The sequence below is a fragment of the Paroedura picta genome, chromosome 1 (assembly GCF_049243985.1).
Source record: "Paroedura picta isolate Pp20150507F chromosome 1, Ppicta_v3.0, whole genome shotgun sequence".
In the NCBI taxonomy this organism is placed as follows: Eukaryota; Metazoa; Chordata; class Lepidosauria; order Squamata; family Gekkonidae; genus Paroedura; species Paroedura picta.
Window position 1 is genome coordinate 3,841,357 of NC_135369.1, and position 69,248 is coordinate 3,910,604.

Here is a 69,248-nt window from a genome sequence, read left to right on the forward strand (position 1 = left end):
AAGAGGAGTCTCTTTTTCTTTCGCTCACCGGGAGTTCAAAGGGCGCCTCTCTGTGTGAGTGCTCGGCCCTTCACTAAAGGGCCTGGCACGGTAATAAAAAGCAACCGGCGCGCCCGGCGGTTCATGGTCGAGAAGCCTTCCAGCGTCTTGGTGCCAAGTATCCAGAAAGCTTGCTCACCTCTGCTCCAGAATGTGCAGCTCTGATCATTCACAAAGTTCAGTCCGTTCCCGTCTTCTTGGATGAACTTTGCCACCGCAATCAGAGATGGACACAGGAAATGCCTTTCGTAGGAGAGGGGAAACGCCATCTCTCCCTGACCCACTTTTCCCCTCTTGCTGGGCTTGCCAACCTTCAGATAGAGCCTGGAATTACAACGGATCTCTAGGCCAGGGGTAGTCAACCTGTGGTCCTCCATATGTCCATGGACTACAATTCCCATGAGCCCCTGCCAGCATTTGCTGGCAGGGGCTCATGGGAATTGTAGTCCATGGACATCTGGAGGACCACAGGTTGACTACCCCTGCTCTAGGTTACAGAGATCCTGGAAAAAACAGCTGCTTGGCAAAGCAAACTCTATGGCAGTGCTTTTCAAATTTTTGACCGTGGAGGACCCCCCAAAATATATGTCAGGCCTTGGGGGGTCCCAGAAGTGATGTCTGCTGGCCACACGCCCGGAAGTCATGTGTTTCCCGAAATGACGCCAACCAGACATTCCTAGCAGATGTTTCATCACTGGATGACTCCCACATCACAGGAAGGGGCGTTACAAAAGACAGTCCACGTTGGGTCAATCCAGTGGCCTATCCAGTCCACCAGTCCGTGTCACAGAGTGGCCAGATCCCAGGAGCCATCAGGAGCCCTTGTGCCCCACAGGGAAGGCCGTGTGCATTACGAGTGCCCAGAGTCCCTGCGCCAGAAACCAGCCAATGGGGAAGTGGTTCTGGAGTTCTGGACTGGATGGGCCATTGGTCCGACCTATCATGACTTCTCTTATGTTCTTACATCTGGGGCACTGATGCTCTGTCTTCAAGGTGGTGGTGGTGGGGACACAGTGGGAGTTCTTCTGGAGTTCTGAAACCAGCTGGTGGGCCTCTGGGTGAACCCTGGGGTTTGCTGACTGTGTGACACAGAGGGCTGCCTTGATCCATCGTGGCCTCTCTCATGTTCTTATGGTTTGCTGGCAGGCCATCCGGTGACTGGAAGATGGCTGGTTTGCTAGCCTATCAGGGACCGAATGGCACATCTGGATCTGCAGAGAGTCTGGCGAGGAGATGGGGGGGGGGAGCCAGGACACCTTCAGCCAATTGGATTGGGGGGGGGGGAGAGTCCCTTGTGGACTCTCTGCAGCCTACCAGGGTGTGTGTGGGGAGAAGTCCCACCCTCCCAGAAGAATAGATTCAAATGAGTAGCCGTGTTGGTCTGAAGTAGCACAATAAAATCAGAGTCCCTGTCATGTAAGAAGATCATAGTCTGAGGAAGATTGCTTGCACTCGAAAGCTCATGCCTTGAATAAATCTTTGTTGGTCTTAAAGGTGCCTGACTGGACTCTGATTTTGTTTGCCCCCCCCCCCCCCAAGAAGGTCTTCCAAGGAGTTGGGCAAGGGAGGACACCTGGTGGAGAACAGTCTGAACTGCAGGAGGCTGATCACGGCAATTGTGCAGGGGGGTTTAGCAGCCCTGGGGGTCCTGTTCAACAAACTGTTTATCAATGTAAAGTTAATTGTATGAATCCTGTCTTTACTCACCCTGAACCAACTGGGAAGGCAATAATTATCTATCTATCTATCTATCTATCTATCTATCTATCTATCTATCTATCTATCTATCTATCTATCTATCTATCTATCTATCTATCTATCTATCTATCTATCTATCTATCTATCTATCTATCTATCTATCCATCCATCCATCCATCCATCCATCCATCCATCGCCACTTTCATAACTAACTTGTGGTGGGTAAAATAGATACAACCCCACTGTAAAATCCCCATAAAATATTTAAAAATATCTCAACAATATGACAACTAGAAGCGGATAACCCATCCCCAATCCTTGCTCACAGGAGAATGTAAAAAATGCCTCGGGGGGGGGGGGAGTTTGCTAGGGAATAGCCAGATCTTATTTGCTCAGGAGGGGGAACCCTGATCTTAACAGCCCTGGCCTCAACCACAGGCCTGGCGGAAGAGCTCCATCTTGCAGGCCCTGTGGAATGTTGACAACTCTTTCAGGGCCCTGATCTCTCCTGGGAGCTCATTCCACCATGTAGAGGCCAGGACTGAAAAGGCCCTGGTCCAAACTGAGGCCAGGCGAACATGCCTCGGGCCAGGGATCTCCACTAAATAAAGTTGTATTATTATTATTATTATTATTATTATTATTATTATTATTATTATTATTATTATTATAGTATTTTTCAAGATATGAGTTTCCATGTGCATGTACACTTTCATTATCTGAGGAAGCGTGCAATCGCACGAAAGCTCATACCTTGAATAAAACTTTGTTGTTCCTAAAAGTGCCCCTCGACTCAAATTCTGTCCTGAGCAAGGCTGTTCCAGACAGGACGTTTGGGAGGTCATTCGTGTGGAGGATCGCCGTAATTTGGAAGTGACTTGACAGCACTGTACCAACCGCCCCCATCAACCACTGAAAGAAAAGCTAAAAGGGAGGTGGAAGTAGATGGGGTCAAATCAATGTTTGCTCCACTGGCGTCTCCTTCGACTTCAGTCTGATTTGACTGAACTTGGTGAGCAACAGAATTTCCGCAGGTGACTTCGCACAGGTTCCATGGGAGTGCCAACTCTGGATTAGAGAATTTCCTACAGGAGAGTTAGGGAGGAAGCGGGAGGCGGGAGGGGTTTAGGGGAGGGACCTCAGTGAAATGGCAAAATCCGCTTGCAAACAATCTCTGATGTGGGCTGGTAAAGGTATCCCCTGTGCAAGCACCGAGTCATGTCTGACCCTCGGGGTGACGCCCTCCAGCGTTTTCATGGCAGACTCAATACGGGGTGGTTTGCCAGTGCCTTCCCCAGTCATTACCGTTTACCTCCCAGCAAGCTGGGTCCTCATTTTACCGACCTCGGAAGGATGGAAGGCTGAGTCAACCTTGAGCCGGCTGCTGGGATCGAACTCCCAGCCTCATGGGCAGAGCTTTCAGACTGCTGCCTTACCACTCTGCGCCACAAGAGGCTCCGATGTGGGCTGACACTCCATTATTTAGCATGCATGAAAGCACAATTGCGAGATACGGAAAAACAGGAAAATCTGCTTCAAAAACACATAGAAATTGCATTATCAGATGGGCATAGAATGAGACCTGGATTTTTCTCTCTCTGCAAAACAGTAAAAATATGCTTGTAACATGCATCGAAAAGGCGTTAACCAACCTGTGCAGAATTTCCCACTATGCAAAACAGGAAAATCTGCACCAAAAGGGCATTATCCAGGGTGTGCGGAAAGAGCCTTGGAGATTCGGGGTGAAGTTTGGCTACAGAGAGGAGGTCAGCAAGTTCCACTTCCATGCATCCCAGAACAGCCATTTTCTCCCTAAAATCTTGTAGTCTGGAAATCAATTGCAATTCTGGGAGATCTCCAGGCCCCACCTGGAGGTTGGCAACCCTAATCAGAGCATGGAGTTTCCATATAAAACGACTCTTTGTGATTATTTTATTCCTACAGGAGTGAGGCTAGGAATTAATTAATCAATTAATTGATTAGGAGACCCCCCCCCCGCTTCCCCGCCTGAGGGGTCTCCTGCTTTCGTCATTCAGTTACCCGATCTGGGTCAGAACCCGCCTACCCTCAGGCTCCTATTGGTTCCCGTCCCCCGGTTCCGCATTCCTATTGGCTGACGAGGCTGTCGGTTTTCCGCCGGCCGTTTTATTTTAAAAGCAAACCGCCCCCCTCCCCCGATCGGCGTTGCACACGAGCCGCGCCTGATTGGCCGGTAGAAATACGTCCCGCCTCCCCATTCCCAAGTCGTGATTGGCTCCCTGTCTTTTCGCTCAGGCGAAGGAGGGTGGGGCGAAAGCGAGGCGAGGGGGCGGCGGCCATTTTGGCTCCTAAGTGACAGAGGGCTGAGGAAGAGGGCGCCGCGGGAGCGGGAGCGCCTCAGGCCTCTCCTTTCTCTGACGGCCCCGCTTCCTCCCCGCCATGTCGGACGCGCTCAGCGGCGACGGCCGCTCCGACGAGACCGGCGAAGAGAAGCAGGTGAGGCGGAGGAGGGAACGCGAGGGGGAGCGACGGCCGGCCGTTGCGGGGCGCTGATTGGCCACTCCGTACGCCACTCCGCGCGGAGCTGCCTTCTGATTGGCGGCCCGGCGCAGTGCCCGTCGCCTATTGGCTAGCCGGCTGCCAACGGGCGGGCCTTCCGGTGTTTAGACCGTTGAAACCATAGAGATGATTTAAAAAAAAATCTTAGAGTCACGCAGCTCGCCGGGACTTCCGAGAGCAAGCGAAAGCCCGCTTAGGTCACGATCCCCCGGGGTACGGAGTCTCCCCGGGAAGCCCCTCTCCTTGAGCCCAAAGGCCGCCGGGGGTGCTGCTTGCCAGGGGGCCGGGCACGGGGTTGCTAACCTCCAGGCGGGGCCTGGAGATCTCCAGACTGCAGAGATCTGGGGTTGGCATCTCCAGCTTGGGAAAGGCCTGGGGATTTTCGCGTAGCGTTTGGGAAGGGGAGGAACCCGGCAGGACTGTGCTTCCGTAGCCTTCACCATCTCCTCCGGGGAAGATCTGTAATTTGGAGATCAGCTTTAATTTCAGGGGAGCTCCAGGCTCCACCTGGAGAATGGTAACCGCCCTGAGCCTCGAGGGAAGGGCTGAATAGAAATGTAAAAAATGAATAAACCCTAAAGAGATCAGCTTCCCCCGGGGAGATTGCTTGTTTTGGAGAATAGACTCTATATGGCATGCTCATAATAATAAGAAAGAATAAATATTTTTGTAGACCAATACAGCGCAGTGTGGGTAAAGGTAAAGGTAAAGGTATCCCCTGTGCAAGCACCGAGTCATGTCTGACCCTTGGGGTGACGCCCTCCTGCGTTTTCATGGCAGACTCAATACGGGGTGGTTTGCCAGTGCCTTCCCCAGTCATGACCGTTTACCCCCCAGCAGCAAGCTGGGTACTCATTTTACCGACCTCGGAAGGATGGAAGGCTGAGTCAACCTTGAGCCGGCTGCTGGGATTGAACTCCCAGCCTTATGGGCAAAGCTTTCAGACGGCTGCCTTACCACTCTGCGCCACAAGAGGCTCTTGCAGTGTGGGTAACATCATCATAAATTAGGCTAATTTATTAGGCTAATGGGACAATAACTACATAGCAAACGTGTGTGTGTGTGTGTGTGTGGGGGGGATTAGAGCAGATCTCGAGTGGTGAGGCCAGTGCTTTTTGATGGTCATTTCATGCCCTGACTATGGGCTTGGTGGAGTGGCTTTTTCTTGCAGGCCCTTTTTAGGTAAAACGTTCCACCAGGCTCTGTCCTTGCCCTGGTTGAGGCCAGTTTCACTTCCTGTGGTCCAGGGATGCTTATACCTTATGAAGCTCCTCCCCAACGCCCCAGCCTCCTCTCCCAATCCCCAGAGATTTCCAGACCTGGAATGAGCAGCCTTAGGCTATTGGCTGGGGAGGGCTCTGGCTACTGGGTTGAAGTTTCAAGTGGATTGTTCTTCAAAGCCAGAGGCGTGGGAGGAAACTAGAGGAATGCTGGAGATGCTGAGTTGACCAGTTCACCTCTCATAAAAATCTTGTCTCTTCAATTTCAGCTTTGGAAATTCCTGGAGATTTTTTTTTGGGGGGGGAGCAATGTCTGTGAAGGGGAAATCTGGGGAAGGGGTTTCACTTTGAATTTATGGTGAACCGTACAGTTTGCCCTCTGAAACTACCATTTTCTCCAGGACTCTTTGTAGTCTGGAAAAGACTTGTATTTCGGGGAGAATTGCAGCCTCCACTTGGAGTTTGGCAATTGTGGTTGGCTTTGGTTCATTCCCTTTATGAGGTGAAATAACAAAATATAAGATTAGTCATCAACTGTTTGGTGCTCAGGGTAGTTAGGCAAAACAAGTCAGTTTTGTGCCATTGTGAAACAAATGAATGTTTAAAGTAATCTGTGTGTGGGGGGGAGTTTACACTAGTGACTGTAGGTGCTTTACTTTGGAGACACCCTCTTGCAGGTCTAGTGGCTAGTGGGAGGAGAAGCTTTGCTCCCTGCAGGTGAGGAAGCAGCTCTTGTTGAACAAACCACTCCAGAAGAAACTGAAAGAAAGAAGAAGCTGCCACCTGATCTGCTGTATTCACGGCAGCAAAGAACACTGAACGAGCCAGCTTCTCTCCAACCAGAAAGGCTGTTGCATGTAGGTGGTGTCATCACACCCTAAGGTGGGGCAGCTGTCATGGCCCTGCTGCCTGTTCGCTTTCCCTGCCATTCACAGTTCTCACTGAATTCTCCCAGCCCCACCTACCTCACAAGGCGCCTTTTGTGGGGAGAGGAAAGGAAAGTTGATTGTAAGCCACCTTGAGACTCCTTAGAACTGAGAAAAGTGGGATATAAAAGCCTACTTTTCTTCTACAGCTCTCTCAGCCTGATTTGCCTCACAAGGTGCCTGTTGTGGGGAGAGGAAGGGAAAGGGTATTTTCAGCCACTTTGGGATGCCTTAGGGCTGAGACAAACAGGGTATAAAAACCTACTTGTGGAGCGAGGAAGGGAAAGGTGATCGTACGCCTTTTGGAGTCTCCTTAAGTTAGAGAAAAACAGGGTACAAAAACTTACTCTTTTTCTTTCCAGTATCGATAAGAGAAGGTCATGCAGATGTCTGCCACAGCAGCTAAGCGCATGGGGGAGGGCATGGACGTGGTGCAAGTGGTTGTGAGCGCAGGTGGGCAGAGGGCATGTAAGTAAGGGAAGGATCCACAGGTAGCAAGACAGATCTGGTTGGATAGAAAAGGAGGCATGGGGGCAGGGGCTGGTGGTGGGATCCTTTCTGCCATGTCTTGGCTGGATAGAGTGGGGCAAGGCCTTGTTCTGTGCTGATCCAGAGGGTGAGACAAGATCTACTGAAGGAGGGTGGGCTTCAGCTGGACATTACGAGAAATTTCTTAATGAGAAACTGTGTTTAACAGTGTAATCGTTTGCCCAGAATGTGAGAGAGCCTGTCCCCTCGCTGTCTTCAAGCTGGATTGCTCCAGCTCTGGATTTCCTGTGCCTGAGCGGGAGGGGGGAGTGGTGGGAGGCTGAGATCTCCTGTGAGGTCAGCCCTGTGACTCCCTGCTGATCCTGTGATTCATAAGCTGCTCTGTTCTATTTTGCAGCCTTGCCAGACTTCTGAGGGCGAGACAGGCGTGGTGGTAGCTGAACATCTGTGTTTGGGTGTCTGCGGTGGTAGACAGGGCAACAGCTTCTGGATCCATGCTCGCCTGCACCTTTAAACATGGGGTTAAACAAACAGGGGCCGTGTAATCCATTGGGAAGGTCGGGCCCGTGTTTTGAAAGCACCTAGCGCCAGCACGTTGCGTGGGCCGTGCAAAAGAATGAATGAGCTCTGATTATGTTCCTTTGCTGGCCAGCTGGATTAATCTTCCATTGAGCTCCCTTTGCCCTGCAGGTTTCCCTCAAACGGGGGGGAGATGCAACTCTACCAGCCAAGAAAGGCCAGCGGAAGCTGGATTAGCTTGTCACATGACTGTACACTGACCTCTCAGCAAAGGCATATCCCGAGTGAGATCTACTCCAGCTCCTGACGTACGACATCCCTATGAATTAATTTCCTCCTCAGCATCCTTCTGTTAGCAGCTCTGCTCAGGTCACTCCAACTGAGGGCCTTGGCTTCTTGTATAGTCACTCCATCCCATGTTGGGCTGCCCTCTTTTCCTGCCGCCTTCGGCTTTGCCTAGTGCTGAAGACGTGTGCCCGCATGCCTTATCAGCTTGGCTTTCCCCAGAGAAAGACGAGTTCTTGTTTTCTAGACACTCTAGCTGTGAATTGTTGCTGTAGTTGACAAAACCTGAGGGATCCCTGTGAATAAGATCACAGTCGGCACTGTCAGGCAAAAGCATGAGACTTAGATTATTCTTGTTTGCTGTTTTTCCACGCCCCCTGCTCAAAAAAGCCCCAAACTCAATTCCAAAACAAGACAGTTCCCTGCCTCTGTGCAGTGGAGGGATGGGATTCCTGACCTTCAGGGCTAGCCAAGAATTTGTAATTCCAGTGATGCCGGATTTTTCCCGTTGGAACCCTGATGCGTGTATTCCAGGGACGGCTGGTGAGAATGGAATTTTCGACCCTCTGGATCACATATGGATATGTCCATATTTACTAAGCAACAGTGAGCTGGGCCAATTTCATTAGGGTTCCAGTTTTTAAGGGTCCTTACTGTAGGTGCCCCATTAATTTTGGACTCCGACTGGCTTGTAGCCCTTCAAGACCTGGGACTAAGATCTTGAAAACTTCAGAAGAGCCCTGCTGGTTAAGACCAGTAGTCCATCTAGTCCAGCCTCCTGCCTCACACAACGACCAACCAGTTCCTCTGGAGGGTCACGGCCTTCCCCTGATGTTGCCACCTAGCTATGGTGACTGAGGAGAAACTACGTTCAGAAACACTTAATTCTATGAATCCCAGATCCAGGAGGCAACATCAGAGGAAGGCCTCGGCCTCTCTGCCCTGTTGCGGGTGGTCCAGAGGAACTGGTTGGTCACTCTGTGAGACAGGAGGCTGGACTGGATGGACCCTCCCTGGTCTGACCCAGCAGGGCTCTTCTTAGCTTTTTATAAAGGTCTCGACCTCTGTGCCCCGTTGTTGGCCTTCTGGAGGAACTGGTGGCCGACTGGGTGTGAGACAGGAGGCTGGACTAGATCCAGCTGGACTCCACTTAGGTTTGTAGCTTGCTGAAGGCTGGGCCAATGAAGCCATGGCGGTGATCAGACTTGGATGTGTCAGCCGCACTGATGCAGTACAACGTGTCCATAGATGGTTCCCTGGTTTTCCCACCCCCAAGGCCGGATGGCGGATGGAGCAGGGCGTGGCGGCAGCCGATGGGCCTCCTCAAGCCCTGGTCACTCATAACCCTGCGGAGGCAGCACAGAGCCGGTCTCTCTTGCCAAGCTCCGAATGGCTCGGCGAAGGGCCGGACAAAGGTGGCCGAGAGTCAGGAAGCGAGCGTCTCCGGGGCATTGGGTGGGGCATCAGGTGAACTCTGTTCCCCAGCTCTGCCAGACTGTGAATCATTCACTTTGCCAGAGCGAGATCAAGGGCGTGTCGTTCCCAAGCTGAACTTGGCAGGGGTTTATCAGAGCGAGGTTCATGAGCCGTATTGGGGAACTCAGCATTGGTCACTGGTTTTCAGAGACAGTTGGGAGTATTCCAGGTACTTTCTTCCCCAGAACCATTTTCTGTGCTCTGTCCAGGGCCCTGTTCCCGGGCACCTGCCATTCTTTCCCCAACCCTGCCGGAGCCATTAGCAGGGTCTTGTTGTTGTGATATTAAGGCTACCCTATAGAGGATGGAGCAGAGTTGTTCTTTCTCACCCCGGAGGGACGGACCAGAACCAATGGGATGAAATTAATTCAAAAGAAATTCCGTCTAAACATCCGGAAGAAGTTCCTGGCAGTTAGAGAGGTTCCTCAGTAGAACAGGCTTCCTCAGGAGGTGGTGGGTTCTCCATCTTTGGAGATTTAAAAAAAGAGGCTGGAGAGCCATCTGACGGAGAGGCTGATTCTGTGAAGGCTCAAGGGGGTGGCAGGTGACAGTGGATGAGCAATAGGGTTGGGAGTGTCCTGCACAGTGCAGGGGGTTGGACTAGATGACCCAGGAGGTCTCTTCCAACTCTGATTCTATGATATCAGGCCCAATTGGTTACAACTGGTGGTCCCTTGGCTTTCATATTTTCTAGGTTACAGTTCTGTAGACCTTCTGGATATGTAGACTTGAACGCAAGATCCCAAAGGGGAACATGGAGCTGCAAGTGTTTGATGCGCAGTTCTCTTATAGAAGGTATAGTTGGCCCTGACCTGGATAGCCCTACTTGGCCGGGGCTTGTGGGGGTCTTGACCTGAGAGATGGTGGTCCTGTTCCTCTGGAGCAGGGGTAGTCAAACTGCGGCCCTCCAGATGTCCATGGACTACAATTCCCAGGAGCCCCCTGCCAGCGTTCGCTGGCAGGGGGCTCCTGGGAATTGTAGTCCATGGACATCTGGAGGGCCACAGTTTGACTACCCCTGCTCTGGAGAGTCCTTGAGGTTGGGGAGGGGGCTGGGTCTTGCCCCAGGGCTTGACATAAGCCGGCGCAACAGGCTGGGTCTCAGCCTGGCTGGGCCCAGGCTGCTCATCATCTGGGTCTCCCAGCATCCCTGGGAGCGTGTCATGCAATACCTCCAGACCAGCACCCCCTGGCACTAGCACCAGTGGTGTGGCTGTTGTGGGCATGACACCAAGCTGGCCTGATCTCATCAGATCTCCGAAGCTAAGCAAGGGTCAGCCCTGGTCGGTATTTGGAGGGGAGGCAAGATAAACAGAGTTAGTGCTTGGATGGGAGACGAGGGGTGGTACAATAGCTGTGTTGAACTAGGCAAAAGGTAGACATGTTGAAGAGGGGGGCCAACTTCTTCACTGAAGCATTAGAGACGACCAGGATCAATGGGTTCAAATTACCGGAAAGGAGGTTCCACTTAAATATTAGGGAGCGTTTTCAGATGGGCAAGGAGACAGAATATGTCACTGCAGAGGTGGTGAAGCCTCCTTCATTGGAAGCTTTTAGGAGGAGATGGGATGAGCACTTGTCAGGAGCTTGTGTATTTTTAAGTCCCCAAGAATCGTAGAATTATAAAGTTGGAAGGGACCTCCAGGGTCATGTAGTCCAACCCCTGCAGGATGCAGCAAATTCTTAATGAGGTGGGTGGGGGCCATTTGTGGTCTCTTCCAACTCTCTGTGCGATTCTGATTTTGGCAGTTTGCTACAGCAAGCCGCCATCTTTTGCGTGGAAAACCTTACAACAGGGATAGTCAACCTGTGGTCCTCCAGATGTCCGTGAACTAAAGTGTTGGCAGGGGCTCATGGGAATTGCAGTCCGTGGACATCTAGAGGACCACAGGTTGACTACCCCTGCCTTCCAAGGTTGCCACCAATCTGCTGTGGTATCGGATGAAGGGAGCACTGACTCTTGATAGCTCCTCCCTTGACACCAAACTCGGTCTTGGAAGCGCTCCTGGACTGGAAGCGAGCCGTGGAGACCATCTTTGCCACCTCCCATCTTGTCCTGCCGGCTATCTTCGGTGGGCTCCAGGTCCTTCTTTTTACTCTTTGCTTGAACCCCCCCCCCAGTAATTTGCAAGGCTGGAGGCCCCGAACCAACAGTTGCCTTGACGCCTCCTCTCTCGGTGCCCTCCCAAACGGAGGCTCACGTAGAGAGGACTGCTGCATTGCCAACCCACTCAGACAGCCCCCGTCGCCTTCCCACTTCCCCCCCCCTCCCAAAACGATGCCCACTGTGCCTTGTGCTGGAATGCCGCTTGAGAAAACTTCCCCCTCCAGAGGCTGTCGCCCCTGCCGGCTCTCAAAAAGAGGGGAGATGACGTCTGAACCGTTGGTGCGGATGGCAGAGCGTTCATCAGCCACCAGCCTTCTTGGGTGATATAATACGAGGAGGCTAAAAATACAACTTCGGAGGCTGCCCGGCTGTGATGCTGTCGGGGAATGCGCCAGCGGCGGAAAACTGCTACAGCTCCGTGAGAAAAGGGCTTTTGAGGGAGGGCGAAGAAGGCAGCCGACGGGTGGGAAGATGACCCGGCCTGGAGGGTCGTGGGACAGGGGAGACCTGGTAGACGCTGGGGCTTAGGAGCAGTGTGCATGGGGAGGACCGTTGAGTGAGTCACGGGGCCCAGGGGGAGGTCTCGGAGATGGCGAAGGACGGGGAGAACAGATGCCAAGAAGTGGGCTGGCGGTTCAGCGGCAGAGCCACTGCTTGGCATGCGGAAGGCCCCAGGTTCAGTCCCCGGCCTCTCCAGGTAAAGGATCTGGCCTTAGGATCTGCCTGAGACCCTGCAGAGCTGCTGCCAGTCTGAGCAGAAGGAACTGACCTTGATGGCAGCTTCACCTGAGAGGAAAGGAGCCAGCAGGCAAGAAGATGGGGGGGGGGGGGGGCGGAGCACGCAGGTTGGACTTAACTTGGTTGTTGGAACTTCCGGTCACTGGTGGTCCCTGCACTGCAGTGACATTGCAACCTGGGTTGTGGAGTATGCCCGTTCCAATGCTCTTTAGGCAGAGGGTGGTCTCAGACGATACTAGAACGCGTGCAGAGTGCACTTCCCTCATCTCGGCTACAGCTAGCTTTAGAACAGCCACCCCATTCAGAGGCAGCAATCCTGTGAATCCCAGAGCCAAGAAGCAACATGAGAGGAAGGTGTTGGCCTATACCATGTCAGTGGCCCTCCAGTGGAACCGGTCGGCCACTATGGAAACAGCCCTCTAGTATCTGATGAGAGGGGGGCTTTGATTCTCAGAACCTCAGGCCCACCCCCCCCCCAATGTTTTTGGTCCCTAGGGTGCTCCTGGGCCAAAGCCTCATTCTACAGATCAACCCAGCCACCTTCTGCACACAGCCTTCCTGTAGAACTGAGTGTCTTCGGCACTGTCTACAAATAACGTGAATCCCTTTGACCCCCCCTGGCCCCACTTTATAATAGCCTGCTTGCTTGCCACCTCCTTGGGTCATGACAGCTGCTGAGTTATGCCTGGAGCTACGGTGGGCATGGGTTCTAATTGCGGGGCTGCCCATCCAGGGGCTGGATCTACTTGGGATTTTAGCTTGTCCCATCTCGGAGGCTCCGGGTTGATGCAAATAGATTTTTTAAAGGGCAGCCTCCTCTCTCCCAGCTAAAATTCCGACCGGCTGGCAGCAAAGCCGGCATAAGGCTGCTCTGGGTCTGTCAGCGGAGGAGAGCTCCATGGTGATGCCGTCTGCTGGTCCCAAAATAGGCCCGGGGGTTGGCAACCGCCCTTCCGATTGGAGAAAGGCTTTCCTGGCTCAGAATGCCATCCTGGCTTGACAGTTAGTGGGAAACCCACGGTGGCTGCTTAGAACTGAACCTGGGACTGCTTGTATCCCCTTGGCAGAATGGGAGAGAGCAGATTCCCCCTAAGCAAGCGAAAGTAGAAATGCCCTTGGGGGGAGGGGGTAGACTTGTGGGGGCTAATAGACCTGGCCTAGGGCAGGCCTGTCTTTATTAGAGCGTTCCTGTTTGAAAGTAAATACTCAAGACAGCTTATAACATGTAATCATAGACAATTAAAACTGAATAACTGGGCGTTACTGCTGTAAAGCTTCCCTGGGACATACAGAGAAGCCACATTGGATCAGACCATCCAGTCCCGCACTGTGTCACACAGTGGCCAAGATGCGGAAGCCATCAAGAGGTCCATCAGTGGGGCCAGGACTTCAGAAGCCCTCCCACTCTTGCCCCCCTGCCAGGTACCAAGAATACAGAGCATCCCTGCCCCACACAGAGGAGAAGCCCTGTTGGATCAGGCCCGTGGCCCATCCAGTCCAGTGGTCTGGGTTACACAGCGGCCAAACCCCAGGGGCCATCAGAAGGTCCACCAGCAGGACCAGAACTCCTGTTTCCCCTACAAGCACTAAAAATGCAAGAGCATCCCTGCCTCAGTTCTGCCTTTTGTCTAAGAGCCAATCATGGATCTCTGCTCCATTTGCTTATCCAGCTAGCTTATGCTCTGGGAGTGGCACATACAAGTGGAGGCGGTCTGTCAGGTACCGTGGGACCAGGACCGAGGGCCCAGGGCTTCCTTTATGCTGGGCCCGGAAGTTGCCTGTTGCCTTGTGGAGAAGACTCACAACAGAAGTGATGAGCTCACTGTGACTGGGCCCTGGGATCATCCTCACTGTCATGTTCTGAATCAGCTGAAGCTTTGAAACTGCCTTCAAGGGCTGCCCCACTTTAGAAGGTGTTGCAGTAGTCCAGTCTGGATGCTAGCAAGGCACGTGTCAGTGTGGGCAGGTCACAGCGGGCAGAGATGCTTGAGTTAGAAGATGCAATCATAGAGTTGGAAGGGGCCATACAGGCCACCTAGTCCAACCCCCTGCTCAACGCAGGATCATCCCTAAGCATCCTAAAGCATCTAAGAAAAGTGTGTATCCAACCTTTGCTTGAAGACTGCCAGTGAGGGGGAGCTCACCACCTCCTTAGGCAGCCTATTCCACTGCTGAACTACTCTGACTGTGAAAATTTTTTTCCTGATATCTAGCCTATATCGTTGTACTTGAAGTTTAAACCCATTACTGCGTGTCCTTTCCTCTGCAGCCAGCAGAAACAGCATCCTGCCCTCCTCCAAGTGACAACCTTTCAAATACTTAAAGAGGGCTATCATGTCCCCTCTTAGCCTCCTTTTCTCCAGGCTGAACATTCCCAAGTCCCTCAACCTATCTTCATAGGGCTTGGTCCCTTGGCCCCAGATCATCTTCGTCGCTCTCCTCTGTACCCTTTCAATTTTATCTACGTCCTTCTTGAAGTGAGGCCTCCAGAACTGCACACAGTACTCCAGGTGTGGTCTGACCAGTGCCGTATACAATGGGACTATGACATCTTGTGATTTTGTGGCGGTCTCTGTCACCAGGGTGTCCAGGTGGCCGTCCTGTCTGCAAGCTTTCCCCCCCCCTAGCAGTAGTCTTGGGGCATCTAACATCATTAAAATCAAGTATGAGTATTCCTAGAAGTATAAAAAAAACATTACAAATTGCTAAAAAATGCTAGAAAGGTGAGGCAAACGTCTCCATCACAGAAACTCTCCCTGAACCTGGAGTAAATAGATCCAGATTAAGTTACAATCTCCAGGTTCAGATGGAGGGGGGAAGGTGCAGGTGGGGAGGGCTTTGGCATTTGCTGAGCGAAGAGCTCTTTGGGGGACATACTCTGAGGTGCGGTCCCTCAGTTTCACAGGTCCCAGACCACAGAGGGCCTTATAGGTCAAGACCAGCACCTTAAACCTGATCCGGAACTCCACTAAGAACCACTGGACCCAGTGGAGGCATGGTTGAATGTAGACTGTACACGGGATCCCGGTAAGGACCCAGGCAGCCACGTTCTGGAGCAGCTGTAATTTCTGGATCAAGTTTAAGGAAAGGCCCATATAGAGCAAGTTACAGTAGTCTAGCTGGAGGTGACCATCACATGGATCACTGTGACTAAGTGTTGTGGTGCCAGGCAGGGCGTTAGTAGTTTCGTTTAGATGGGAAAACGCCTGTCGAGCTACCTTTGTGACCTGTGCCTCCATGGTAAGGGGGGCATCAAGGAGCACCCCTATATTATTGACGGTCTTTGCAGCTACCAGCCGTACCCTATCAAGACAGGGCAGGCACACTTCCTCTTCCGGACCCTCCCTGCCCAGCCACAGGGCCTCCATTTTCACGGGGTTAAGCTTCAGTCTGCTTTTCCAGGGACGCGACTGCATAATCTGTCCAAAGCACGATAGCTTCAGCGTCATCTTTTCATCTTCTAGGGAGAAACATTGCTTAACGTTAATGGGTGAGCATAAAAGCTTTTGTAAAATGCATTAATTCCAGTTCACTTTGCGGAAAGGCCTGTCTCCTGCTCATCCTCATTCCACTTGCCTCTTTAGGGGCGGAAGAACGGTCCGTGGTGTCCCCAGTGGGATTGCTCCGGGGCTCGGTTGTTTGACTTCCATCCTTCAATCTGTCTCCCTCCTTGCAGGATACGCAAGAGAAGGAAGTGGTCATCCCCGAGCGAGCTGAGGAGGCGAAACTGAAGGCCAAGTACCCCAGCCTGGGACTTCAGAAGCCAGGAGGATCGGACTTCTTAATGAAGAGGCTTCAGAAAGGGGTATGTGCCCAATTCTGTCTCTCCCCCTCACCCCCCTGCCGATCCTCAGCGTCTCAGATGCTGGAGAGGCTCTGGAGCAATGGTGAGCTTCTCTGGAACACCCGGTGAGGGGCGGTTCGGACTCTCGAGGGAGCCTGGCCATAACTTCAGCTAGAGTTAATGCTTTCTGAGGGTGCGGTCCCCTGCTGGAATGAAGGCTCCTGTTGGGGGGTGTTGGCTAAAATCCAGCATGACCCCCCCCCCCACACACACACCCTTCTCCTCCTGGGAGAGAGAACATTCACTCAGGGCTTTTTTTATATGTTGGTGGCGCATATAATTTTATTAAGAACGGTCACGTGAGCTTGGGAGAAGAGTGCTCAGGTCTGCTTGCCAAGCTGGCTTACCGAACAAGGTTCAAAGTGCTTCCTTTATAGGATAAAACAGGCCAAATGTCCCGGTCTGATATTTTATGGGGGAGAGGCGGGAGGGAGGTTCCGCAATTCTGTTCTTAAAATAAATCGTCCCAGTTCTGTTTACAGTACATTCCGTGGTCCTAAGAGGGACGGAAAGAAAACAAACTTTACACACCTTTATCCCAGCACCAGGCCTTGACTAAGGTATAATTCAGTGTTTCTTGACAGTTTTACTGCTGAGAAAGCCCTGAAACATTCTTGAGGCTTCGAGAAACCCCAGAAAGTGCAAAGCTGTGGACCCCCCCCCCCCCACCGGGCCCATCCCCTTCCCACCCTCTCCAGGCTCCCAGTGACCACTTTGGGAGGGGTGGGTGGGTCGACATGACCATATATGGCCATATCACTCGACAAATTTTTAATAAATGTTTTAAAAATTAACTCCCACCGATTAGGGAAACCCTTCCAGGATTGTCAGGACCCCCCCAGGGTTTCACAAAACCTGATGTAGTTGCTTATAGATCAGGAGATCGAAGAAGTCAGAGTGGAAAATAAGGGTGTTAATGTTCTAAAACAGCCTTTCTCAGCTTTTCTTTCTAACCCCTGAAACGTCGTTCAGGCTTTGAAAAACCCCAGAAAGTGGCACATCTTTCTTCTGGTATGGTACTGGCAGGGGCTCATGGGCATTGTAGTCCATGGAGATCCAAAGTGCCACCCCTGCAGAGGCTCCTGCTGGTGCTGGCAAAGAGGCCTGTTCCTATAGCATATGTTTGGGGGGGGGGGAGAATGAGGATATCGTGCGGATAGTTGCTAGGCAACTGCTGGAATGTCCCCCGAGGCTTTTCATAGAATCGTAGAATGACAGAGTTGGAAGGGACCTCCAGGGTCATCTAGTCAAACCCCCTGCACTATGCCGGAGCTCTGAACTACCCACGGTGACCCCAGTTTCATGCTCAAGTGATTCCCCACCCTCCATTAAAAATCACCAGAATCCAGCCTTGCCTGGAGCAAATTCACCTCCCATCCCCCAGTGACGATCAACAATTCCCTGGGAATGCAAGGAAGGGCGTAGTCGCAGATTGCCTCTTGCTATTTCCTCCCCGTCTACTGATGACAAACGGTGACAATTCAGGGGTAGCAGGAGGGATTGGGGGAGGGGTCCCTCCCTTGGCTCAGTGGGCCCATTGACGGCTTTTCCTGTGGTCGTGCGTGGCCAGCCACCGTGACCCCAATAGCCCAGGCGAGCTGGAACCCGTCAGATCTCAGAAGCTAAGCAAGCTCGGCTCTGGTCTGCATTGGGATGGGAGTCCATGGTTGCTACGCAGAGGCAGGCGATATCTAACTAACACTTGTTTGTCTCTGCCCTGAAAGGGGGGAAGTAAAAGGGAACCCTGAAATGGCTGCCGGCCATTTAAACTTAACTGGCTGGTAGACCATTCGAGCTGTTAAGTTTAAACGGCCAGCTACCATCTCAGGGTTCCCTTCTTCTTCCACATCCTGGGAGGGAAGCCGGAAGGATCATCGGAAAGACTTTCAACCATTCCGGCCTTGCAGCAGGGCCGGTGGTGTGGTGTGGCGGTTAAGAGCAGCAGCTCCTAGTCTGGCGAGCCGGGTTTGATTCCGCGCTTGTCACAGCCCCGATAGTGCTGTTCTCACAGAGCAGTTTTCTCAGCCTCGCCTCCCTCACAGGGTGCCTGTTGTGGGGAAAGGAAGGGAAGGATATTACAAGCCACTCTGAGACGCCTTTGGGCAGCGAAAAGCAAGGGATAAAAAGCAACTCTTCTTCAGCGGTAGAGCTGCTGAATGTGCCCGAATAAAAGTAGAACCCATTTCGGCTTTCCTTCGGGTCAGCTTTTTGATATTTTTCCAATTTGGAAGAACCCAAATCCACATGCCTAGTTAGTATTCGGATGGGAGACCCCCAAGGAAGCCCCAGGTTGCTACGTAGAAGCAGGAAAGGGCAGACCACCTCCGTTCCTCTCTTGCCTTCACCTGGACGGCCCAGGCTAGTGCAATCTCTTCAGATCTCAGAAGCTAAGCAGGGTCATCCCTGGTCAGCGCTTGGAGGGCAGTCGGCCAAGGACTTCCGGGGTTGCTGCTGCTCGAAGGCAGGCAGCGGCCAACCGCCTCTGAGCAATGTTTGCCTTGAAGAAGAAGAAGAAGAAGAAGAAGAGTTGGTTCTTATATGCCGCTTTTCCCTACCCGAAGCTCAAAGTGGCTTACAGTCGCCTTCCCTTTCCTCTCCCCACAACAGACACCCTGTGGGGTGGGTGAGGCTGAGAGAGCCCTGATATTCCTGCTCGGTCGGAACAGTTTTATCAGTGCCGTGGCGAGCCCAAGGTCACCCAGCTGGTTGCATGTGGGGGAGCGCAGAATCGAACCCGGCATGCCAGATTAGAAGTCCACACTCCTAACCACTACACCAAACTGTCTCTCTACATCAAACTGGCTCACTACACCCTGCAACAGGGTGAAGACCACCCTGTTGCGGGGGTGGCCACACCGTACGGTTCCCATGAGCCCCTGCCAGTTTCCCACCTTATTGGGTCGCCGCGAGTGAACGAATCTTCTCCCCCCTCCCTCCAGCAAAAGTACTTTGACTCCGGAGACTACAACATGGCCAAAGCCGTCAAGAACAAGCAGCTGCCAACGGCGGGAGCAGACAAGAACCTGGTGACCGGCGACCACATCCCTACGCCCCAAGATCTCCCGCAGAGGAAATCCTCGCTTGTAACCAGCAAGCTCGCGGGGTAACCTGCGCTCCCGATGGGGTTTTCTCGTTTTTGCTTTGATTTGGGTTTTTTTTTTCCCGTTTTTTCCGGGCAGGGGTGGGTGTGGGGGAGACGTCCAACCGGTTGAACTTTGCTGTACCATAGAACTGGGATACGCAGAACTCGCATAGCCACTGGGAAATATTTATCGCAGCGCCACAGCCAAGACCGGGGGCCGCGCTCACAATTCGGCGTGGAGTTTCCTCGCGGCCGGCCGTTTGACTGAGCTGGGCGTTCTGGAGCTAGTGTGGTGTCGGCGGTGGTGGTGGTGGGGGAGCAGAAGAGAGCATCAGTGCTTGCGAGGAGGGTCAAAGGCGGTGGGATCCGCATCCTTCCGCTCCTCCGTGCAAGGGGGCGTGCGCCCAGCCAAGCGGGAGCTCAGCTTGAGGGTGCCAAAAGGGGAGCTGTCTCTTGCAATTTGGGGGTGGGGTGGCGGGAGCCTCGGTGGTTTTCACCCTTGTAGACAACATCAGCGTGTCCCAAGCCTTGGGCAGATGTTCTTGCGATGGCCCTGTGACTTAGTTCAGCGTTCCCCCCACACCCACCTTCCTGCCACAAATGGGGCTGAGATTAGCTGCCCTGGGCCCCACGCAGAGGTCATGGTCAAGGTTAGGTCGGATCCAGGGACTTCCGAAAGCCACAATGCTTCTCCCGCTCTCCTGGGCCATTCTTTGTGTATTTGGCCACAGCCAGTCTGATGTCTCCGGACGTTCACCGGCAAGGCACGCAGCAGAGGGTCTTCCTCCAGCACCAGGCACTCCGAAACATCTAGTGCCTCTGCTCTTGGAGGTCTTGTTGAGCTGCAGCCGTTGGTAGGTCCAGTTTCCTCCAGGAAACTCTTGCGTTTCTTCCTCGCAGCCAAAATGGGACTCGCCAGAAGGTGTAGTGTCAGGTGGGCGGCCGGGTTGGCCTGCAATAAAAGAGCGTGATTGGAGTCCCGTAATGCTTCAAAGACCGGTTAGATTGCCAGCGTATAAGCTTCTGTAGGCAGCCAGGGGAGCTTTGACTCCCAAATGCCCTGGGGATCTTGTTGGTCTTTCAGGTGGGGAAGGCCGCGCCTCCGCTTGGCATGCAGGCCATCCCAGGTTTGATTCCCAGCATCTCCAGTCGAAAGGACCAGGCAGTAGATGACAGGAAAGGCTTGGGAGAGATCTCCACCCCCCTGAGATCCCAGAGAGCCGCTGCTCATGTGGAGGGACAAGACTGGCCTTGATGGGCCAAGGGTCTGATCCAGGAGATGGCAGACTCTCCTCAACTCCACTGTTGCTTGCAGAGATCATTGCCCCTTCTGCATGGCGCCTGGAAGGTCAGAGTGCAGTCTGTGCAACAAGGGCCTTTTAATGCCAAAAGAAGGGGCCCAGTAGATTAAATGCCTTTTAGTGCCCGTGGGAGGGCTTTTTTTCTGATATGGAAAGCTTCCAGGCCCCTGAGCCCTTGGGCAGCAAGGAATTGGTCCCTGCTGATAAGAGAATGTGTTTTTAGGGCTGGCGGCAGGGCAGTGAACCACACGCATCATTTCCATCCAGAAGATCAGCTGGGAGGCGACACCCTGGCGCTGGCTGCTGCCCCACGCTGATGATGGGTAGTTTTGTTCCCTGTCCAGCTTTTGGGCATGTCCTAGACTCCTGTCCCAAACAGCTGTGGTAGAGGAGAGACACCAGAAATGAAGCCGGCGGGCCATCAGTTCAGGACGCAGGAAACGAAACACAGAGAGCGATTCCAATGTAGTGATGGCCATGGAAATAAACAGCTTTAAAAGGGGATGAGAGACTCCTAGAGTAGAAGCCTATCAATGGCTGCTGGTCATGGTGACCGACGGGGACCTCCACATTCAGAGGCAATCAACCGTTGAATCCAAGGGCCAGGAAGCAACATCAGGGGAAAGCCTTGGCCTTAATGCCCAGAGAGGGTCCCTTAGAGGAACTGGCTGGCCCCTGTGTGAGACAGGATACTGCACTAGAGGGACCTTCCCTGGCCTGACCCAGCAGGGCTCTTCTGAGGGTCTTATGGAGGCCTCTCTGTCCTGTTGCTGACCCTCCAGAAGAAGTGGTTGGACCCTGTGTGAGTCAGGATGCTGGACTAGATCGACCCTCTCTGGCCTGGCCCAGCAGGGCTCTTCTGATCTTATTTACGGCTCTCCGGTGATTCTGTGGGGAATGGCGACGGAGTGCTGGTTGCTGCAGTGTTGCAGCCATCTGGCTCGGCATCCAGTTCCGCACAGCAGCTGAGCAGTTGCCCTAGAGGGCCAGAGGCTGTAGGGGCCACGGCCTTCTCCTGGTCCCGCCTCCTGGCTGCCTCTGTTGAGGGTGCCCCACCTGCACTGTCCATGGTGGATAGCCACTGTTGGACCCATCCATGTCCTGCTGAGAGTCCAATAAAGCAAGAGGAGTTGAAAAGTGCTCTGTGCATTTTTGACTGCAATTTCTCAAGATGTGAAAACCCGTACCCATGACCAGAGGCCATGTAGAATAACCGCAGGGCAGACACCCACCTTCGAGTGCCCCCCCCCCCGACCGCCAGGTTTCCAGGGAAACAGCAACGTGGTCGAGTTCAGCTCCTGCTCCAGCCTTTCTCAATGTTTTTATCGCTGAGATACCCCTACAACGTTCTTCAGGCTTTGAGAAACCCCAGAAGTACCTCCATTGGGCAGAATGTTGCTGGGAAGCAGAGCTGTGGACGCTCCCACCCGAGGCCCCTCCTCTTCCCAATTCCTCCAAGGCCCTTCATTGGCCATTGGGGGCGTCAACATGATCGTATATGCTCATATCACCCAATAAGTGTTTTAACAAATTTTAAAAAAAATTTATGAACTCCCACCCATTCAGGAAACCCTTCCAGGGCCATCAAGAAACGCCAGGATTTCATGAAACCCTGGTTGAGGAAGCCTGCCCTCTTCCGAGGAAGCACAAAAGAGCAGTTTCTCTTTCTGAAAAGGGAATCTCAGCAGCTGGCCTTTGCTGGCCACTTTCCCCTGAAGCTTCTCCCGGCTGGGGCATTGCCCTTGAAAAACCCAGGCTGAGGCCTGCGCTCGCTGGCTCAAAAGCTTGAGCGGGAAGGTCGCAAAAGACCAGGATCCTTAGCCCCTTGTGGCAAAACCAAGCCTCAGTGCAGTCATGCCCATAAAACGAACGGTGTTTACGAGCTTCCGTGAGTCCCATTCACATCTTCAGGTATGTGGCAATCCCAAGTGAAGGCTAGATATGGGAACAGTCCTGGAGGCTAGCTGTGTTGGTCAGTTGCTCCTTAAGTCAGTCTAGTCCTGTCGCTCCTTAAAGGGCCAGCAATCGTTCCAGTGTATGAGCTTTGGAGAGTCAAAGCTGGATCAGGCCAATGGCCCTTCTAGTCCAGCCCTCTGGGTCACACAGTAGCCCAAATCCAGGGGCCATCAGGAGGTGCACCTGTGAGGCTAGAACTCCAAAAGCCCTCCCACTCATGTCCCCCGCAAACACCAAGGAGACAGCGTCACTGCCTTGGACAGAGCGTTCCACCTCTACCTTATGGCTAAGAGCCACTCACGAACCTCTGCTCCAGATGTCCCGCCGTGGATACCAAGCTTTTAGCCACAGGCTCTTCCAAGATGTAAACAAGGCACTTACCTGCCTATCCAAGAAGAGCTGCCCCTGAAGCAACCAGATAGTTGTCTATGTAAGTGCTTGGCTGTATAAGCGCAGAGAACTGAAACGGAGGCATTGGGGAGATGGGATGAGGGTGCAGGAAGGACTGCAGACTCTTACTATGCTTGGGCTTTGGAAGGTGGATGCTTCCCCCCCACACACACACACACATGCACACACCCCGCAGGGAAAGTCGAAAAATGTTTCATTGAGCGCTGACAGGGTGTTGGGTGCAGGGAAGCAGTTCATGTTAGAAAAGCCAGGCTGGACACGGGCTTGGAAGAACCACGTGGGCGAGGCCGCGTGGCACACTGGCTGGCGTTGGCCACCGTTCCCAGGAGGGATGACGCCAGCAGAGGAGGGAAGGTTGGGGCAAGCCCCCCCATCCCTTTGCCAAAGTGGTTGCCTGTTCTGCAGTGCCCTCTCCCAGGCCAACGGGGGCTGATGGAGGGGAGGGGAGATGGGTGAAGGAAACTTCTCTCCAGTACGCTTCCCAGGAGTGACCTGGTCGGTGGCCCCTGGCTTGTGATGGACACACTGCATGTCTCCTCTTGAGCAAGGACCACTGCATGCCGGGCTGCTCTTGCTCATGGGCCAGGGATGGGGTGGGAGGGGGGGGTCCAGTAGTGCCTCCTGCCGTTCGGAGGTTGCACTGGCACCACGCCCTCTTGCTTTCTCCTCACGCATCCCATCCAGGCCCCCGGCGCCCTTGGGAGGCGTTTCCAGCCCTCTGCTTCCGTGTCGTCGCCTCGGCCGTTCTGCTGTTCCCTCCCGGCCGTATTGTAAATAGATTTGAATCGTATATATAAATATATATAATTTTTTACATCCTCTTCATCTCTCTTCTAAGTGTTTGCTTTTTTCCCCCCTACAAAAACAAACAAACAAAACACCCCACCGCCGAAAAACTTTTGCTCCCTGGTCCGCTTCAGCAGGCCACGGATGTCTTTCCTGCTAGGCCTCCGCACAGCCACGTTTTGCCTGAACCCTCTCGGCTGGAAGGAGACTCTCAGAGGAGTGCAAAATGTGCTCCAGAAAGAGAAAGGCAGAGCATTTGGGGGGGGGGGGGAGATATCTTGAGTGATGACTTTTGGAAATAAACTTAACCCTTGTCTCAACACCCCAGGGCTGAAGTTTTGTGTGTTCTCTCCCAACCGAGGGAAGCAGGCCAGGTGAAAAATACCAGAACCCCACTCTTAGAGGCTTCCAAACTGTCTGCACTGCTTCAGCGGTCGCCGTGGCCCGAACAGTTTCACTTCAGAACAATCTGCAAATCGTTTCCTTTGTCCGTGCACGGATAACGACAGCGTACGCCAGCTGTCTTGCAGGGAGGGCCGTGGGTAAAGATGGGCTTGAACTTGAAGAAGAATGTATGCTTAACGCTCGCAGGGGCGAATAGCGCTGTGTGGCTTTGGACCAGGGTGTTCCTCTTTTCGTATGTGTTCCATTTCCGGGAATTAAGGCCACAGGGAGAAGCCCTAACAGTCTCATCCAATCATAGAACCTGATTCGTTGGATACACAAGAAAGGGCCTTTTTGGTGGCGGCCCCGCAATTATGAAACAGCCTCCCCAGGGAGTTCCGCCTGGCCCTGTCGCTCCCAATCCTTAGGAGGCATTTTCATTTAGGACTGCATTTGATTAAAGCGGTCCTAAACTGTGATTTCAGTTTTTGGGTTTTATGTGTGTTCTGTTTTATGTATTTTATATATTTCTGTTGTAAGCCGCCTGGAGCTCTATAAGGAGGAAGGGTGGCTAATAAACGTTTTACAAAAAGCCCTCCAGGAGCAGGTTATGAAACACACACACACACTAGCAACACATGAGATAAAAACGACACACCTGGCTTTAAAAGAGACGACGGAAGCACCAACAGTACAGCAGGCCAAGAATTCGAACGAGCCAGGATGAGCGTCCACTTTCTGAATGGAGCCCGTCCCTTTGCAGAAGCCACACTTCAGCATCAGGCGTCCTGCTCCGTGTCCTCACAAACGCGACCTCCAGGGCTGCCGGAGGCTAGGACGAGGGTCCCCAACATGGTGCCCACCAATACCTTTCCAGGTGTTTTTCGAAAGCACGAGAGGCCCCTGCCCCATGTGGGTTCCTCATTGCCCATCGCAGATCTGATGATGCAGCAGCAGCTAAGGGGTAGTCAAATTGCGGCCCTCCAGATGTCCATGGACTACAATTCCCATGAGCCCCCTGCCAGCGAATGCATTCGCTGGCAGGGGGCTCTTGGGAATTGTAGTCCATGGACATCTGGAGGGCCGCAGTTTGACTACCCCTGAGCTAAATGGCTGGTTTGCTTCTCTCTCTTGACTCCTTCCCCAGGGTATTGTTTTAATGTGTACTCCTCTTGTGCTTGGGCTTCCCGTGTGTGTGTGTGTGGGGGGGGGGGTTGGCTCCGCCTCCCGTGTGGCCATTTCATGGTTGTGCCCACCGTCCTGCATGGGGATTCAGAATGGCTGAGGACCCCTGAGCTGCTGTCAGGGCAGCTTTCAAGTTCTAGTGTAACTCACCCCCCCCCACACACACACACACACCCACCCACCCTGGTCATATCTGGGAGAGAAAAAGATTCACTAAAGATTATTCCAAATGATCATTCTGCTGCAAGCAAGAACAGATCACGGCAGAGTACTGATGGATTCAGGGTTTTTACTTTACAGCAGGGGTGGCTTAACCGTGGCTCTCCAGATGTCCATGGACTACAATTCCCATGAGCCAATTCCCATTGAATGTGCCTTCCCAGACTGCACTGTGCAGCTTGGCTCACTTCTTTGAGCAGTCTAAAGACGTAGCCTCTCTTCAGAGTGCTGGTGCCCTGCTGCAGGTGCAGGCACCAGGCGGCCGGGTCCTCTGCCCCATCGGACCCTGTGTAACATTTATATTCCGTTTGACGCTGTCTTTCGCCCTGGTGGGAACTCAATTACTTACAACATCCTCGCTATTTTATCCTCATGGCAATTCTGTGAGATAGGGTGAAGCTGTGGGTCTGTGACTGCCTGAAGGTCACCAGCAAGCATCCATGGCAAGACGGGAATTCGAACCTGGGTCCCCTAGTCCAACACTCTACCCACGCCAACGTGGTATGGTGAAGAGCAATGGCGTGTAATCTCAAGAACCACGTTTGATCCCCCATTCCGCTGCATGCAGCCAGCTGGGTGACCTTGGGCAAGTCACAGTTCTCCTCGGTCTCTTCACAGCAGTTCTGTCAGAGCTCTCTCAGCCTCATTTACCTCACTGGGGTTTCTGTTGTGGGGAGAGGAAGGGAACGTGGTTTTCAAGCTGCGTTGGAACTGCCTTGGATAGTGAAAATCAGGGTATTAATCCAGCTGCCCTTCTATGTACGATATTTCTAGACATTTTGAGGCTGGGGGGTTGGAATCTTGGTGTGGGATTTGGGTGGGACAATGAAAAAATACACAATATGGACTTCCCTGTGTTTGTAACAACATAAGATTCCACATTTACGACAACATACGATATTGTACTCAGTGCCTTGGTTTTGCGTGCGCAAATATGCACGGGAATTGACACAGAGCTGCCTTTGCACGTTTAGCTTAGATTTGTCTTAAGGGCAGGGAAAAATAATTACTTCCAGTTTTCCACAACTGAGAACACGCCTGCCCATTAATCTCCAATCCTGACATTTATTTCCTTCACTGCGTTCCCCCCTCCTGCCTGGAATTTAACCCAAACAAGAGGCAACCTTTGAAACGAAGCCTGTAATTCCAGTTGGGTCCTTGCTTCCATCCGACAACTGGAATCTGTTGCTCGCTAATTCGCTACTCGCCCTCCAGCTACATATTGGGACTGGCAACACCCATTTCGTTGTATGCAAAGAACAGCGCATGCACATGGAGCCTTACACCCAGAGGGCCCACACGCAGCCTGTGCTGAGGCAGCTGCACTGGTTGCCAGTGGGGTTCTGGATCAGGTTTAAAGTTCTGGTTTTGACCTTTAAGGCTATTTGTGGTCTGGGTCCCACATATCTGAGGCACTGCCTGCCGCCCTATGCCGCCCCCCTTCCGGGCCCTTCGTTCTGTGGGTGCAGATCGGTTGGTGGTCCTGGGCCTGAGAGGTGCATCTGGCCTCAACCAGGGCCAGGGCCTTTTCGGTCCTGGCCCCGACCTGGTGGAATGAGCTCCCAGGAGAGCGGAGGGCCCTGCAGGAGCTTTCTCAGTTCCGCAGGGCCTGCAAGATGGAGCTCTGCCAGGCATTTAGTTGAGGCCTGGGTGATTAAGAGCTGGGCCCATGGCGGTATAACTACAACACCATGCGGCTACATGATCTCCCTGCTTGTCTCCCCTGAGGCACAGGTTTTAACGGAGGTTCTAGGAGTCTGGGGTATGCCTTGTCATTTAAAGGTCAGGGTTATTTATGTTTTTACTGTGGGGATTTCTTATTGTGCGGTAAGTTCTCCATCTTTGGAAATTTGAAAACAGAATCTGGCTAGCTATCTGACAGAAAGGCTGATTCTATGGAGGTTCAAGGGGGTGGCAGGTGACAGGGGATGAGCGATAGTGTTAATGTCCTGCAGAGTGCAGGGGGTTGGACTAGATGACCCAGGAGGTCCCTTCCAACTCTTATGATTCTGAATTCCGTTTCAACATCAGGAAGAACGAGACCTGGGGGTACTTGTGGGTGTGAACGAGACCTTGGGGTACTTGTGGATTGTAAACTAAACATGAGCAGGCAGTGTGATGCAGCGGTAAAAAAGGCAAATGCCATTTTGGGCTGTATCAACAGAGGCATCACATCAAAATCACAAGATGTCATAGTTCCATTGTATACGGCACTGGTCAGACCACACCTGGAGTACTGTGTGCAGTTCTGGAGGCCTCACTTCAAGAAGGACATCGATAAAATTGAAAGGGTACAGAGGAGAGCGACGAAGATGATCTGGGGCCAAGGGACCAAGCCCTATGAAGATAGGTTGAGGAACTTGGGAATGTTCAGCCTGGAGAAAAGGAGGACATGATAGCCCTCTTTAAGTATTTGAAAGGTTGTCACTTGGAGGAGGGCAGGATGCTGTTTCTGCTGGCTGCAGAGGAGAGGACACGCAGTAATGGGTTTAAACTTCAAGTACAACGATATAGGCTAGATATCAGGAAAAAGTTTTTCACAGTCAGAGTAGTTCAGCAGTGGAATAGGCTGCCTAAGGAGGTGGTGAGCTCCCCCTCACTGGCAGTCTTCAAGCAAAGGTTGGATACACACTTTTCTTGGATGCTTTAGGATGCTTAGGGCTGATCCTGCGTTGAGCAGGGGGTTGGACTAGATGGCCTGTATGGCCCCTTCCAACTCTATGATTCTATGATTCTATGATTCTAAGAAGTTCCTTACAGTCAGAGCAGTTCCTCAGTGGAACAGGCTTCCTCGGGAGGTGGTGGGTTCTCCATCCTTGGAGATTTTTACACAGAGGCTGGAGAGCCATCTGCCGGAGAGGCTGATTCTGTGAAGGCTCAAGGGGGTGGCAGGTGACAGTGGAGGAGTGAGAGGGTTGTGAGTGTCCTGCATATTGCAGGGGGTTGAACCAGATGACCCAGGAGGTCCCTTCCCACCCTATGATTCTCTGACCTGCCATGAGCTGGCTGTCCGGGAGTGGCGGGTAATAAATTACATCATCATCATCATCAACTTGCCCCTGGACTCAATCATCATCATCAACTTGCCCCTTGGACTCCTGAGCCCACGGGGAGGGCGGTATATAAATATAAAAAAATCAAATCAAATCAATAAAATAAATTTTTGTCCTGTGCTGAGGTTGTGCTTCTTTTGGCCAGCTGAGGGCGGAAGAGGCTGTGCCACTCCTCCCTCCTAAACGGTCCCTTTTCCTCCGGCTCTTCCAGAATCTCCCAAATGTGGGAGCACGTTTTTGGAAGGGGGTGTGACCCGGGAAATGATCCAGGGGCCAGCCCTCCTTGCTTGTTTACAGTCTGCTCAGCGAGCTAAACTGAAAGCTCCGTCGGCCTCCTTCCTGCAGCCACGAACGTCAACGGGTGACGTCAGCCGGCCGCCTGGAAGCGGCGAATGGCATAGTGTCTCTCTCTTGCTCCCCTTCGCCTGCTGCCAGTTCCCTTTTGGCCCATTGGATAAAGTGCTTTCCATGCACTTTGGAAGTGGTTTGCCCAGTTCTGCCCAGGAAACCTGCGAAAGCACACGGGAACTGCATTCTCCTGTGTGTGCGGAAGGGGCTGTGTTTGTGCAGGGGTCTAGCCTGCATGCACCTTTGGATCCTGACCCAGAGGGTGAGCAGCAGGCAGTGGCTGCAGAAGGCTGAGCCACTAACAGCGGAAGCCCAAGGGGGACTGAAGCGGGTAACCATGTCGGTCTAAAGCAGTAGTTCTCAACTAGGGGGTTGGCACCCCTTTTGGGGTCGAACGACCCTTTCACAGGGGTCATGGCAGGGCAGGCAGCCATTAACACAACAGCCTTGTAGGGTAGATCTAGAGACAGCGTTCGTCTGTCCGGAGCAGTAGAAAAGAGCGAGATCGGCATGGTGGGACAAGGGGCAGAACTGAACTGGTGGGAGAAGGGGCAGAACTGAACTGAGAAACCCCAGAAGAAGAAAAAAACAATTTATATGCAATCCTGAACAATGGATTTTCACAACATTGGTCATTTTCGGTTTAATTTCTGTGGAAGAACCCTTGCGTAATTTCATGGTTGGGGCTCACCACAACAGGAGGAACTGTATTAAAGGGTTGCGGCATTAGGAAGGTTGAGGGCCACTGGTGTAAAGCAGCAGGACAGTCCTTGGGTCCAGCCAGCCTTTCTTCAAGGGTGAAGCTTTCATGCGCATGTGCACATTTCGTCAGACACGATGGGATGGAAATCACCACAGATGTAAGCAGAGTTTGGGCCTTGGGTTAGTACACACCAGATTCAAGGGCCTGATGGAAATAACAAGTTTAGTTGTTGTTGTTAGGTGTGAAGTCGTGTCTGACCCATCGCGACCCCATGGACAATGATCCTCCAGGCCTTCCTGTCCTCTACCATTCTCCGGAGTCCATTTAAGTTTGCACCGACTGCTTCAGTGACTCCATCCAGCCACCTCATTCTCTGTCGTCCCCTTCTTCTTTTGCCCTCGATCGCTCCCAGCATTAGGCTCTTCTCCAGGGAGTCCTTCCTTCTCATGAGGTGGCCAAAGTATTTGAGTCTCATCTTCAGGATCTGGCCTTCTAAAGAGCAGTCAGGGTTGATCTCCTCTAGGACTGACCGGTTTGTTCGCCTTGCAGTCCAAGGGACTCGCAAGAGTCTTCTCCAGCACCAGAGTTCAAAAGCCTCAATTCTTTGACGCTCGGCCTTCCTTATGGTCCAACTTTCGCCGCCATACATTGCAACTGGGAAGACCACAGCCTTGACTAAACACACTTTTGTTGGCAGGGTGATGTCTCTGCTTTTTAGGATGCCGTCTAGATTTGCCATAGCTTTCCTCCCCAGGAGCAAGCGTCTTTTAATTTCTTTGCTGCAGTCCCCATCTACAGTGATCTTGGAGCCCAGGAAAATAAAATCTGTCACTACCTCCATTTCTTCCCCGTCTATTTGCCAGGAATCGAGAGGGTCGGAGGCCATGATCTTAGTTGACCTTATAAAGCTAACTATATAAGGTATTAAAGAGGAATGGATGGAGGCATTCCCAATTCTGGAACCTGGATTTAAAAAAAAATTACACTGGGGAAAGAAGAAAGAGAATCCGGCTAGTGCTACAGTGGCTGCTACACCTGAAACTAACTGGATCTCCAGTGATCGACCAGAAACCTTCGTGAGCAAGTGCCCTTCCATGGCTCTACCCAGTTTCTAAAACGGCTTGCCCGGGAAAGATGTGCCCGTGGGCATTGTGTAGGGGGCCCATGCAGCCCGGGCAGTTTGGAGAGGTGTGGACAAGCGAACAACAGACCTCCTGTGTTTGTCTCCGATTTAAGCCTCTCCTTGTTTGCTTTCCACCGTTTAATCGCTGTTTTTCTTTTCCCCAGGTGGCTTCGCGGATCTGTTATTAAAGCAGGGCGTGTGTTTGTGTGTCGTGTTTTTGATAACACTGCTTTTCTCCTGCAGCCTGCAGGAACGGGTGGAGGGGGGGGGGGTCTCGCTTTTCGAGGCTGGCATTCTGTCCGTGGGCAGGAAACCTGGAATCCTTCCAGGGTGGGAAGCGCTGCAAACTGCCACCCCACCTTGGGACGTGCTGCAGTGTGGAGGCCTCCTTGTCCCACTTAGTGACCATCGGAGAAGCCCGGAGGGTCTCTTGCTCCTTTGCTCCAGGCTCTCGGACACAGGAGGGCAGAGCGTTCTGAAGGAAATGGACGAGTGCCACAAGCCTGGATGCAACCAGCGCTCACTTGGTTAACGGTGGTGTAAGGACGGCCGTTTTGCTGGGAGTCCCGATATTCCTGTCAAAGACCCTGGGATCTGGAAAGACTGGAGGAGGGGACGGTAGTTTTTTCGAGCCTGCAGGCGCCTTGGGAATTCGGACACTGTGTGGTGGGCACAGCCGCACACGAGCTGCCACGGGAGGGGGAGCCTGCCACAAAAGGGCTGCCTTATTTTACTTTAATTCCAGCCCATCTCCAGACTGCAGAGATCAGTTCCCCTGGAGAAAAGGGCTGCTTGGGAGGGGGGACTCTGTGGCCTTGGACCCCACTGAGGGTCAGGGATGCCAGCCTCCAGGTGGGGCCTGGGGATCCCTTGGAATTCCAGCTCCTCTCCAGGCTGCAGAGATCAGTTCCCCTAGAGAAAAGGGCTGCTTGGGAGGGGGGACTCTGTGGCCTTGGACCCCACTGAGGGTCAGGGATGCCAGCCTCCAGGTGGGGCCTGGGGATCCCTTGGAATTCCAGCTCCTCTCCAGGCTGCAGAGATCAGTTCCCCTAGAGAAAAGGGCTGCTTGGGGGGGGGGACTCTGTGGCCTTGGACCCCACTGAGGGTCAGGGATGCCAGCCTCCAGGTGGGGCCTGGGGATCCCCTGGAATTCCAGCCCATCTCCAGACTGCAGAGATCAGTTCCCCTGGAGGAAAGGGCTGCTTGGGAGGGGGGACTCTGGCCTCCAAAGGCTCCATTGCTAAATTCCTTTCCCAAATTGGATCTGGCAACCCTGCCCCCACCCCCCTAGGGATGCCAGCCTCCAGGTGGGCGCTGGTGATCCCCTGGAGTTACAGTTGGGTTCCAAACTACAGAAATCAGCTCCCCTGGAGGAAATGGACAGTTTGGAAGGTTGGGCTCTATGGGACATCCCGTGGGGGTCCCTGTCCCCCCAGGATCCACCCCAAACCTCCAGGAGTTTCCCAACTGTGGTGGGAGGGGGGCTGGCCATCCTACCCCACTGCTGCCCCATCAACAACTGCCTTTTAGCCCCTCTGCCTAGTTTGGAAAAACGGCAGCCCTGGGAGGAGGCAGGAAATGGGGTCATCTCTGGGTCTCTCTTCATGGCTATGGGGGGAGGGGGGAGAGGAAATGACTTTCTCTGATCCGCTGACTCCGGTCCCCAAAATAACTCGGATGGAATGCATTGTTTCAAGCCAGGCCTGGATCGCTCTGGGCTCTGAGTCTGTCCGATCATCTCGCAGGACTGTCTTTTCAAAAGGCTCCCACAGTAAAAATGTGTTTAACAGCTTTGTACCTCCTTAAAAAAAAAAAAAAACTAATGTGAAACTGGCCAAAAACGCCATCTCTCCTCCTCCGAACTCGTCAACCTTAAAAGTAAAAGCAGCGTTCTGTTGATTTGGGTAAGGTTAAAAAGAATCCGGTGAAAGTGTCATGCTTTTGAACAAAGGGATGTGAAGCTGCTGCCGACTGAATCTGACCTTTTGGCCCCTCAGGGTCAGCATTGCCTACTCAGACTGGCAGCTGCTCTCCAGGGGCCCAGGCGGATAAGGTTAGCGGAAGAGGTGGAGCCCGAACGAACTTTGCTCTCCTGAGGAGCTTGCCATCGCTGTGGGGCTGGGCTCAGAGTTCAGCTGACACATCTTTTATGAGGTCCAAGTTCATCAGGACAAGGGTCAAGTGCTGGGCAGGGCCGTTCCTGCGGAAATGTCCCATTGCTTCACCCACCTCTGCCCGCCTTTGCTGCAGAAAGCCCCTCGCCTGTCTGGAATCCCAGAGACCTGTGGCCAGTTTGGTAGAGGACAGGAAATCCCTTCCAAACACTGTTGCCAGCTTTGGGCTGGGAAATACCTGGAGATTTTGTGGAGAACAGTCACCAAGGCCCAATGCCAAAGTGTTGATCCTGCAATGTGGTGTAGTGGTTAAGAGTGGTGACCTCTTCTTGGAAGAAACACATCTTATTTCCTGCTCCTCCACACGCAGCCAGCTGGGTGATCTTGAGCTAGTCACAGTCCTGTTAAGAGCAGTTCTTTCAGAGCTCTCTCAGCCCCACCTGCCTCACAGGGTATCTGTTGTGGGGAGAGGAAGGGAAGGTGATTGGAAGCCCCTTTGAGACTCTTTCGGGCAGAGAAAAGAAGGGTATAAAAACAAATTATTCTCCAAAGCAGACATTTTATTTATTTCTCCAGAGAAACTGATCTTCAGGCCAGCCTGGAGGTTAGTACCCCGACTTCCAGCTGGTCTAGAACCTCTGCTTGCCGGACCTCAGTGCCAGAATCTGTTCTCATGTGGCTTGGCATCGAAAGATGTTAAAAGCTATTAGTCCCAGAGCATGTGCAGAGTGTACTTCCCTGCAGCTAGTGTTAGAATGGCCTTCATGTAGTGAAAGTCACAGGCATGAACAACTTTGAAAGGGGATTAGATCGATTCCTGGAGGATGTCTATCAATGGCAGCTAGCCATAGAGGAAGAAGTCAACCTCTGAATCCCAGAGCCAGGAGGCAACATCAGGGGAAGGCCTCGTCCTCCCTGCCCTGTGGCTGGCCCTGAGGAGGACCTTGCTGGCCCCTGGGTGAGACGGGAGGCTGGACTGGAGGGACCCTCCCTGGCCTGACCCAGCAGGGCTCTTCTGAGGGTCTTCTCAGGGGAAGGCCTCGGCCTCTCTGCCCTGTGGCTGGCCCTGCAGAGGAACTGGCTGGCCCCTGGGTGAGAGGGGAGGCTGGACTGGAGGGACCCTCCCTGGCCTGACCCAGCAGGGCTCTTCTGAGGGTCTTCTCAGGGGAAGGCCTCGACCTCTCTGCCCTGTGGCTGGCCCTGCAGAGGAACTGGCTGGCCCCTGGGTGAGACGGGAGGCTGGACTGGAGGGACCCTCCCTGGCCTGACCCAGCAGGGCTCTTCTGAGGGTCTTCTTAGGGGAAGGCCTCGGCCTCTCTGCCCTGTGGCTGGCCCTGCAGAGGAACTGGCTGGCCCCTGGGTGAGAGGGGAGGCTGGACTGGAGGGACCCTCCCTGGCCTGACCCAGCAGGGCTCTTCTGAGGGTCTTCTCAGGGGAAGGCCTCGGCCTCTCTGCCCTGTGGCTGGCCCTGCAGAGGAACTGGCTGGCCCCTGGGTGAGACGGGAGGCTGGACTGGAGGGACCCTCCCTGGCCTGACCCAGCAGGGCTCTTCTGAGGGTCTTCTCAGGGGAAGGCCTCGGCCTCTCTGCCCTGTGGCTGGCCCTGCAGAGGAACTGGCTGGCCCCTGGGTGAGACGGGAGGCTGGACTGGAGGGACCCTCCCTGGCCTGACCCAGCAGGGCTCTTCTGAGGGTCTTCTCAGGGGAAGGCCTCGGCCTCTCTGCCCTGTGGCTGGCCCTGCAGAGGAACTGGCTGACCCCTGGGTGAGACGGGAGGCTGGACTGGAGGGACCCTCCCTGGCCTGACCCAGCAGGGCTCTTCTGAGGGTCTTCTCAGGGGAAGGCCTCGGCCCCTCTGCCCTGTGGCTGGCCCTGCAGAGGAACTGGCTGGCCCCTGGGTGAGACGGGAGGCTGGACTGGAGGGGCCCTCCCTGGCCTGACCCAGCAGGGCTCTTCTGAGGGTCTTCTCAGGGGAAGGCCTCGGTCTCTCTGCCCTGTGGCTGGCCCTGCAGAGGAACTGGGTGGCCCCTGGGTGATACGGGAGGCTGGACTGGAGGGACCCTCCCTGGCCTGACCCAGCAGGGCTCTTCTGAGGGTCTTCTCAGGGGAAGGCCTCGGCCTCTCTGCCCTGTGGCTGGCCCTGCAGAGGAACTGGCTGGCCCCTGGGTGAGACGGGAGGCTGGACTGGAGGGACCCTCCCTGGCCTGACCCAGCAGGGCTCTTCTGAGGGTCTTCTCAGGGGAAGGCCTCGGCCTCTCTGCCCTGTGGCTGGCCCTGCAGAGGAACTGGCTGACCCCTGGGTGAGACGGGAGGCTGGACTGGAGGGACCCTCCCTGGCCTGACCCAGCAGGGCTCTCCTTGGGGTCTTTTCAGGGGAAGGCCTCGGCCTCTCTGCCCTGTGGCTGGCCCTGCAGAGGAACTGGCTGGCCCCTGGGTGAGACGGGAGGCTGGACTGGAGGGACCCTCCCTGGCCTGACCCAGAAGGGCTCTTCTGAGGGTCTTCTCAGGGGAAGGCCTCGGCCTCTCTGCCCTGTGGCTGGCCCTGCAGAGGAACTGGCTGGCCCCTGGGTGAGATGGGAGGCTGGACTGGAGGCACCCTCCCTGGCCTGACCCAGCAGGGCTCTTCTGAGGGTCTTCTCAGGGGAAGGCCTTGGCCTCTCTGCCCTGTGGCTGGCCCTGCAGAGGAACTGGCTGGCCCCTGGGTGAGACGGGAGGCTGGACTGGAGGGACCCTCCCTGGCCTGACCCAGCAGGGCTCTTCTGAGGGTCTTCTCAGGGGAAGGCCTCAGCCTCTCTGCCCTGTGGCTGGCCCTGCAGAGGAACTGGCTGGCGCCTGGGTGAGACGGGAGGCTGGACTGGAGGGACCCTCCCTGGCCTGACCCAGCAGGGCTCTTCTGAGGGTCTTCTCAGGGGAAGGCCTCGGCCTCTCTGCCCTGTGGCTGGCCCTGCAGAGGAACTGGCTGGCCCCTGGGGGAGACGGGAGGCTGGACTGGAGGGACCCTCGCTGGCCTGACCCAGCAGGGCTCTTCTGAGGGTCTTCTCAGGGGAAGGCCTCGGCCTCTCTGCCCTGTGGCTGGCCCTGCAGAGGAACTGGCTGGCCCCTGGGGGAGACGGGAGGCTGGACTGGAGGGACCCTCCCTGGCCTGACCCAGCAGGGCTCTTCTGAGGGTCTTCTCAGGGGAAGGCCTCGTCCTCTCTGCCCTGTGGCTGGCCCTGCAGAGGAACTAGCTGGCCCCTGGGGATGCCGGACTCGATGGACCCTCCCTGGCCTGACCCAGTAGGGTTTTTGTTTTTATGAAGTCCTTGACATTGAGCTTGTCTTATTTGCTCAGCCTACCTCACCCTACCTCCCTACCTCACAGGGTTGTTGTGAGGATAAAATGGATATAAGGGGAATGATTTAAGCTGCTTTGGGCTTCCACTGGAGAGAAAGGCGGGATAGAAATTAAATAAATAAATACGGCGAAAATGGGAAACGGGATTAGAACTTACCAGGGAGACCCTTTCTCAAAAAGCGCCTTCTGTGGCATTTTCCCCCCAGTCACCCTGAAGATTAGAATCCTGCTCCTTGCTTATATTCTCTGACCAGTAATTTAAGAACCAGCTTCGTGCCGTGGTTAAAGAGCTCCAGCCTCTAATCTGGAAAATGAGTTTGATTCCCTACTCTCTGCATATGCAGCTGGCTGGGTGATCTGTGCCTAGTCACAGTTCTCTTAGAGCTGTTCTCACAGAGCAGTTCTCTCAGAGCTCTCTCAGCCCCACCTACCTTACAGGCTATCTATTGTGGGGAGAAGACGTAGAAGGATAAGCCTTTTTGGGACTTCTTCGGGTAGTGAAAAACAAGGTGCAAAAAAACCCAGCTCTTCTTTTAGTACTTGACAGGGAAAAATTCCGGGGTGTTCCCAAGGGCGGCCAAAAAATGCTGTTTCCATGCCACGTGACCCAACCTGCTGTTTTGCCATCCCATTTGTTGCTTGGCTAAAAACAGAGGCTGTCAAAACGGTGGCAACGGAGAGTTGCCAGTCAGCATTCCTGACAGGTTTGGGCTTGCCGTGCGTCATCTTTGTGATATGTGAGCACAGGGTGTACTTTTATAATCCAAGGCGTGTTTTGATATTTGGTCTTTTTGTTTCCCAGGTACTCTTCCACAGAGGGGTTATTATGCAACATTGGATGTCAATTTGGTTATGTAAGAAAGTGGTCTTTCAAAAGCAGGTTATGGGCCCGGAGATCTCTAGGAATTACAGCTGACCGACTACGGAGACCTGGGTGTAAACTGCACGGAGCTTTTATTCCAACCCCAGGTCGATTCAGTCCCTGCACTCTACACAGAATGCGATTTCCGTTTGGATTTGGGGCGATTTAAATTTTCCTTCTGCAGCAAGAAGGATTGGTCCAGAGTGACCCTACCTTTATTGTGCGATATCTTGGAGTGCTTTTAATGCTCAATATATTTTAAAATCGCATTGTTTTGAATCTGGGCTCTCCTCTGTGGTAGGGAACCCATGATTGGCCACAGGTGGTCATGTGATAAGCCTGCCTTAAAGGAGAAGCCCCTAATTTCTCTCAACTTCTGTTGGTCTTGGATTTTTTTTTTCTGCCTTCTTCGAACCTCTTACCCCCCACTTCAAGAAAAGAAAGGATTTTTTCCTCCCTCCTCTGACTTCTTCGATCCTCTCCCCCCTTCAAGAAAACAGAGAAAGAGTCTCCATTTGCTTCCCCCCCCTCTTCTGAGCCTCCCTAACCACGTGCAGAAAAAGTTCCTGATTCAATGGGGAGGGGGGGGGGGAAGAGGAAGACCAGAGTTCAAAGTGATCTGAATTCAACAGGATTGACAGTGGAATAAAGAAAGTAAGTGCAGACTCTGCCCAGGTTCCCTGGAGCAAATGGCTCCTTTGGACTTATGGCAGTAGACCCCACGAGGGGCCATCCATTCCCCAAATCCTGCCCTCCTCAGGTTCCACCCTCCCAAATCTCCCAGAATCTCTGAACCAAAACTTGGCCACCCTAGGCCGCATGGCCAATGGCTAGCACTTATTTTTATTTATTTTTTATTTATTATATTTATATACTGCTCTCCCCGGAGGCTCAGGGCAGTTTACATGGAACATAAGAACAGTACATGAAACAGTCTATAACATATGAATAACCATACAATAGTATTAATAACTAATAGTTGTAACCATATAACAATATTAGTATAAACAATATACTAGTACTTATTTTTATTATTTTTTATTATTGGTACTTTATTATTTTATATTAATGGCTAGTACTTATTTTCTCGGATGGATTTGTATGGTTTTCCTATTGATGGCATGGCTGTTGATACAGTGGAATACCAACAGAGCATCCACATATGGATGCTAGTCCCCAGGCAGGGCCTGGGGACCCCCCAGAATTAAAGATTCATTCCAGAAAACAGGAATCATTTCCCATGGAGAAAATGGCTTCTTTGCAAGATGGACTGCACAGCATCATACAACACTGAAGTCCCTCCCCACCCAAAATCCTGCTTATTCCTGGCTCCATCCCAACTCAGAGATGACTCTCCTACTTCCATGTGGCAGGGTTCCCTGCAGTTTCCCTCCCCTGGTGGCTGATCTTTCAAAAATGGCACTCTAATATCAAAACAACTTTATAACAATATGTATAAACAGGTCCTCTGAATTTCTACCTTTCTTTTTTTTAAGTCTCTTGTGAAGAAATGCCTTTCCCCTCATATCGCCACAAGGAGATTTTCATAAAAAGAAAGAAAGAATTCGTAAAACCCGTCGCACATATTGTCAGAACGGTATATTGATATGACGTTGTTCTTGCACTAACAAAAAGAAAAAAAAATCCTCTTGGTGGCAAAGAGGAAGGAAACGTCAACAGTGGAAAAGCCATGGTACATGAGAGGGGAAATCCAAATTTTGGGTCACCTTGGACCACTTTGTTTCACTGAAATTTTCTCACCAAAAATTTGGGTTACCAAATTTGGGTCACCGAATTTTCCACCCATGCACATAGCAGTCGTTTGGGCTGTACAGTGAACTTTTTAAAGCTTCAGGAAAAAAAGCAGGTTTGAGTAAGATGAGAGAAAAGTCGGGGGGAAACTCCAGGAGATGGCTGCTTGCCCCACAATGCTGTGGAGGAAGACGAAGAAGAGTTGGTGCTTAGATGCCGCTTTTCTCTACCAGAAGGACTCTCAAAGTGGCTTATGATTGCCATCCCTTTACTCTCCCCACAACAGACACACTGTGAGGGAGGGGAGGCTGACAGAGCCCTGAGATTCCTACTTGGTCAGAACAGCTTCATCAGTGCTGTGGCGAGCCCAAGGTCGCCCAGCTGGTTGCATGTGGGGGAGGAGGAACTCCCCCTCACTGGCTGTCTTCAAGCTGCGACTGGACAGATCCTTCTCCTGGATGCTGGAGGCTGATCCAGCACTGAGCAGGGAGTTGGACTAGATGGCCTTTATGGCCCCTTCCCACTCTGGGATTCTAGGAGTCTAGTTCAGCAGGGGAATGGGCTGCCAAAGGAGGCGAGGAGCTCCCCCTCACTGTCCTTCTTCAAGCAGCGGCTTGAAGTGCTTTAAGCTGATCCTGCATTGACCAGGGGGTGGACTACATGACCTCTATAGACCTTCCCACTATGATTCTGCAATTGAAATCAATATATAATACATTTTAACCTTAACTGGGGTGTCAGGAGTACAGCACGGGAGAAGGCATCGGCCTCTGCACCCCATTTGTTTGGCCTTTCTGGGCAGCATGCTAGCTGCCGGGACGCTGCCCTAAATGGATCACAGGGCTGCTCCCGTAGGATCATGCTTATCGGGATATTTGGTTAATGCAGCGGGGTTTGACCAATCCTAGAAGCAGTAAATAAATCTCCCAAGAAGTATAGTGCAGAACAGGTAAATGTCACAGTTACTCAGGAAGATCCATCCAGGTGAGTAGCTGTGTTGCTCAGAAGCAATAGAAGGAAGTTGAGCCCAGGTCTACCTTCATGACCAACAAAGTTTAATGCGCCCCTTCATGAGTGAAGGCTCGTTATATGGCACTGGTCAGTCCACACCTGGAGTACTGTGTGCAGTTCTGGAGGCCTCACTTCAAGAAGGACGTAGATAAAATTGAAAAGGGTACAGAGGAGAGCGACGAGGATGATCTGGGGCCAAGGGACCAAGCCCTATGAAGATAGGTTGAGGGACTTGGGAATGTTCAGCCTGGAGAAAAGGAGGTTGAGAGGGGACATGATAGACCTCTTTAAGTATTTGAAAGGTTGTCACTTGGAGGAGGGCAGGATGATGTTTCTGTTGGCTGCAGAGGAGAGGACACGCAGTAATGGGTTTAAACTTCAAGTACAACGATATAGGCTAGATATCAGGAAAACGTTTTTCACAGTCAGAGTAGTTCAGCAGTGGAATAGGCTGCCTAAGGAGGTGGTGAGCTCCCCCTCACTGGCAGTCTTCAAGCAAAGGTTGGATACACACTATTCTTGGATGCTTTAGGATGCTTAGGGCTGATCCTGCGTTGAGCAGGGGGTTGGACTAGATGGCCTGTATGGCCCCTTCCAACTCTATGATTCTATGATTCTATGTTATCGGATTCAATTAGTTGGGGGAAGTGGCTGGTTGATTCCCTTCGAGTAAAGCCATTGAGGCTGCTTCCCTTTTGCCATGCTCGAAATATCTTTAAGCGGTGTGGAATTCTGCTGGAAATCTGTCTTACTTTCACTGCCTGGAGTAATGGGGATTTCAGAGGAGTCTGAAGTAGGAAATAAACATGGAGCTGATTTTTTTCTGGGGAGGGGTGGGGGGAGGTCACCCTTACCAGGGGCCTCTTCTGTGTAACAGTAAGACACAGGTAAATCACTTGCCATAGTTTCCCAGGGACACAAAATTGCAGGTCACCGAGTTGGTCGAATGTTCAGAGGCGACAGTAGCATGGTACCGGTAGATGGAGTTTCCCCCCCCCCCTACAGGTGAAAGGTGATCTTCAACTGGGAATCTGCTGACACACATGAAGATGCTGAGTCACACCACCAAGGTCATTGTTGTGTACTCAGACGGCAACCACTCTCCAGGGTCTCAGACAGAGCTCTTCCCCATCCCCTCCTGCCTGGTCCTTTCAGCTGGAGATGCTGCCTGGGATTGAACCGGGGACCTCCTGCCTGCCCAGCAGAGGCTCTGCCCCTGAGCTCTGGCCCCTCCCCAGGGCTCTCCAGGGTCTCAGGCAGAGAAAGGTCTTCCCCATCCCCTCCTGCCTGGTCCTTTCAGCTGGAGAGGCTGCCTGGGATTGAACCGGGGACCTCCTGCCTGCCAAGCAGAGGCTCTGCCCCTGAGCTCTGGCCCCTCCCCAGGGCTCTCCAGGGTCTCAGGCAGAGAAAGGTCTTCCCCATCCCCTCCTGCCTGGTCCTTTCAGCTGGAGAAGCTGCCTGGGATTGAACCGGGGACCTCCTGCCTGCCAAGCAGAGGCTGTGCCCCTGAGCTCTGGCCCCTCCCCAGGGCTCTGCAGGGTCTCAGGTAGAGAAAGGTCTTCCCCATCCCCTCCTGCCTGGTCCTGGTTCAGCTGGAGATGCTGCCTGAGATTGAACCGGGGACCTCCTGCCTGCCCAGCAGAGGCTGTGCCCCTGAGCTCTGGCCCCGCCCCAGGGCTCTCCAGGGTCTCAGGCAGAGAAAGGTCTTCCCCATCCCCTCCTGCCTGGTCCTTTCAGCTGGAGATGCTGCCTGGGATTGAACCGGGGACCTCCTGCCTGCCCAGCAGAGGCTCTGCCCCTGAGCTCTGGCCCCTCCCCAGGGCTCTCCAGGGTCTCAGGCAGAGAAAGGTCTTCCCCATCCCCTCCTGCCTGGTCCTTTCAGCTGGAGATGCTGCCTGGGATTGAACCGGGGACCTCCTGCCTGCCCAGCAGAGGCTCTGCCCCTGAGCTCTGGCCCCTCCCCAGGGCGCTCCAGGGTCTCAGGCAGAGAAAGGTCTTCCCCATCCCCTCCTGCCTGGTCCTTTCAGCTGGAGATGCTGCCTGGGATTGAACCGGGGACCTCCTGCATGCCCAGCAGAGGCTCTGACCCTGAGCTCTGGCCCCTCCCCAGGGCGCTCCAGGGTCTCAGGCAGAGAAAGGTCTTCCCCATCCCCTCCTGCCTGGTCCTTTCAGCTGGAGATGCTGCCTGGGATTGAACCGGGGACCTCCTGCCTGCCCAGCAGAGGCTCTGCCCCTGAGCTCTGGCCCCTCCCCAGGGCTCTCCAGGGTCTCAGGCAGAGAAAGGTCTTCCCCCTCCCCTCCTGCCTGGTCCTTTCAGCTGGAGATGCTGCCTGGGATTGAACCGGGGACCTACTGCCTGCCAAGCAGAGGCTCTGCCCCTGAGCTCTGGCCCCTCCCCAGGGCTCTCCAGGGTCTCAGGCAGAGAAAGGCCTTCCCCATCCCCTCCTGCCTGGTCCTTTCAGCAGGAGATGCTGCCAGGGATTGAACCGGGGACCTCCTGCCTGCCCAGCAGAGGCTCTGCCCCTGAGCTCTGGCCCCTCCCCAGGGCTCTCCAGGGTCTCAGGCAGAGAAAGGTCTTCCCCATCCCCTCCTGCCTGGTCCTTTCAGCAGGAGATGCTGCCTGGGATTGAACCGGAGACCTCCTGCCTGCCCAGCAGAGGCTCTGCCCCTGAGCTCTGGCCCCTCCCCAGGGCTCTCCAGGGTCTCAGGCAGAGAAAGGTCTTCCCCATCCCCTCCTGCCTGGTCCTTCCAGCTGGAGATGCTGCCTGGGATTGAACCGGGGACCTCCTGCCTGCCCAGCAGAGGCTCTGCCCCTGAGCTCTGGCCCCTCCCCAGGGCTCTCCAGGGTCTCAGGCAGAGAAAGGTCTTCCCCATCCCCCCCAGTCTGGTCCTTTCAGCTGGAGATGCTGCCTGGGATTGAACCGGGGACCTCCTGCCTGCCAAGCAGAGGCTCTGCCCCTGAGCTCTGGCCCCTCCCCAGGGCTCTCCAGGGTCTCAGGCAGAGAAAGGTCTTCCCCATCCCCTCCTGCCTGGTCCTTTCAGCTGGAGATGCTGCCTGGATTGAACTGGGGACCTCCTGCCTGCCCAGCAGAGGCTCCGCCCCTGAGCTCTGGCCCCTCCCCAGGGCTCTCCAGGGTCTCAGGCAGAGAAAGGTCTTCCCCATCCCCTCCTGCCTGGTCCTTTCAGCTGGAGATGCTGCCTGGATTGAACTGGGGACCTCCTGCCTGCCCAGCAGAGGCTCTGCCCCTGAGCTCTGGCCCCTCCCCAGGGCTCTCCAGGGTCTCAGGCAGAGAAAGGTCTTCCCCATCCCCTCCTGCCTGGTCCTTTCAGCTGGAGATGCTGCCTGGATTGAACTGGGGACCTCCTGCCTGCCCAGCAGAGGCTCTGCCCCTGAGCTCTGGCCCCTCCCCAGGGCTCTCCAGGGTCTCAGGCAGAGAAAGGTCTTCCCCATCCCCTCCTGCCTGGTCCTTTCAGCTGGAGATGCTGCCTGGGATTGAACCGGGGCCCTCTGCCTGCCCAGCAGAGGCTCTGCCCCTGAGCTCTGGCCCCTCCCCAGGGCTCTCCAGGGTCTCAGCCAGAGAAAGGTCTTCCCCATCCCCTCCTGCCTGGTCCTTTCAGCTGGAGATGCTGCCTGGGATTGAACCGGGGACCTCCTGCCTGCCCAGCAGAGGCTCTGCCCCTGAGCTCTGGCCCCTCCCCAGGGCTCTCCAGGGTCTCAGGCAGAGAAAGGTCTTCCCCATCCCCTCCTGCCTGGTCCTTTCAGCTGGAGATGCTGCCTGGGATTGAACCGGGGACCTCCTGCCTGCCCAGCAGAGGCTCTGCCCCTGAGCTCTGGCCCCTCCCCAGGGCTCTCCAGGGTCTCAGGCAGAGAAAGGTCTTCCCCATCCCCTCCTGCCTGGTCCTTTCAGCTGGAGATGCTGCCTGGGATTGAACCGGGGACCTCCTGCCTGCCCAGCAGAGGCTCTGCCCCTGAGCTCTGGCCCCTCCCAAGGGCTCTCCAGGGTCTCAGGCAGAGAAAGGTCTTCCCCATCCCCTCCTGCCCAGTCCTTTCAGCTGGAGATGCTGCCTGGGATTGAACCGGGGACCTCCTGCCTGCCCAGCAGAGGCTCTGCCCCTGAGCTCTGGCCCCTCCCCAGGGCTCTCCAGGGTCTCAGGCAGAGAAAGGTCTTCCCCATCCCCTCCTGCCTGGTCCTTTCAGCTGGAGATGCTGCCTGGGATTGAACCGGGGACCTCCTGCCTGCCCAGCAGAGGCTCTGCCCCTGAGCTCTGGCCCCTCCCCAGGGCTCTCCAGGGTCTCATCAGAGAAAGGTCTTCCCCATCCCCTCCTGCCTGGTCCTTTCAGCTGGAGATGCTGCCTGGGATTGAACCGGGGACCTCCTGCCTGCCCAGCAGAGGCTCTGCCCCTGAGCTCTGGCCCCTCCCCAGGGCTCTCCAGGGTCTCAGGCAGAGAAAGGTCTTCCCCATCCCCTCCTGCCTGGTCCTTTCAGCTGGAGATGCTGCCTGGATTCAACTGGGGACCTCCTGCCTGCCCAGCAGAGGCTCTGCCCCTGAGCTCTGGCCCCTCCCCAGGGCTCTCCAGGGTCTCAGGCAGAGAAAGGTCTTCCCCATCCCCTCCTGCCTGGTCCTTTCAGCTGGAGATGCTGCCTGGGATTGAACCGGGGCCCTCTGCCTGCCCAGCAGAGGCTCTGCCCCTGAGCTCTGGCCCCTCCCCAGGGCTCTCCAGGGTCTCAGCCAGAGAAAGGTCTTCCCCATCCCCTCCTGCCTGGTCCTTTCAGCTGGAGATGCTGCCTGGGATTGAACCGGGGACCTCCTGCCTGCCCAGCAGAGGCTCTGCCCCTGAGCTCTGGCCCCTCCCCAGGGCTCTCCAGGGTCTCAGGCAGAGAAAGGTCTTCCCCATCCCCTCCTGCCTGGTCCTTTCAGCTGGAGATGCTGCCTGGGATTGAACCGGGGACCTCCTGCCTGCCCAGCAGAGGCTCTGTCCCTGAGCTCTAGCCCCTCCCCAGGGCTCTCCAGGGTTTCAGGCAGAGAAAGCTCTTCCCCATCCCCTCCTGCCTGGTCCTTTCAGCTGGAGATGCTGCCTGGGATTGAACCGGGGACCTCCTGCCTGCCCAGCAGAGGCTCTGCCCCTGAGCTCTGGCCCCTCCCCAGGGCTCTCCAGGGTCTCAGGCAGAGAAAGGTCTTCCCCATCCCCTCCTGCCTGGTCCTTTCAGCTGGAGATGCTGCCTGGGATTGAACCGGGGACCTCCTGCCTGCCAAGCAGAGGCTCTGCCCCTGAGCTCTGGCCCCTCCCCAGGGCTCTCCAGGGTCTCAGGCAGAGAAAGGTCTTCCCCATCCCCTCCTGCCTGGTCCTTTCAGCTGGAGATGCTGCCTGGGATTGAACCAGGGACCTCCTGCCTGCCCAGCAGAGGCTCTGCCCCTGAGCTCTGGCCCGTCCCCAGGGCTCTCCAGGGTCTCAGGCAGAGAAAGGCCCCATCCCCTCCTGCCTGGTCCTTTCAGCTGGAGATGCTGCCTGGGATTGAACCGAAGACCTCCTGCCTGCCCAGCAGAGGCTCTGCCCCTGAGCTCTGGCCCCTCCCCAGGGCTCTCCAGGGTCTCAGGCAGAGAAAGGTCTTCCCCATCCCCTCCTGCCTGGTCCTTTCAGCTGGAGATGCTGCCTGGGATTGAACCGGGGACCTCCTGCCTGCCAAGCAGAGGCTCTGCCCCTGAGCTCTGGCCCCTCCCCAGGGCTCTCCAGGGTCTCAGGCAGAGAAAGGTCTTCCCCATCCCCTCCTGCCTGGTCCTTTCAGCTGGAGATGCTGCCTGGGATTGAACCAGGGACCTCCTGCCTGCCCAGCAGAGGCTCTGCCCCTGAGCTCTGGCCCGTCCCCAGGGCTCTCCAGGGTCTCAGGCAGAGAAAGGCCCCATCCCCTCCTGCCTGGTCCTTTCAGCTGGAGATGCTGCCTGGGATTGAACCGAAGACCTCCTGCCTGCCCAGCAGAGGCTCTGCCCCTGAGCTCTGGCCCCTCCCCAGGGCTCTCCAGCGTCTCTGGTTAGGGGTCTTTCCCATCATCTCCTGCCTGGTCCGTTCAGCTGGAGATGCTGCCTGGGATTGAACCGGGGACCTCCTGCCTGCCCAGCAGAGGCTCTGCCCCTGAGCTCTGGCCCCTCCCCAGGGCTCTCCAGGGTCTCAGGCAGAGAAAGGTCTTCCCCATCCCCTCCTGCCTGGTCCTTTCAGCTGGAGATGCTGCCTGGGATTGAACCGAAGACCTCCTGCCTGCCAAGCAGAAGCTCTGCCCCTGAGCTCTGGCCCCTCCCCAGGGCTCTCCAGCGTCTCTGGTTAGGGGTCTTTCCCATCATCTCCTGCCTAGAGATATCAAGGACTGCACCTGGGACCTTCTGCGTGCCAAGCAAGTGCTCTGCCACTGAGCTATGGTCCGTCCTCTGATGGGAGCGACATACGGCCACAACCGGGTGGATGACAACATCCAATGTCTTCCGCAGCCTTTCCCCTCGTGTATTGCCTAAAATTAATCTCCTTCCTCACCAAGTGAAGCGCAAACATGTTTTTCTGATCATCTCTCTCTTACACAGGATTTGTGTATTTCAGTTAGTGTTGGGGAGGAAGTGTGGCCTCCTAGCTGTGTCATAATGATTTGTCATTCTGGTTGGTCAAGGTTGTTAGATCCATCGGTTCAAAGGCAGCCGGGACATTAGCTAATTATGGGGCAGACTGATGATCCTGCCTTGGACCTCAGCAGGTCTACAGAGGAAAGGCAGGTGATAAAATTTTATGGGCTTGCTGTTTGTAGAATTTCTCTCCAGGGGGGATAGTTATACCTCCGATCACACGTTTTGTTTCCAATTACCAAATTTGGAATAGATATTATGCTTTTGTTTTGTCATGAGAAGATGAGACTGTTTAGCCTGGAGACAACTGAGAGGTGATCTGATAACCATCTTCAAGTATTTCAGAGGCGGCCCTATAGAGGATGGAGCAGAGTTGTTCTCTCTTGCCCCAGAGATGGACCAGAACCAAGGGGATGAAATTAATTCAAAAGAAATTTCATCTCCGGAAGAAGTTCCTGACAGAGCGGTTTCTCAGTGGAACAGGCTTCCCCAGGAGGTGGTGGGTTCTCCTTCTTTGGAGGTTTTTAAGCAGAGGCTGGATTGCCACCTGACGGAGAGGCTGATTCTGTGAAGGCTCAAGGGGGTGGCAGGTGACAATGGATGAGCAATAGGGTTGTGAGTGTCCTGCACAGTGCAGGGGTTGGACTGGATTACCCAGCAGGTCCCTTCCAACTTTATGATTTTTTGATTCTATGAGACACAGTGGAAAAGACAACAATGCCAGGAAAACTCCAAGGCTGCAGGAAAAGAGTAGACGTGTGGACTCAGTCAAGGAAGGAGACCGTTTGCTGGCTTTGCTTAGGAACATAAGAAAAGCCATGCTATATCTGACCAAAGGTCCATCCAGTCCAGCCTCCCATCTCAGACATTAGCCAGCCAGTTCCTCTGGAGGGCCAATGACAAGGCATGGAGGTCGAGGCCTTCATAATAACATCAGAAGAGCCCTGCTGGATCAGACAGGTGGTCCATCTAGTCCAGCATCCTGTCTTACACAGGGGTCAACCAGTTCCTTTGGAGGATCAACAAAAGGGAAAAGAGGGTGAGGCATTCCCCACATTCGGCTTCCTGGCTCTGGGATTCAGAGGATTAGTGCCTCTGAATGTGAAGGTTCCCCTCAGGCACCAGGGCTGGTAGCCACTGATAAGCCTCTCCTCCAGGACTCTCTCTAATCCCCTTTTGAAGCTGTTTGTTCCTGTGGCCATCACTGCAGCCCCTGGCAGTTAACTCCACATTTTAATCTCTCTCTGCAAAGCATTGTTTCCTTTTGTCTGTCCGGCAACTTTTTATTCGAGGTGCTAGCTTTCGTGTGCACGCGTGGCTCTTCACAGTATCTGAAGACGTGGACACCTGCACGGAAGCTCACACCTTGAATAAAACATCGCTGGTCCTAAAAGTGCCCTGGAACTCATGCTTCGCTCTGAGCTCCTTCATGAATCCTGAGCCGATAATGTATTTCTCAATTTGTCCATTAAGTAACCATTCCTCTTCTTCCTTGTGAATCATTGCTGAGACATTTTCCTTATAGCCTTGTGTTCTGAGGAACCTTGGTCATGTGGACCCACGTGAAGCTGCCTTCTGCTAAACATCATCCAGGTCAGGATTGTCTAATCCCAGCCCCTGCTAGATCTTTTAACTGGAGATACTGGGGACTGAACATCCTGATACTTTTCAAACAATCTCCTCCGGGTTGGCTGAATTGGAGACTTCCTGCTCCGTTTGAACACACGTCCTCCCTGCTTGCCTCCAGAAGAGCAGACAGAATGACTGCAGAGAACAGTTAGACAGGCAGGAATCTCTCTCCTCTCCTCTTTTTACACAAAGTTGTTTCTCTTTGCAATAAGGCTACTTTATTCTTTTAAGCAGCCTGGTGCTTTCCCCCTCTTTGCATGCTGAGACTTTGCCTATCACAAAAATCCCAATGCACAGTCCTCTGTCTTGACCTTTCATTGGCGACTTGAGGGCCAGCTGGTGGTAGTTGTGGCTGAGACTTGGCCCTGTCTTTTTATTTCCTGTCCCCTAAAGCAGGGGTAGTCAACCTGTGGTCCTCCAGAGGTTCATGGACTACAATTCCCATGAGCCCTTGCCAGCATTTGCTGGCAGGGGCTCATGGGGATTGTAGTCCATGAACATCTGGAGGACCACAGGTTGACTACCCCTCCTCTAACGTAAAAGTTGTTTTTATGACTCAACTGGCAGCCTCTTGATTGATTTAAGAAGTCCTTATTTTATCGACAGCTCTTAGTGCCTTTGTGAAATGTTGGAACGTGTGCGATCTGCAGTGCGCATGATTGAAGAGCATGCGAAGAGTGTCCTGCAGGGGGCATCGGAGGAGGTGTATAGTAAGCATAGTTAGATCGGGAACTTCCCAATATTTTTCAAGTGGTCTCCTGACGGAGGCTTCCTGCTTTTTGGATCAGACTTCTTTTCCTGCTTGCTCTAGAACAGTAGAACGACACAAGAATGACTGCAGACAACAGCTAGAACAGTTAGTGAGGTCTCTCTCCCTTCTTTCTACACAAAGCTGTTTCTCTCCACAATAAAGTGAATTTATTGTTGTAAGTAGCCTGGTGATGTACCTCTCTGGCATATTGGAGCCCTGCCAGCATGAAGCACACAGCAATATTTGAATTTCGCAAGCAGCAGCCCAGGCCCCACTGCGGGTGGCGTGGGGGGGGGGGTGAGAGTTTCTTCCAAATCTGCTGGCCCTTCTGTCAAAGTCAGCTGTAATTCTTACTCGAAACTGTGTCATGTTAACCACGGCTTCCTGTTGTCTTCTGCGTATTTTTGTATGCCGAGACAAGCAGAAATGGGAAGGAAAAGGGGGCCGAGCAGTCAGGACTCAAAAATAAAAGAAGAAGAAGAGTTGGTTCTTATATGCCGCTTTTCTCTACAGGAAGGAGGCTCAAAGCGGCTTCCAATCCCCTTCCCTTTCCTCTCCCCACAACAGACACCCTGTGGGGTGGGTGAGGCTGAGAGAGCCCTGATATCACTGCTCGGTCAGAACAGCTTTTTCAATGCAGTGGTGAGCCCAAGGTCACCCAGCTGGCTGCACGTGGGGGAGCGCGGAATCAACCCCGGCATCTCTGATCTTCTGGTCGAACTTGCGACCAGACTTTATCGGTAGTTATGATCAATGTGGAATACTTATGGGGTTGAGGGCAGAAACAAGACTCGGGTCTCTGAGTCCCTGTTGTGAATCTTTTGGGGCATCTGGAGGGCAATTATGGTTAACATCACGCTGGACAAAGTGTGCCGCTGGCTTGATCAGGAGGATCAGCTCCTTTTCACAAAAGCACCCTTTCACATTTGCCTGCGTGCATAAGAGGCTTTCTACTGCTAAGACCTTGTCCTTGACTATTCATTTCTTCAAAATATTTACTAGCCGCTTTAGGCAGCTCAAGGCGGCTTACACCTTGGAAGAGCCATGTGGAACGAAACACACAAACACCCCCACAGAAACCGAATTTTGAAAATCACCATTCGGGACCGCTAGTCAACGTAACCGAAGGCCGTCTTAAATAAAACCGTCTTCAGGTGCCTACTGAAGATGGAAAGCGAAGGGGCTGGGTGTATCCGCGTGGGGGGGTGTTGTTCCGTAATCGTGGGGCTGCCACCCAAAAGGCCCTTTCGTGTGCTCCTCAATTGAGCTCCTTTGATCGACAGGGCGGTCAAGGAGGCCTCTCCTTGTGTTCTTAATTTCCTGGCAAGGAATGCATGGGAGGAAGACTGTCCTTCAGGTAGCCTGGTCCATGCAAGGCTTCACAAAATTAATTAATTATATTTCTCAAAGCCCACCCTTTGAATTGGCCTTGGGAGTGGATATGTAGCCAGTGCCGTTGCTTTAAGATCAGGGTCGCATGATGCTGGTAGCTGCTGTTAAATCCGTGGGCTCAGAGACCAGGGCTGAATCTGCACGGAGCTCTTATTCCAAGCCCAGGTCAATTCAGTCCATGCCGTCTCCACTGAATGCGATTTCCGTTTGGATTTTGTCCGACTTGAAATGTTCCCTTCGCAACAAGCATGATTGATCCGGAGCGTCCCTGCCTTTCCCCCGCAATATCCTAGAGTGAATATAACCCTTGATATTTGAAAATATTCACATCAAATTCACATCAAAATCACAAGATGTCATAGTCCCATTGTATACGGCACTGGTCAGACCACACCTGGAGTATTGTGTGCAGTTCTGGAGGCCTCACTTCAAGAAGGACGTCGATAAAATTGAAAGGGTACAGAGGAGAGCGACGAAGATGATCTGGGGCCAAGGGACCAAGCCCTATGAAGATAGGTTGAGGGACTTGGGAATGTTCAGCCTGGAGAAAAGGAGGTTGAGAGGGGACATGATAGCCCTCTTTAAGTATTTGCAAGGTTGTCACTTGGGGGAGGGCAGGATGCTGTTCCCATTGGCCGCAGTAACGGAGCTGATCATTGCCTGTGTTCATGGTGACTCATGGCTTCTTAGTTGGTTGCTAGGCATGCATATAGGGCTGGGGTGAGGAGGTGGACGGGTGTAACGACTGCTGAAGCCACCAAGGGGGTGGGGGTCTGCTGAAGCTATTCTACTTTGCAGAAAGCAGCACAAATTCAGGGTGCTTCTTTGCCAACTCAAATATTATTATTATTATTATTTCGATTTATTTCCCGCCACTCCCAGATGGCTCGTGGCGGGTTACAGTGTCTTAAAACCCCATTAAAACTCCCATTAAAAGACTTTAAAATGTCACAACATGGCGGCACAATAATAAGATCCCCTTCCTACCCCCCTTCCTAAAAAAGGGGTGGTGGTGGAGAAGAAGGAGGTCAACGATGTTCAAGAAGCCCGGGGGAGAGCAGTCCATGTACCCCAGCAGCCCCAGCCTCAACCATAAACCTGGCGGAAGAGTTTCATCTTGCAGGCCCTGCGGAACGTTGAAAGGTCGTTGAAATATACTTCCATATAGTGTTTCTCTTGCTTTTGTTAGCATGTAAGAACATTTATTTATTTATTATATTTATATACCGCCCTCCCCGGAGGCTCAGGGCAGTTTACATTGAACTTATGAACCATAGATGAAACAATCTGCATTAATAACCATACAATATAATATTAATAACAGTGGTTGTAACAGTATAGCAATATAATCTAATAGTACAACAATGCAACAGTGCACAATGGCACAACAGGTCCAGAGCGCTCTGGTGGAGTTCTGGGGGAGGGGCAGACTGGTCCATCTAGTCCAGCCTCCTGTCTCACCCATGGGCCAACCAGTTCCTCTGAAGGTTCATCAACAGGGCAGGGAGGCCGAGGCCTTCATAAGAACGTAAGGCCATTCTGTCTCACACCAATTCCTTTGGAGGACCAACAGCAGTGGGTGGAGGCCGAGACCTTCCCCTTCTGGTGCCTCCAACATTTTCTTCAACCCTAAAGGTTTATTTTTTTTCCTTCTGATTTTAAAAGAAATATGGGGAGCCTTACTTTGGAGTTGTAGAAAAGAGCAAAAGTCCAGGAGCACCTTAAATACAAATATATTTGTGGCAGGGCACAAGCTCTTGGGGGTCATGGCTGACTTCTTCAGATATCTGATGATTTGAGAAGATAACCATCTTCTGCCACATAGAGGATAGAGCAGAGTTGTCCTCTCTTGCCCTGGAGGGATGGACCAGAACCAGTAGGATGAAAATTCAAAAGAACTTTTAGTTAAACACTCGAAAAAAGTTCCTGACAGAGTGGTTCCTCAGTGGAACAGGCTTCCTCGGGAGGTTGTGGGTTCTCCATCTTAGGAGATTTCTAAGCAGAGGCTGGACAGCCATCTGACGGAGAGGCTGATTTTATGAACTTAGGCAGATTTTGAGTGGGTGGGCAGAAGGGATTGTGTCCATGCATGGCTCTTGTGGCCCTTTCTTGCATATCCAGGGAATTGCTGATTGTCACTTTGGGATCAGGAGGCGAATTTCCTCCAGACCAGACTGACCAGGGATTCTGTGGGGGTATTTGGGGGGAGGGGGCATCATCTGGGCATGGAATTGGGGTCACTGTATGCAGGCAGGTAGCTGTAAATTTCCTTCCCTTCCCTTCCCACTCCATAAATTTCCCTTCCAACTCTGATTCCATGAACTGGACTCTTGCTGTTATCTGCTGCTACAGACAGACTAGCATGGTTACCCATCTTGATCTACCTCCATAGATTAGGTGTCGTAGAGGTTAGAGCCTCTTGTGGCGCAGAGTGGTAAGGCAGCAGACATGCAGCCTCAAAGCTCTGCCGATAAGGCTGGGAGTTCGATCCCAGCAGCTGGCTCGTTGACTCAGCCTTCCATCCTTCCGAGGTGGGTAAAATGAGTACCCAGCTTGCTGTTGGGGGGTAAACGGTAATGACTGGGGGAGGCACTGGCAAACCACCCTGTATTGAGTCTGCCATGAAAACGCTAGAGGGCATCACCCCAAGGGTCAGTCATGACCCAGTGCTTGCACAGGGGATACCTTTATCTTTACACAAGGTTAGTAGGCATGGAGAAATCAGCATGGATTATGAGACAGGAAACCCAAGTCTTTATCTAATCTTGAGCTTCATTATCAGTGGCAATTCAGCTGTGAGCGGTGACTCATGAAAGCTCTTCACTTGCCATAAATTACAGCGACCCATCCTGTTGTTATTTGTAAGGGGTTTTATTTAATGAGGGGCTTTATTTATTCTGGTAACTGCCATGAGCCGGTAACGGGAGTAGGATAGAAGTTAAATTTAAATAAATAATAGATAGATAGATAGATAGATAGATAGATAGATAGATAGATAGATAGATAGATAGATAGATAGATAGATAGAAGAGTTATATACCATTTTTTCTCTACCCGGAGTCACTCCAATCTCCTTCCCTTTCCTCTCCCCACAACAGACACCCTGTGGGGGGGGGGGTGAGGCTGAGAGAGCCCTGATATTTATGCTCGGTCAGAACAGCTTTCTCAATGCTGTGGTGAGCCCAAGGTCACCCAGCTGGCTGCCTGTGGAGGAGGAGCGGGGAATCAAACCCAGCTAGCCGGATTAGAAGTCTGCACTCCTAACCACTATACCATATCTGATGAAATGAGCCATGACTCATGAAAACTCCTCCCCGGTCAGATATTTTGTTAGTCTTGAAAGTGCTCCTGGACCCTGGCTGTTTTCGACTTCTAGAATGTGGTCTATCCCTATATCCATCCTTATATCTCGGAGAGTGATTTCAGACAGCATTCGGCATCTGAAATCACGCCAAGATATAAGGACAGATAAACTCACATTCTATCCATACCTGAAGAAGTGAACCGTAGCTCCCAAAAGTAGCTCCTAGACTGGTTCTTTTCTCCTGCTCCAGCCAGACTCACATCTGAAGAAGTGAACTGTGACTCTCGAAAGACTCCTCTTCTGCCACAGATTTGGTTAGTCTTGAAGGCGCCTCTGAACTCTGGTCCTTTTCTGCTGCTACAGATAAGACCAGGGGTAGTCAAACTGCGGCCCTCCAGATGTCCATGAACTACAATTCCCAGAAGCATTCGCTGGCAGGGACTCCTGGGAATTGTAGTCCATGGACATCTGGAGGGCCGCAGTTTGACTACCCCTGGATAAGACTCAAACGGCCATATACCTTCATCTGTCTGAAGAAGTGAGCAGTGACTCCCAAAAGCTCCTCCCCGAGCCACAAATGCTATTAGTCTGGAAGGTTCTCCTGGATTCTGGCTTTTTCCTCCGGTTACATAGACTCACATGGCCACTCATCTGGATCTATCTGAAGAAAACCCTGGAGGACCCACATCCAGCTAGTATTAAGGCAGCAGCATTGGTTGCCAGTTCTGGCCCAGACCAGGTTCAAGGTTTTGGTATCACCCTTTAAGGCCATTTTGCGTCTTGGACTCTACCTATCTGAGGGACCGCTTGTCTCCTTATGCCCACGCAGGGCTCTTCACTCTGCGGGTACTAATCTGTTAGAGGTCCCTTGCCCTAAGGAGGTTTGCCTGGGCTCAATCCAGGCCAGGGCCTTTTCGGTCCTGGCCCCGACCTGGTGGAACGAGCTCCCGGAGGAGCTGAGGGAGCTGTCAAAGTTCCGCAGGGCCTACAAGACGGAACTCTTCCGCCAGACCACTGGGTGAGGCCGGGGCTTAAGATCAGTTAGACCTCTCTATGGGATCAGGTCCCTGGCACTTACATTGGCGCATCCCGTCTGGGGTGGCTGTGAGAGGAGGATGGGGGAGCTGTTCTATACCCATCTAGTCTCCGCTGTCATGGTTATTAGGGGGTTGTCGGGTTCTCACCTTGGTTTTTTTATTGAGAAGCGGTGGGATAGAAACCCAATCAGACATACAATATAAACATACCTAAAAAAATTAGGGGAAAAGTGAGCAGGGACTGCCAAAAGCTCCTCCCCAGCCCCAAATGCTGTCAGTCTGGAAGGCTCTTTCCCCCTGCTGCATAGATTCCCCCCCCTCTCCCCTTGCCCTACTGACTTCAGAGGGTCCCCCCACCCCTCTCTGGGTCATTTAGATTTCCTGTTTCTATTTGCAACCGCAGGGAAACGGCGGGGAAATCCCATCATTGACTCTCCATTGATCTTATGTTGCAAAAGAAAAAAAAAAGTCCGCGGAGGGGGAATATCAATAATATTGCCACGACCCCCCCCCCTTTTCCCCCACGTCATTCCCCGCCCACATTTTCCAGGCTTGAGTCACGCAGCCTCTCCCTCCTTCCCTTCCCCTCCCCCTCCCCCCCGACAGCCGCTTCCGGGACTCTGGCCCCGCCCCCTCCGCGTCCCGAGGCCTGCCAATCCCCCGCCGCCCCGCCCCCCGCGCTGCCAGGCTGGCTTGCGTCTGCGCCTCGCGCGTCGGCGCGTGACGTCAGGCCCCGCCCCCCTGCCGCGCGCCTATATCTACCTCGGAGGCGGCCGGGCCGGCGCCGCCGCCCCCCCGACACGGACTCCTTCGGAGTGGTCGGCCATGTTGTCCCTCAAGCAGAAGATGATCGGGCTCAACCTGTACTGCGGGGGCGCGCTGGCGGTGGCCCCGGGAGCGCAGAGGCCGGCTCCGTCTCCGCCTCCGCCTCCGCCGCCCGGCCGGGGCCCCTGGCCGCCCTCTGAGGGGGCGCGCGCGCTGATTGGCGGGGCGCCCGGCGGCGGGGCCCCCCGCGCGCTGATTGGGCCCCTGGAGGGGGCGCCCCGCTCGCTGATTGGCTGGGCGCCGCCGCTGCCGCCGTCGACCCTCGCGCTGCCGCCGTCGCCCGAAGACGAGCTGGACGGCTGCGAGCCCGACGCCGACCCTGCAGAGGAGGCCGCCTCCGCCGCCGGGCCCGCCCTCGTGCCCTCGCCCACCGCCTCCCTGCCCGACGAGCACGAGCCGGACGCCGCCGCGGGGAAGGAGGAGGAGGGGGACGGGGACGGGCTGCGGGCGGAGACGCTGGAGGTGCTGCTGCGCTACCTGCTGCACGAGGAGGGGGAGGGGGAGGAAAGGGGGGCACCCCCCCTCCCCGCGCCCACCCCCCCGCCGCCCCTCCCCCCCCGCGCCAAGGGCCTGGCCGCCCTCCGCGCCTGCGCCGCGCCCTCCTCCGCCCGCGTCGCCCGCGCCGTCCAGACCCTGCGCAGGGTGGGCGGCGGCGTGCAAGAGAAGCACCGCCTCGCCTTCCAGGGTGAGTAGTCTGGGGGGGTTGGGGGGGTCCGGGTGCATGGGATGCGGGGCAGATGGGCATAGGCCAGGGGTAGTCCCAACTGCGGCCCTCCAGATGTCCATGGACTACAATTCCCAGGAGCCCCTGCCAGCGAATGCTGGCAGGGGCTTCTGGGAATTGTAGTCCATGGACATCTGGAGGGCCGCAGTTGGACTACCCCTGGCATAGGCGGTCGTGTGGGTGGGTGTGTGCATGCGTGCATAGGTGTGTGTGCGCGTCCTTGCGTCCAATTGCATACGTTGTTGAGCAGCAAAAGTTTGGATCGGCGCAGTTGGGGCGAGCTGCAGATATGCATAGGCGTGCATATGTGTGTGGATTCATGTGCGTGTCTGTATGCCCGGTTGCTTAAAATGCAGAGCAATATGCATATAGCTTAAGTATGGATTAAGGGCGTTGGGGACAGCTGCAGATATGCCCTAGACGTTCGTGCGTGTGTGTGTGTGCGTGCGTGCATGCAAATAGGTGTGTGTCCAGTTGCACCAAACGTTAAGCAATATAAGTATAGAGCTATATAAGTATAGCTAGGTTTGGATTAAGGCAGTTGGGAAGAGCTGCAGATAACGCACAGGTGTGCATATGTTTGTATACGTGCGTGTTCGTGTGTGTGCATTCAGTTGCATAAAATACTGTGCAATATGAATAGCTCAGTTTGGATTAAGGAAGTTGGGCAGAGCTGCAGATGTGAATACGTGTTCGTGTGTGTGTCCAGTTGCATAAAACGCTGAGCAGGAAGTATAGCTAAGTTTGCATGAAACCAGTTGGGAAGTGTTGCAGATATGCATGTGTAGTTGCATAAAATACTGAGCAACAAGCATACCTAAGTTTCGAGTAAATCAGTTGGTAAGAGCTGCAGGTATGCGTGTATGTGTGTAATTGTGCATGTGTGCGCACAAACGCATATGCATATTTGCAGCCCTTCCCAACTGCATTAATCCAAACGCTGTAAGTGTAGCTAAATTTAGATTAAGGCAGTTGGGAAGAGCTGTAAATAACCATGTGCACGCATATGTGTGTATGCATGCATATTTATGTGTGTTTGTGTCAAGTTGCATAAAACACGAAGCAATAAATATAGCCAAATTTGGATTAAGGCAGTTGGGAAGAGCTGTAAATCAGCATTAGCATCTAGATAATAAAAGAACAAAGTTCAAATCCAGTACCACCTTTCAGACCAACAGAGTTAAATTCTGGGTTTAAGGATTTGCATGCGTGCACACTCCTCCAGATAGCTGAAGGCTGTATGCGCAGGAGAAGTTAGGCCCTACCTCAAAGGTTTGTTGTGTTGAGATTGAATCCCCAGTCTTCTAGAGTAGAGCAAAAATGAGAAAAGGGGAGAAGAGCATTAACTAACTTAGGTATTAAATGGAGGCATAATAATAAGATAAGAATATAAATAAAGTGAATAAATGTAGTCAAGGGGGTGTGGAAAGGTTGGTTCCTAAAATGGCACTTAGCCGTGAAGGGCTCGGAGGAGGTGTGTGAGGAAGGAAGCTGCTACCTTCTGAGTCAGACCCTGTGTTTTTCTGCAGGCCAGCCTTGTGGTCGGAGACTTTCCAGGGTCTGAAGCAGGAAAAAAAAGTTTCCTCTTGGCTGCTGCCTTGGGGCTTTCTGTAGGCCACAGTGCTTTTTTTTTTTTTTTTGCAAGGCCAGCCTGGTTTTTCCTCTTGCAAGAGGGGTAGCCCACCCTAGTTGCCTGCAGCACTCTCTCTGTGTGTTTGTGTGTGGCTCAGCTTCGCCTCCACTTCCTTTTTCCTCCCCCCCCACCCCCAGCGCTGCGGGGAGATTTCAAAAGCAGCAGAGCGAGCAGAAACGAAACTGAACTTTGCTCCATGGCAGGCGGGGTAAACCCCCTCCCCTTGCATGCAGATAATCTGGTTATAGATTAGCTTGAGCTCTTGCTCACATCCTGCCCCTGCCAAGCAATGAAGGAAGACTTGGGCTGTAAACAGGATCCTGGAGGATCACAGTGCCTGCCTTAAAAACAAACTTCCTCCTCGTTTTGCTGCCAGTTTCCTGAATTTGCTCCTTCTCTGAACTATAGTTATGCTGTAAATCACCTCGAACCTTCAGGGAGAGGCAAGGAATAAATCTAATCTAAATAATAATAATAATAATAACAGTAATAATTTGTGTGGCTCCACAGCATCTGTTTCCACTATGTTGAGTTTCTAGACGGCTTCTTATATAATGGATAATAAAACCATCTTTGAAAGTCAACAGCAGCTTGGTGAATAGATGCCAGAGAGAACGCTCCTTTTAAACCCCTAGAACAGGGGTAGTCAAACTGCAGCCCTCCAGATGTCCATGGACTACAATTCCCATGAGCCCCTGCCAGCGACTGCTGGCAGGGGCTCATGGGAATTGCAGTCCATGGACATCTGGAGGGCCACAGTTTGACTACCCCTGCCCTAGAGCTTAGCTTTGTGTAGACTTCCTGCTGAGCAAATCCTCCCTGCCTGGACTAGGGAGGGCCAGAAGAACTCATTAAAGGTGCTGAGTTTATGGGGAACAGGTTTTCTCAGCTTTCAGCCTTTTGAGTAATTGCCTTCCCGTAAAACAAACAACGCTTAAGCGGAGGCCAGAGCCCTTGTTCTGAAATGGCTGAGAGCTGGTTTGAATAACTTCCTGTTCAGGCTTTCAGGTTCCCCTTGAATTTTCTAAGTGGCCCTGAGTAATTGGTGCATAGCCAAGCAGCATCTTCTGAGGTTATTGAGTTGTGTTGGGGAGACTGCCCTGGAGAAAAGATACCCTGTTATTTGTATCACAAAGGACAGAAAGAAGTACTGCCTGGTTCTTCGTCTTGTAAAACTGCTCTAAAGCATTTCTTCACTTGCTGACTTGCTCAAGAAATACTGGGGTGATTTCTGTGTGGAAAACTCTTGCCCAGAGATCAGTGGGACTTTCTGTCCCCTGCCTGTCCTCCTCCAGTCCTCGCTTAATACATGGTCCATTCATTTCCCCCTCAGGAATGCTGAATAAGTTGGAGATCAAGGACAAGGATGACCTGAAGTCTATTTCCGAAGTTGCAACACATGTTTTCAGCGACGGAGTCACAAACTGGGGACGGATTCTGACCCTCATCGCCTTTGGTGGCTTCGTCGCGAGACACCTGAAGACTATAAACCAGGAGAGCAACATCGTCCCTTTGGCAGAGATCATCACCGATGTGCTGGTGAAAGACAAACGAGAATGGCTGGTCAGTCACAATGGCTGGGTGAGTCACTGCAAGGCTTAGCTGAATACAGAAAACAGGACATTGGTCGGTTGTTGTCAGTAGTACCTGCTGAGGTGGGCAGTGGCTCTCCAGGGTCTCGGGCAGAAATCTTCCCCATCCTCTCCTGCCTGATCATTTTCGTTGGAGATGCTGCCTGGGATTGAACCGGGGACCTCCTGCCTGCCCAGCAGAGGCTCTGCCCCTGAGCTCTGGCCCCTCCGCAGGGCTCTCCAGGGTCTCAGGCAGAGAAAGGTCTTCCCCATCCCCTCCTGCCTGGTCCTTTCAGCTGGAGATGCTGCCTGGGATTGAACCGGGGACCTCCTGCCTGCCCAGCAGAGGCTCTGCCCCTGAGCTCTGGCCCCTCCCCAGGCCTCTCCAGGGTCTCAGGCAGAGAAAGGTCTTCCCCATCCCCTCCTGCCTGGTCCTTTCAGCTGGAGATGCTGCCTGGGATTGAACCGGGGAACTCCTGCCTGCCAAGCAGAGGCTCTGCCCCTGAGCTCTGGCCCCTCTGCAGGGCTCTCCAGGGTCTCAGGCAGAGAAAGGTCTTCCCCATCCCCTCCTGCCTGGTCCTTTCAGCTGGAGATGCTGCCTGGGATTGAACCGGGGACCTCCTGCCTGCCAAGCAGAAGCTCTGCCCCCTCCCCAGGGCTCTCTAAGATCTCCGGCAGAGGGCTTTTCACCCCACCCACTGCCAGGTCTTTTTAATCGGAGATGCCAGGGATTGATCCTGGGAACCTCCTACACGAAGGGTGTCATTCCACTGCTCTTTACCTGGTCATTCCTTCCAGGTGTAATCAGATGCACATCTTAGTTTTGGGATCCCATTGAAGATAGGGATGGCGCAAAGGGCGAAACCTGCAGGTGTAAAGATACTATTCTCTGCCATTTCTGGATACGCAGGCCATCTCTAGATCCCTTTCTGAACCTTGCTTGCTGTGTGAACCTCTTATCTTCCCCTCCGCTGTCCAGTACATGCTGAACTGCTGGTGTCCAGAGGGAATTAACAATCCGCTGCTTTCTTCTTCTAGGAGGGCTGTGTAAAGTTCTTCCACGTCGAGGACATAGAAGGCAGCATCAGGAACGTCCTGATGGCTTTTGCAAGTGTCGCTGGCATAGGCGCCGGCCTGGCCTACATGATCCGGTGAGCCGAGGGAGTGCTCCCTGAGCGGAGCCCCATTTGGACTCCCCTGTTCCTGCTGCGATTAGGAAGCTGAGCTGGTGGGAGAACAGACACCCGGGAACCCTGTGGAATATTTGGTGGCCAGAGCGGTCAGTCGACGGAACGCGACCGGCACGGATGCCGTGCAGACGGGAGTAGATCTAAATGTGAAGAAACACGAGATTCCCCTTCCTAGAAGCGACGTGAGAGGAAGCTTGAAAAGGACTTGGAAACCCGTCTTCCGTGCCATTTGGGCCTTGGACTAACCTCCAACCCCGTGGGTTAACAGCTTGCAGATACGTCCGGCGGTTTTCCATTTGCACAGGGCTCTGATCTTCGGCCGAGCGGTGTCTGAACTCCCATCCCTCGAGCGGGCAGAGCTTGGGATAGAACGGAAGATGGTTGTGTGCTGTGAAAAAAGAAGGATCTTCAGGTATACACAGAATGCCTTTACCTGTTGGTTGACGCCATGGTGCATTGTCCATAATGGACAGAAACGGACTTAAGACCTCACAAGGGACTTGATTCCTTATTTGTATTCTCCTAAGGGCTGATTCTTTTGTATGTAGCTCTACCGCTTTGTGTCTGTCCCGCCCTCAATGAGTCTTGGAAGCATCCACTGCCATAGTTCCCAAGAGCAAATGCAGCTATGTAAGAAAGGGGCACAGACTGTAAATATGTTTAAAGATTCCCAGGAGAAACTCAAGCAGTGCTCTGTACATATGTCAGAAGCTGTACAAAGTGTACATTTTTGCAGAGCTTTATCTTTGGGTAAGGTTGTCCAAGAGGGTTTTTTGAATGTGGGATCAGAGTCTGCTTTTGAAACTATTCTTTTGCCCTCTTTAAAAGAGAAATTCCTGACCTTTTGGGAAGTTCTGTCTAATGTGTTCAAAATGACACAGTTTTTGAGGCAGGGCATAGTCAGTTTTTCCTTCCTGGTGAGCCGCTGGCTACAATTTGAGGTCCTTTTCGGTATTCTTTTTTTCCTCTCCAGTTGAGGGAACTTCTTGAACGGATGCTCAGTATTTTCTAGTTCTTTCAAACTAAATTTTAAGCTAAATTTACAAACGAATGTTATATTTGTCTCAGAGAATAAAGAATAAAAGTGACTCTGTTGGGTTAGCAATGCAGTTGCTTTTAAAGCACAATCCTGAAATTTGGGTTGCTCTTTTTTTTCCATTTTAAAGGTTCAGGATGACAGCTTCTTTAACTCGGCTACTAGAAGCGAGTTGGTTTGCATTGGTGTAGGCAGGGTTGTCTTGGCTGTACTGTTTAAGATCTGTTCAGACCAAACTAGCAGCCACGAAAAACCGAACAGCAAAGCACGGGGACCTCAGACCACAGAGCTGTCTGGCTTGCACGTTTACATAAACTGTCTAATGCAACCGTTGATTACTCATCACCTTTGGCTCCTTCTGAAGCAAATATGGGATGGATGGGACTAAATGAGTCCACAACTTTTATCAGTGACCAGACTCATATTGGCTGACAGGCTGGTCTGGATTTGAGTGCAGGCCCTCACAAGTGACTCAGGGCCGGCAGCCACGAGCTCCAAGGTGGGGCAGCCCAGGGCTTCTGGTAGCATCCACTGCCACAGGCCGCCTGCCCATGTGCCTTCCTCCGTTCATTGACTTGCAAGGACTCCCCCAGGCATGCACCCAGCTTCCCAGCAATGGGGAAATGCATCCAGGTGTGGCGCTGAGGCAGCTCTCCTTGTGTGCACAGTCACTGCCAGCCACAGGTGATGGTGGGGGAAGTAGCTGTGACCACGAGAGCAGCCCTCATGGGAAGGGGGACCAGGGTTCTGTCCGGCCAGGATCTCTCAAAACGGAGCCAGTACTGATCCACACAGACAAACTGGCTTGCATTGTCAAAGGGATGAGCATGGGTTGCAGGAAAAACCTTGAGTTGCGCTTTGGGGTTAAGGGTCTCGATTCAACCAGTAAGAGGCTTGCTTCTATAACCCCCTTCCCCCTTATCACTTTGCCACTCTGGTACCCAGATGCTCTCATCCTGGTAGCTCCTTGAACCTCTTCCTCCTGTGCTTTCTCACAAAGGACAGGCAGCTGAAGGTGATCAGCGTCAATCATGGTAAAAGTTTGGCACAAGTTTCCAGGGCTGCGTTATCTGAGGTTGTGAAACCTGTGGCCTTAGGCATGGCTTCCTTGTGCAGAAATGCAAATCAGTCCTTCGTAAACATCTGCTTCTGGGTTAAGGCGTGGAGCTTGTCAGACTTGATGGGGGGTGGGGTGGGTCTGATTCGCGGTTAGATGTGCCCCTCTGCCAGCAATAAGCCCACCAGAACTGGGGGGGGGGGCTTCTGCAGGCAGCTTGTACACCACGAAATCTCAACTTCACGCAGGTGAAAGCTGCCTTGGACCAAATCAGACCTCAGTCTGGCAAGGTCAGCAGCTTTCCAAGATCGCAGGCTAGAGGTCTTTTTCGCTTTGCCTCCCTACTAATCCATTTAGCCAGGAATTGCAGGATCTTCTGTGGGACAAGCCGATCCTCGACCACTGAGCTCGTAGCCCCTCTCCGCTTACTTAACTATAAGTAGTAAAATGTTTCTGCGCTAATGCCCCCTGTTTTGCTTCTCCGACTTGGATGCATTTCTGCAAATGAGTGAGAGGAGGCGAGCACATGGTTTCAAGTAGCCGATGTCCCCTTTGGTGTTAAGATCACTGCAAGGCAGAGACAGGAACGGCTCCCCTGAGAAACGGGCTTCTTGCCACGGAGCATAGGAAGTTATCCTTCCTTTTCCCTCTTTGATTTGCTCTTCCTGTGCAAAGAGGCAGTTTGGCTCTTCTGTGGTTCCTAGTGGACCACAGTCTGTCTGTGTGGATCTTGCTCCTGTGAGAAAAGGGGAGGAAGGGCTGGTTTTTTTTTTTACTTCCTCAAGTTGCTTACGGACGCTTTTCCTCACAACAGGCACCCTGTGAGGTGGGTGGGGCTGAGAGCTCAAGCAGAACTGTTATTTGTAAGAATAAGAACTCTAAGAACTGCGACTATCCCAAGGGGACCCAGCCGACTGCGTGTGAAGGAGGAGCTGGGGAATGAACCCACCTCCTCCAGATTAGACGGTGCCACTTTAGCCACGACACCACGCTGGGTGGATGCTCTACATTTTTGCTGGCAGGAAGATGATCTCTGCCATGTCAGAGCTGCTGAGGTATTGTCAACCAGCCAGCAATGCGTGACCTTAAAAAGGACATGGTAGAGCTGGAAGAAGGGCAGACAAGAGGATCATGGCGTTGGAGCACTTCCCAAAGTTGAAAGGCTGAAGAGACATCTTAAGAGAGGAGACCACTAACAGGGGGGATGGTGGATGACTATAAAACTGAGCACAGAACAAAGATAATTGAGAATTTTTCGTCAAAATACTAGAACTTGAGGGCCTCCAATTAAACTTGGGCAATAAGCTTAGGACAGGAAAAAGGAAATACTACTTTACACAGTGTGTTGTATATATTATTGTTTAGACATTGCCTGACGCTCCCATAATTGGCTTGTGGTGGGTTAACTGTATTAAAACCCCATTAAAACAATTCCGGACATCCATCAATATACAATAACAGACTCCTAAAACTTTAACCATGGCGGTCTGCAACCCACTAACCCCCTCGCCCCCCCCCGCCCAAGAAATCTACAGGAGTGGATACAATATAAAAACGACAAAGTGGCCATAAAACACCCCTTAATTTGCTGCCAGAGAATGTCATGATGGCCACAGGAATAAACCACTTTCAAAGGCAATTAGATGCCAGGAGGACAGGTCAATTGGTGGTTACTAGCCATGGTGGCTGAGGGGAACCTCCACAGTCAGAGGCACTAATCCTCTGCCTCCTAGAACCAGGTGGCAACGGCAGAGGAAAGCCTCAGCCTCTCTGCCCTGTGGCTGGTCCTGCAGAGGAACTGGCTGGCCCCTGGGTGAGACAGGAGGCTGGACTGCAGGGACCCTCCCTGGCCTGACCCAGCGGGGCTCTTCTGAGGGTCTCCTCAGGGGAAGGCCTTGGCCTCTCTGCCCTGTGGCTGGCCCTGCAGAGGAACTGGCTGGCCCCTGGGTGAGACGGGAGGCTGGACTGGAGGGACCCTCCCTGGCCTGACCCAGCAGGGCTCTTCTGAGGGTCTTCTCAGAAGGCCTCGGCCTCTCTGCCCTGTGGCTGGTCCTGCAGAGGAACTGGCTGGCCCCTGGGTGAGACGGGAGGCTGCACTGGAGGGACCCTCCCCGGCCTGACCCAGCAGGGCTCTTCTGAGGCTCTTCTCAGGGGAAGGCCTCGGCCTCTCTGCCCTGTGGCTGGCCCTGCAGAGGAACTGGCTGGCCCCTGGGTGAGACGGGAGGCTGGACTGGAGGGACCCTCCCTGGTCTGACCCAGCAGGGCTCTTCTGAGGGTCTTCTCAGGGGAAGGCCTCGGCCTCTCTGCCCTGTGGCTGGCCCTGCAGAGGAACTGGCTGGCCCCTGGGTGAGACAGGAGGCTGGACTGGAGGGACCCTCCCTGGCCTGACCCAGCAGGGCTCTTCCGTCCTTGCAGAGGAGAAGCATGAAGCTCCCTTGCTGTCCTCCATGGGCTGTTGCATTTTCACAGCAGACTCGGACTCCGAACACATGAATAGTCTGCCATGCTCCGCCCTGTGCCAAGGCCACAAGGCTCTGTCGTGTTGCTCGACTCTGCCCACAAAGGCCACCTGCCACGGCTACAAAAGAGCCAACCCCATCCCTCTTGCAGGACTCAAGATCTCTATCATACTCTGCAGAATGATGCGCTGAAGTGTTTCTCTCCCTGCATCTTTTGCAACATCTTGAGCAACAAGCTTCCTTTGTTCTAAAACCCACTTGACTGGCGCTCAAACTCATTGATAATAAAAATAAGAGAGTTGAAACCATGAAACATGTTTTTAGGCACTCTCGGGGGTCTTTCAACGTGCCCTTGGATAGCTTTGAAGACGGGCCAATGCCCCGTTTGAGCCCAAACCCCAGCTTGGTTGCTGCCACGAATTTTGGAGCAGAACGGCCGGAACTCGATCCAGGTATTCTCCTGCAAAGCGGGCACACCTAATCTGTTTTATAGCTTCCTTGTGAAGGGCCTTTGTTTCCTGTTGACTCAGTCAAGCCATTACGGGCGTGGATGGAATGGCTCCTTGTGCTAAAGGTGGCATTTTTGGGAGCTGCTTGGGCGGACTCATTTTTTCCTTGTGCTTTTCGATTCCGCCAAATAAAATGGCAGGCAGCTTAGGAAAGCCCAAGTGCTCCCCCTCTGTTACCCACTTACTCCCAGCTAGCAGGTTATTCTATATATATTAATGACCTGGACCAAAGGGGGGAGGCCGTGGGGGCAGATCTTTGGGTCCCGGGGTCATGGCTGTGTGTAGGCGGTGCTTGAAAATTGGCAGTCTTCAAGCAAAGGTTGGATACATACTTTTCTTGGATGCTTTAGGATGCCTACGGCTGACCCTGCGTAGAGCAGGGGGTTGGACTAGATGGCCTGTATGGCCCCTTCCAACTTTATGATTCTATGAAATTCAAAATTCTCCCCACAAGGAGACAGATAATTGGCAACCTTGTGTGTAAGCTGCATGTCTTCATTTTGCCACACTTCTTTTATGGCTAGCTTCCGGAATGGGTTCTCCAACAGAGCCCCCTCGGGCACCATGGTGTCCACCAACCCAATTCCTGCTGGGGACCTGGGGGCAGCTGGGTGGGGCTTTCACCCAGCAAGGCTTCTCATTGGCCACTGGAGATTGTATAGGTAGTGCGCTTTTGGTCCACAGAGCAAAATTCCTCACTGGAGTTGAGCTGCAGCAGTAGTTTTGTGGCTGGCTCCGCCTCCTGTGGCAGCCATTTTGCAGCTGCGTCCAGATTCCAAAGGTTCCATATTGGCACCCGTGGCTTTTCCAGCTAGCTCCAAGGGGTTTTTGAAAGACACATCTAGGATTGGTGGGTAGATGGAAGTCCAAGAGCAACTTGGAGACCAACCAGATGCCCTAGGCCAGCTTTTCTCATGCAGGTTTTCCCCAAATGGGTGGGAATCAATTGATTTTTCACATTTTTAAAAATAATTATCAGGTCATGTGATGGTTATGTCAAGCTGCTCCCTGCCCCTCAAAAGTTAATGATAGGCCTTGAGTGGGCAGAAAGGTAGGACCTGGTCATAAATCCTACCTGGCCAAGGGTTGTTGCACAAGATAGAGACCAGCCCGGAGAGATAAGTCTACACTGGGGGCATGGGAGGGGGCAACGGAGCAGCGGATGCCTTTCCCAGCCCTGATCCTGACATTTTTGGCACTGGAGATGGTGGGAGAACAGTGTGACGTCACGTTCAGCAGGAGAGTGGGTGATGACATTTCTGGGGACATGTGACTTCTGGGGGTGTGGCAGGGGTGTGGCCTGCTGACATCACACCCAGGGTTTTCTCGAAGCCTGAAGGATGTTTCAAGGGTAAAAAAGGATGCAAAAGGCTGAGGCTGATCCTGCCCTGAGCAAGGGGTGGGACTAGGTGGCCTGTGTGGCCCCTTCCCACTCTAATGCTTCTATGATTTTAGGATTTCGGGGGGAGGGGAGCTCAAAGCCCCCTTCCTCAGATACCTTTGCTAGTGCTAACGCTTGAAAACTCACTCTCCGAAGATCTTGGTCCTGAGGTCCTCCCGGATTCGAATGCAGCTCTTCTGCTGCAGGGCAACACGACCACCCTCGGACATGCCCAGCCGGCCCTTCTTGCCACAGACATTGGGGTGGCTGTTAGGTTTCTTCCTTCTTCTACCCCCCCCCTCCCCTCACAATAAGCTTATTAAGGCAGCAGAACAAAGAGACCAGCAGCACCTTCAAGACCAACCTAGTTTCGTTCTGGTTGTTAGTTTTTTTGGTGTGTGGCCCCGAAAGCTGATACCCGGAATAGAACTTCATTGTTCTTAAATGGTGCTCCTGGATGCTGTGGGTTTTCCGGACTGTGTGGCTGTGGTCCGTTAGTTTTGGCCCTGTCACAAACTGTGGGCTTGGTCCGCTTGGCCAGAAGAGACCCCCTCATCCAGACAAATGTAGTGCTGAGAAGTCAATCTTTATTGAAGAGATCCGTGAGGTGAAAGGGACAGAGAAGAAGAAGAAGAGTTGGCTCTTATATGCCGCTTTTCTCTACCCGAAGGAGTCTCAAAGGGGCTTCCAGTCGCCTTCCCTTTCCTCTCCCCACAACAGACACCCTGTGAGGGAGGGGAGGCTGAGAGAGCCCTGAGATTACTGAAGAAGAAGAAGAATTGGTTCTTAGATGCCACTTTTCTCTACCTGAAGGAGGCTCAAAGGGGCTTCCATTCGCCTTCCCTTTCCTCTCCCCACAACAGACACCCTGTGAGGGAGGGGAGGCTGAGAGAGCCCTGAGATTACTGAAGAAGAAGAAGAGTTGGTTCTTAGATGCCGCTTTTCCCTACCCGAAGGAGTCTCAAAGCGGCTTCCAATCGCCTTCCCTTTCCTCTCCCCACAACAGACACCCTGTGAGGGAGGGGAGGCTGAGAGAGCCCTGAGATTACTGAAGAAGAAGAAGAGTTAGTTCTTATATGCCGCTTTTCCCTACCCGAAGGAGTCTCAAAGCGGCTTCCAATCGCCTTCCCTTTCCTCTCCCCACAACAGACACCCTGTGAGGTGGGTGAGACTGAGAGAGCCCTGAGATTACCGAAGAACAAGAAGAGTTGGTTCTTAGATGCCGCTTTTCTCTATCCAAAGGAGTCTCAGAGGGGCTTACAGTCGCCTTCCCTTTCATCTCCCCACAACAGACACCCTGTGAGGGAGGGGAGGCTGAGAGAGCCCTGAGATTACTGAAGAAGAAGAAGAGTTGGTTCTTATATGCTGCTTTTCCCTACCCGAAGGAGGCTCAAAGTGGCTTCCAGTCGCCTTCCCTTTCCTCTCCCCACAACAGACACCCTGTGAGGGAGGGGAGGCTGAGAGAGCCCTGAGATTACTGAAGAAGAAGAAGAGTTGGTTCTTATATGCTGCTTTTCCCTACCCAAAGGAGGCTCAAAGCGGCTTACAATCTCCTTCCCTTTCCTCTCCCCACAACAGACACCCTGTGAGGGAGGGGAGGCTGAGAGAGCCCTGATATTGCTGAAGAAGAAGAAGAGTTGGTTCTTATATGCTACTTTTCTCTACCCGAAGGAGTCTCAAAGTGGCTTCCAATCACCTTCCCCTTCCTCTCCCCACAACAGACCCCCTGTGAGGTGGGTGAGGCTGAGAGAGCCCTGATATACCTGCTTGGTCAGAACAGTTTTCTCAGTGCTGTGGGGAGCCCAAGGTCACCCAGCTGGCTGCATGTGGGGGAGCGCAGAATCGAACCCAGCATGCCAGATTAGAAGTCCACACTCCTAACCACTGCACCAAACTGGCTCTCTTGAAAGCCAGAAAGAACATGGCAAATGCAGGAGATATTGCCAGAGACAAGCATTGGGAGCCCCTGCAGTGGTATATATAGGGGGGGGCAGTTTAGGCGGGAAGAGGGGTTCACGTAGGAAAGACTTTTGATCTAAAAAGGTGCAAATAACTGGAGACATCTGGTCTGCCCTGCCTGTCGTTCCTGGCAGTAAATTTCCAGCATCTACCAGACAGACCAAGGACGTGGGTAGATAATAAACATCTAACTCAACTTTCCTGTCTAAAACAGGAGTGTGGATATGACAGGCCCCTGATGTGTCACTCACAACTGGCTGGCATCATTGGGAGGGGGGTGGGAGGAGAGCTGTAATGTCTCACATTCCTGTCTTAACTTGGGAGTCTCCCAAGCAATGGCCTGGAACTAGGGAGTGCTTTTCCTGTGTTTCGGTGGAGTTCATTAGAAAGTCCATTTCTCAAGGTCTTGCCTGTCTTGTCTGATGAACTTTTGCCTGTCTTTTTAGATTCCTTTTTTAAATTATTATTCTGGCGTTTTATGGCTGGAAGCCAAGTTTTATTGATTTTCAAACACATGGCAGGGATAGTCAAACTGTGGCCCTCCAGATGTCCATGGACTACAATTCCCATGAGCCCCTGCCAGCGTTCGCTGGCAGGGGCTCATGGGAATTGTAGTCCACGGACATCTGGAGGGCCGCAGTTCGACTACCCCTGCCACATGGCAACCCACCTGAATCCGTCTTG

The 69,248-nt window shown here is 53.3% G+C and overlaps 2 protein-coding genes across 5 annotated transcripts; both read left to right on the forward strand.

Annotated features, from left to right (window-relative positions):
- Nucleotides 1–4,030: 4,030 nt before the first annotated feature.
- Nucleotides 4,031–37,029, forward strand: ENSA (endosulfine alpha). Of its 4 annotated transcripts, none has more exons than XM_077320134.1 (4): nt 4,031–4,212; nt 15,712–15,840; nt 18,819–18,982; nt 36,679–37,029. In XM_077320134.1, the coding sequence occupies exons 1-4, from the start codon at nt 4,156–4,158 to the stop codon at nt 36,905–36,907; spliced, it is 579 nt and encodes a 192-aa protein (XP_077176249.1). In that variant the 5' UTR covers nt 4,031–4,155; the 3' UTR covers nt 36,908–37,029. The 4 variants fall into 4 exon arrangements, with proteins under 4 accessions (XP_077176249.1, XP_077176257.1, XP_077176272.1 ...); XM_077320142.1 differs by lacking the exon at nt 36,679–37,029 and adding an exon at nt 23,744–24,394; XM_077320157.1 differs by lacking the exon at nt 18,819–18,982 and having other exon boundaries at nt 36,679–36,946.
- Nucleotides 37,030–54,984: 17,955 nt separating this feature from the next.
- MCL1 (MCL1 apoptosis regulator, BCL2 family member) lies at nt 54,985–61,298 on the forward strand. The gene is made up of 3 exons (XM_077320180.1): nt 54,985–55,730; nt 58,736–58,983; nt 60,012–61,298. The coding sequence occupies exons 1-3, from the start codon at nt 55,046–55,048 to the stop codon at nt 60,126–60,128; spliced, it is 1,050 nt and encodes a 349-aa protein (XP_077176295.1). The 5' UTR covers nt 54,985–55,045; the 3' UTR covers nt 60,129–61,298.
- Nucleotides 61,299–69,248: the final 7,950 nt, after the last annotated feature.

Coding starts and splice junctions, on each gene's coding strand:
- ENSA (XM_077320134.1), top strand. CDS start 4,156: ATGTCGGACGCGCTCAGCGGCGACGGCCGCTCCGACGAGACCGGCGAA. Junction 4,213..15,711: donor AGACCGGCGAAGAGAAGCAG/GTGAGGCGGAGG, acceptor CCCTCCTTGCAG/GATACGCAAGAGAAGGAAGT. Junction 15,841..18,818: donor TGAAGAGGCTTCAGAAAGGG/GTATGTGCCCAA, acceptor CCCTCCCTCCAG/CAAAAGTACTTTGACTCCGG.
- MCL1 (XM_077320180.1), top strand. CDS start 55,046: ATGTTGTCCCTCAAGCAGAAGATGATCGGGCTCAACCTGTACTGCGGG. Junction 55,731..58,735: donor GCACCGCCTCGCCTTCCAGG/GTGAGTAGTCTG, acceptor TTTCCCCCTCAG/GAATGCTGAATAAGTTGGAG. Junction 58,984..60,011: donor TGGTCAGTCACAATGGCTGG/GTGAGTCACTGC, acceptor TTCTTCTTCTAG/GAGGGCTGTGTAAAGTTCTT.